Source organism: Zingiber officinale, chromosome 5B (genome assembly GCF_018446385.1).
Source record: "Zingiber officinale cultivar Zhangliang chromosome 5B, Zo_v1.1, whole genome shotgun sequence".
In the NCBI taxonomy this organism is placed as follows: Eukaryota; Viridiplantae; Streptophyta; class Magnoliopsida; order Zingiberales; family Zingiberaceae; genus Zingiber; species Zingiber officinale.
This window is the reverse complement of record NC_055995.1, coordinates 111733578-111805666: the sequence shown is the minus strand read 5'-3', so window position 1 is coordinate 111805666 and position 72089 is coordinate 111733578. Positions and strand designations below refer to the sequence as shown.

The 72089-nt window shown below is 37.7% G+C and overlaps 2 protein-coding genes and 3 long non-coding RNA genes across 12 annotated transcripts; 1 reads left to right on the top strand and 4 right to left on the bottom strand.

Annotated features, from left to right (window-relative positions):
• Window positions 1–16513: 16513 nt before the first annotated feature.
• LOC121987733 lies at window positions 16514–17086 on the bottom strand. Its single transcript, XR_006113711.1, has 2 exons — window positions 16746–17086; window positions 16514–16655 (listed from the first exon to the last, which is right to left on the bottom strand). It is a non-coding gene; the product is annotated as an uncharacterized LOC121987733 (long non-coding RNA).
• Window positions 17087–28882: 11796 nt separating this feature from the next.
• On the bottom strand, window positions 28883–29464 carry LOC121987732. Its single transcript, XR_006113710.1, has 3 exons — window positions 29359–29464; window positions 29151–29248; window positions 28883–28999 (listed from the first exon to the last, which is right to left on the bottom strand). It is a non-coding gene; the product is annotated as an uncharacterized LOC121987732 (long non-coding RNA).
• Window positions 29465–34848: 5384 nt separating this feature from the next.
• On the bottom strand, window positions 34849–37182 carry LOC121987731. Its single transcript, XR_006113709.1, has 4 exons — window positions 36628–37182; window positions 36455–36546; window positions 36107–36166; window positions 34849–35064 (listed from the first exon to the last, which is right to left on the bottom strand). It is a non-coding gene; the product is annotated as an uncharacterized LOC121987731 (long non-coding RNA).
• An 876-nt stretch (window positions 37183–38058) lies between these two features.
• On the bottom strand, window positions 38059–41475 carry LOC121985364 (probable disease resistance protein At1g61300). The gene is made up of 3 exons (XM_042538768.1): window positions 41061–41475; window positions 38440–40927; window positions 38059–38284 (listed from the first exon to the last, which is right to left on the bottom strand). Exons 1-3 carry the CDS (start codon window positions 41332–41334, stop codon window positions 38269–38271), a joined length of 2778 nt encoding a protein of 925 aa, XP_042394702.1. The 5' UTR covers window positions 41335–41475; the 3' UTR covers window positions 38059–38268.
• Window positions 41476–48837: 7362 nt separating this feature from the next.
• Window positions 48838–71378, top strand: LOC121985362 (ACT domain-containing protein ACR10-like). 8 transcript variants are annotated; one of them, XR_006113138.1, is made up of 6 exons: window positions 48859–48945; window positions 49022–49190; window positions 49388–49618; window positions 64270–64980; window positions 66722–66843; window positions 67002–71378. XR_006113138.1 is itself a non-coding variant. In XM_042538766.1 (5 exons), exons 2-5 carry the CDS (start codon window positions 49055–49057, stop codon window positions 67035–67037), a joined length of 525 nt encoding a protein of 174 aa, XP_042394700.1. In that variant the 5' UTR covers window positions 48838–48945; window positions 49043–49054; the 3' UTR covers window positions 67038–71378. The 8 variants fall into 8 exon arrangements, 2 of the variants coding, with proteins under 2 accessions (XP_042394700.1, XP_042394699.1); XR_006113137.1 differs by having other exon boundaries at window positions 66589–66843; XR_006113136.1 differs by having other exon boundaries at window positions 66160–66843.
• The last annotated feature ends 711 nt before the right edge of the window (window positions 71379–72089 follow it).

Sequence of the window (72089 nt, the reverse complement as noted above, 5' to 3'; positions counted from 1 at the left end):
TCTCTTCTCTGGTTCAGCTCGCCTCTGGTCCGGGTCTTTTCTGCTCCGCTTGCTTGGGTGATCTCTGACATCCGGAATAGGGCTCACCCGAACCCATCTTCCGGTCTTCTCGAGCGTGCTTCCCTCTGGCTTCTCGTCCCTCGGAATTGCCGCGTGTCCCTTCTCGTCCACCAGCGTACTCATCCGCAGACTTCGTCCCTCGGTCGCACCCGTGCCGACCTTCTCGCTAGCTGCGTCTCTTGCTCCCGAGCAATCTTCCGCTCCGGCTTTGTCCCTCGGAACCACCGCGCACTTCCTTCTCGTCCGTCGGTGTACTCTTCCGCAGCACCTCGTCCCTCGGACGCACAGCATGTCGTCCTTCTCGCTACGTCTTTCGCTCGAGTACCTGTGCCTAAGCTCCTGCACACTTAGACACAAGGTTAGAAACAACGCAGGACCTAACTTAACTTGTTGATCACACCAAAACAACCTTGGGGTTCCAACAATCTCCCCCTTTTTGGTGTGATCAACCCAAGTTAAGTTAGGGTCAACAATAGATATGAAATTAAACAGTTTATTGTAATAACATGCAACATGATAGAAAAAATTAAATTTCAAACATTCCAAATTTTAATTTTCAATGTTTTCTACCTCCCCCTAGACTTATACTTTCCCTTCTCCCCCTTTGATCACAATAAAAATGGGGTACAAACGAAATCTAAGGGTTGAAAAAAAAATTTTGAAACTATATTTCAATAATTTTCAGGGAAATATTTCTAAGTCAAGACAAATTTCTAAGTCAGTCGACATCAAAATTAAGAAGTTTCTAAATATAAAACTTTATGCAAGAAAATTTCAGAGAATTAATAGCATAAAGAGAAATTTTCTATGCATTTATTTATTTATATATTTTATGCTTTAATCAGAAGGTTTAAATTTCTATTTTAATTTATCAGAAATTCTTAAGTCACACTTTTTCAGATTTAAAGAAAAAAATATTAAACATGCAACAATTTGTATCATGTTAATTTCTATTATTTTTTGAATTTCAAGTTCACAAAAATATTTCGATAGCATAGATTCTAACTTGAAAAAAAATTTCGACGCTATAAAAGATTCTTTCGACAATGTGCAAAATTCGTTTGAAAGAATATTTTGTAATTTGCAAGAATTTTCTAATTTGCAGGAATTTATTAATAATAGATTTCTTAATCTGAAACACGTTTTCGATGACTCATTTTCTGAATTGCAAAACTCTTTCGAGAAAGTAATTTGTAATTCGAAAAAATATTCGAAGAAAGTTTTTGACATCATTTCTAATTTGCATAATTCTTTCGAAAAAATATTTTGCAATTTACAAAAGTTTTTCGACAAAATTTCTAACTTGCAAAATTCTTTTAATAATAATTTGTAAGGCAAGTTAGACAATTGATTTTCAAATTCGAAAAATTCTTTCGATGATTCAATTTCTGATTCGAAAGACTCTTCAGGCAATTTTTCGATTGAATCATTTAATTGATCAGAGGTTCGAGTCCATACCTGACTTACCTTTCTGGTAGTTGATTCTCCCCCAGTCGAGTTGCTTTTATCCGAAGATTCTCCCCCTTCATCACTCTCGGGATGTACTTCGGCTGTTGGGGCTGTCTCGATAATTTCTTCCATCTCAGATTGTTCTGTCGGCAGCTCGGTGTCTATCAAAGAGTCAGATTCGGCTTCAGTTGGTTCTTCGTAGAGTTTTAAGAACTTTTCCCAAAGTTCTTTTGCACTGTTGTATTCGCCAACTCTATCGAAATCTTAATTTGGTATTGCGGTTAGAATGTGAAACTTTGCCCGACCGTTTGCCATTGACTCGTCACGCTGCTTCTTGTTCCAGAGGCGTAGATCGAGTCTTTCTCCATTCGTGTTCTTCGGTGCTTCATAACCTGTTTTCATTATTAGGGAAATACCAATATCAGAGTTAAGAAATACCGTCATTTGTTGCTTCCATGAAGAAAGCTCCCCCTTGAATGCTGGTGGGTAGTCGCTAGCTCCGACCATTGTTGCTTCAGACGGCGGTTAGTCCTTCTGAGGCGTACTCGGCTCTGATACCACTTGTACGACCGTTGGGCCGGCTAGAGGGGTTGGTAAATAACCTGTCAATTAAAAACAGACAACCTTTCCTCGAACGATTAAGCTAATACTTGTAAAATGAATTAAGCAGATAAATAAAAGCATAAAAGTAAAGAACGAGGCACCAGATGTTTACTTGGTTACAACCGATGTGGTTGTTAATCCAAGGAAGATTAAGCTCAAAAACTCATTCAGGCGGAGAAGCCTCTTACAACGTTTAGGCACAGAAAAGAGAAGCTTAACTACAACTAAAGCATACAAGTGTTTGGAAATAGAATGATCGTGATCGTTGAAAAGCTTCTGGACCAAGACTATATTTATAGCCTTGGTCGGGGCGCCTGGATGGGTTCCGGGCGCCCTGGGGGGATAAAATTTATCCCCCAACGGTTGGATCGAGTCAAAGCTCGATCCTGTGAAAAAGTCCCTTCCGGGCGCCCCGGATGGTTCCGGGCGCCCCGGACAGCTCCGGGCGCCCCGGAGCCAAAAGTCAACCCAGTTGACTTTTGGTCCGTGCTCTCTTCTCTGGTTCAGCTCGCCTCTGGTCCGGGTCTTTCTGCTCCGGCTCCGCTTGCTTGGGTGATCTCTGACATCCGGAATAGGGCTCACCCGAACCCATCTTCCGGTCTTCTCGAGCGTGCTTCCCTCCGGCTTCTCGTCCCTCGGAATTACCGCGTGTCCCTTCTCGTCCACCAGCGTACTCATCCGCAGACTTCGTCCCTCGGTCGCACCCCGTGCCAACCTTCGCGCTAGCTGCGTTTCTTGCTCCCCGAGCAATCTTCCGCTCCGGCTTTCGTACCTCGGAACCACCGCGCGCACTTCCTTCTCGTCCGCCGGTGTACTCTTCCGCAGCACCTCGTCCCTCGGACGCACAGCGTGCCGTCCTTCTCGCTAGCTGCGTCTTCCGCTCGAGTACCTGTGCTCCTAAGCTCCTGCACACTTAGACACAAGGTTAGAAACAACGCAGGACCTAACTTAACTTGTTGATCACACCAAAACAACCTTGGGGTTCCAACAACCACATGTAAAGCACCTAATGTGCTTCTTCTTCTTCTTCTTCTTCTTCCTACAACTCGCATTAATTTCTAAATTAACTTTAGTGAGTTTAGGGTTTACCTCCTTTACCTTCTTGAGCGAAGGGCACCTACTCTTGTAGTGCCCCATCTTACCACACTCAAAATATTTGATGTGGTCCTTTGTGCTCTTCTTGGTAGTTAAGGTGGAGGGTTGAGTTTCCAAGATCTCCTCTTCCTTGGATTGCTCTTCTTCCTCTTCACTTGAAGATGTGGATGGTTCCACTTCTTCCTTCCTTGATGATGTGGATGATACCTCCTCATCTTCCTTCTCCTCCTCGGATGTTGAGCTCGTGTCAACATTCGATTGGTCCTTCTCTTCTTGGACCAATGAACTCTTCTCCTTGGGCTCTTCTACTCCTTGGATTTTTGTAGGGTCTTCATGATAAGCAATGATCTTTTTCCAAAGATCACTTGCATTTGTGATTTCACCTACACTCAACAAAATATTAGAAGGTAGTAAGCTATGTAAAATTCTCGTTACCTCCTTGTCCGCCTCCGATTGCTCCCGTTGCTCTTCGGTCCAATGCCGAGGTCGGAGGCGTTTACCCTTCTTGTCCGTAGGAGCTTCAAATGGGTCACTCAAGACAACCCATTGGTTCCAATCCATTTGGAACCATGTCTCCAACCGCTTCCTCCAATAATTGAAGTCTTTTTTATCGTACGGAGGTGGAATTCGGATATCCCATCCGAGCGGTCCTTCGGAATCCATCTTCTTCTTTCTCTAACTTCTTGCTCTCTTGGTGGTTAGTCCGTAGAAGAGCGCCCTCGCTCTGATACCAACTGTAAGGGATCTTGTGGCCGGCTAGAAGGGGGGTTGGATAGACGGCGCCCTCAATTACTCGCTTCCTACGTATTCGTTAGTGCGCAAGCGGAAATACAAAGACTAATTACGAATACAAAAGTTAATGACAAAGAAAAGAACAAGCAAACCAATGCACGTCAATGTAACGTGGTTCGGAGATGATGCTCCTACTCCACGGCTGTACGTAAGGTGGACGATCCCGATCCTTCGGTGGATTAGCCTCCGGCAAACTCCGGCTACTCAAGCAACTCCTTGTGGGTGGAGAAACCTCACCACAACACCAACCAAGAACACTTGGACACAATAGACCTTGAGCACTTTGATGACTACTAATTAGGCTTTAACCAAGTCTAATTTCATCACCTTGGCTGGCCATTCCAAGCTCCTTCTTATAGAGCTTGGAAGAAATCAGTAAGCTGATTTGCCCGTTACCAGTCGACTGGTCCTTGAAGCAGTCGACTGGTACCAGCCCAACGGCTCTCTACCAGTCGACGCTACAGTGCATCAGTCGACTGCTACAGTAACTACTACAGCTACAGCCCCCCCCCCCCCACCAGGATTTTTCCGCGAGTACAATCTCTCATGCACTCGTACCTTCACGATTCACTTGACTCTTTTTTGCAGCCTTGACTTATTGCCTTCAAGCCTACTTCTTTTGGCTCTCGTCCCTCGGATGCATCCAAGCCCGCGGCTCGTCCACAATGTCATCCTTCGCGTATGTCTCGAAGTCGCTTCCCTTGACCCTTGTCCTTGCTGCTTTGTCCACAGTCCCTTGGATGCTCTATCCTTCACCGGACCCGAAGTCATCAAGCTGAGTCATATATGTGTATCCTGCAAACCTGCACACTCACATATACATATCAAATAACAAGGGTAAAACTAACTTAAACCCTTTGCTTAAATACTAAAATACATGATCACACGGACTATTGGGATTGCTCCAACATTATATGCATATTAATTCAATTGTTTTGTATGGACAAGTTTGAGAACCCGTTTTTAATAATTTTTTAATATAAAAATGATATGTTTTTCAAATATGCTAAAATTTATAATCGTTTGTATGATCTTATTCTTATCGTTCCTATATGTCATTTGAAAACCAAATGACTCAAGATAAATAATTGACAATTTATTTTTTTTTTTGCAAAATTAACTTGGTCATATAAACAAGGTTTCATATCCACTCTTCATAAAATGGATGTTTGGATATGTTTGATTGGGAATAAATTTTTAAAACATATTAAATATATATTTTAGTTGCTTGATAAATATACTAACTGGTTTTCTTATGTCGGATGGAGGTAGATTTAACAAGAGCACATATGATGTTTGAAATTATTTAAATTTGATTAAAATGATTTAAATTTGATTGAAATTACATTAAAATCATTATAACAACTACGATCATCTTTGTTATAATAGTTTTTGATCAGGTTAAAATACTTTAGATCAAGTTTGAATAATTTTAATTAAGTTCATAAAAATATTTAAATATGATAATATTACTTCATAGTAGCTGTAACAATGTTGAAATAAGGATATTTTTATGATGATAAATTTATTGAGATGTTTTTTTTGACAAAATGATAAAAGGGCACTCTTTGATTTTTTAAATATAATTAACTAAATAATTTGATAAATCCCTGTTAAAACTGTGTATAAATATCGCCATCCCTGTCCACTTCCACTCAGTCCCCTCTTCTCTTCTCTTACTGCTTCTGCTCTCTCACTATCTTCATTGCTTCCTTCCATGGAAATCTACCCGGACGAGAAGTGGATCCCCTCCAACAAGGAGCAGAGCAGCAGGAGCAGGAGCAGGAGGGAGCGGCTACCGGAAGAGGCTGGCCCGGACCGGCCGGCTTGCTTGAGACGCTCAACAAGCACGATCGAAGAGCGGGCAGTGGCACCGGCGCCGGTGGCCACTCCAAGGTCGTTCTCTCGGCGGTGCTCAGGCATAGTGAAGGAGCAGCGTGCCAAGTTCTACATCGTGCGCCGCTGTGTCTCCATGCTCATGTGCTGGCGAGAACGCCTTGATTAATTAATACTTTTTAAAAAAAAATTTATTTTCTGATTAATTCTAAAGAATTCTGTAATTAATCGAGTCCTTTTCTTGTACATCCATTAGCAATTGAATCAAAGGAGTTGCCTTCCTTTGTTTTTAAATCAGAAAAAAAATGATCGACTAGTTCGGCGAGTAGTTCTACTCGAGTTTCTATATTTTGTATAAACGAGTATAGATCCCGAAGAAGTGTTGAATTTTATTGAGTCAATTGTAAATAATTTTACCTTCCATTTTTTGCTAGATGTGGTACCCACGACTCTAACCCTCCCATCTATATATTCTTTTATGAAATTTAATTTGTGTCATTGTCTAGGGTTAGCGCCCCGACTATATATTTTCAGTTGTGTACCTATATTTACCTCCCTCCATATCCGTGGGACCGACTCTAGGGGAGCCGTTGATATGACGGTTCCACATTTTTTTTTATGAAATTTAATTTGTATCTTCGGGACGGTCTAGTAGTGGCTAGTGCAAGTCATATTCCAAGAACTAGTAGTCATCCGTGAGATACATTATCCGTGAATTATTCTATAATTAGAAATATTCAAATAAAGAATTTTTAAATTGATTTTTTTCAAAATAATATTATCCTCAAATTTTTAGAATGTTAGGAAATCAACCCCCTTTGGCATTAGTGATTACGATCGACATGCTCAACCTCGACAATGAACTATCCCGGGACAGTGGTGGAAGGTAGCAAGGGTATCGGACTCATCGTCCAAAACTTCATATCGGAGTCTATTTCATGTTCAAAGATATCTAGATTAGTCAAATTTCTCTCCTCCTAACCACGTTGTTAATTGCTAAGATTGTTTTCTTTACAAGCCCACCTTCATATTCAAATTCATATTCCCCTGTTGAAGGTCACATGCTTGTCACATGAAAGATTCTGAGGTAAAGATTTCAGGGAAGGAGTAGGGTTGCCAATTAGGCACCACATGACTGCCCTAATTAACTTCCAAATCTCAGAACACCCAAACCAAAATAAACAGATTCCAAAGCCTTGATGAAGCTCATGCTATCACGTGATGAGATTTTGCCAATTATTTTAATTAATTCTTCCATTAAATTTAATTCAAAAAAATTATATCACAAGGTTATTTTTTAAGTTTACTTGCTGAAATTTTTGGATATGTATTCATTTTTCATATTTATAGTTCTTGTTTATTTGTTTTTCATATTCTTGTTAAACAACATTTGATAATGATGATGACGATGAAACAACATTGGGCCATCGTTAAAAGAAGGCTTATAATAATTGTTGGTGGAAAAATTGGCCGATTTTGTTTTTGTTAGGAAACTTATTGTTATAGGATTTTGTTTCTTCAAATATACTCTTGTTAGGGAACTGCTATCATCAAGGAACTCTGTAAATTCTTCAATAAATTAAAGAACGAATCCAAGACACATATACTTGCTTTTTTAAGAAATTATTTACTCCCACCATGGTGATGTATTAAGACTAAGCAAATGTTCCTCCAGAATATAATGGATTCCGTAATAATGTTGTTTCTGAAGTGCATGTTTGAAAACAACCTCAAATATCTTGGATTTATTCAAGTTTGACAATTGAATGTTTGTATATTGTCATTGTAGTATAACAAAATACGAATAACTTTTTGAAAGTAAGTAATTTTGAGATGAAAGATTTTTGTTAGGAAGATGATGAATTGTTTGTGTAGAATGGAATTTTATAGTGTTCAAAATATTATTTATAAAAGGACATCTTTTGGATTATAATCTTTCATTCAAACATCAAAAGACACTAATAAATAAAAGGATACAATTGGACAGACACAATTGTTTAAGTTCCTTATTTTTTCCATTCTTTTTTATTTTATGGAAATCACCAACATTCCTTCACCATTTCCACAAAAATGAATTTTTAAAAACTTTTAAATATCAAGCGATAAGCCTTATACTTACACAGACTTTTCTTATCTTCGATATTCATATTTGTGACATGCCAATCAGATTGACCTTGTGACTTACTACTCTAATTTTTTATGAATATTTATGTTAGAACACTTTGGGAGCTAAGGAGGGTGATTAACTCTAATCACTTCATCAATGATGATTTACAGCGGAAACTTGAAGCAATATTAACAAGCTTGATTTTATTTGGTATCCACTGCCTTGAATTGACTAATCCAAGGGTCCACTCTCTTCACTTACAAATGCACTATGAAAACTTCTTTCCCGAAGGCGGAGAAGCATCATACAAACAAATATGAGAAATGCAATAAAAAGCGCAAAGCAAATACTAATGAAATCGAAATACGATCTAAAACAGTGAAATCTTACTTAGTTTGCTCTCTTGTTGCTTTGGATTGCCTCTTAGTGATGTAAAATGTAGTAGCACTTTCTCCTCCAATCTCCTAAGAACCAGTAAATATATGTGTGCGAGAATTACTTCAAACTATTCACGAAAACCCCTTTCTAGGGTTCTTCAACACCTCCCAATCGATTCAGCTTTTTTCTAATTGATTGACACGTCATCCGACCTTTCGCACACCAGTAGAACAACTCCTTTTTTGAATCCTAATCAATTGGTGAGCCATCCCAATCGATTCCACAACCCTTTGTTCTCTCATGAAAATGCCTTAATCGATTAGCCCAATCGATTCTTCCTCCTCGTGATAAAACACTGCCTAATTGATTAGCAGTGGTTGAATCGATTCAACTTTATTTTTACGAATTCCTCTGCACAAAACTCCTAGCCCTAATTGATTGGTCAAATCAATTAGGCTCGACCTAATTGATTGACCAATCGATTCTAACCCTTTCCATGTTCTTGCAAGAACCTCCTAATCGATAAATTTAGAGCCAATCGGTTGCCCCAATCGATTGCACAACCCTAACTTATTTAATCCAAGTTTAGAGTTCCCTTGCTCAACATCCGATTAATCGTGACCTATTAGGACTTCCTCACCAAGTGTCCGGTCAACGTTTGACCCACTTGGACTTTCCATTTCTTGTCAATTTTTTATTGGACTTCCAATCACCAAGTACGGTCCTCCTTGACCTACTTAGGATTTTCTCTTGCCTAATCGCATTTAGAACTTTCTTCTTGCTAATGTACAATCCTCCCAAACCCACTTGGACTTTCCTTTGCTAACGTATGGTCTTCCTTAACCCACTTAAACTTTCCTTTACCTAACTACAGTTAGGACTTTCTTTTGCTAATGTGTGATCCTCCTTGATCTACTTAGACTTTCCTTTGTCTAACCATAGTTAGGACTTCTCTTTGCCAATGTACGGTCCTCTTTGACCCACTTGGACTTTCTTTTGCCTAACTGCAGTTAGAACTTTACCTTTCCTAACCCTCGAGTTAGGAATTTGCCAGTCAAGTATCCGGTCCTTCACGACCTACTTGACTTTTCTCTCATATCGTCAAGTATCCGGTTAACCTTAACCTACTTGACCTAATTCAGATATTTTCCAAACATATTATCTAAACATCGAAACTCAAACTTGAATTCTCTCGAGCTTAGTTAAACTAATCAACTTTGACCCAAAGATGATTGCACCAATAATCTCCCAACAATTTCTCCCTTTTTGATGTTTGATAATATGTTTAAGTTAGACTAACACATATTATCCCAATTCCCATGCCAAATGCATGAATGTGAGTTTTTAACTTAAATCCCATATTTTCTCCTCTTTTGACACACATCAAAAACTCTTCACCTTAATAGTCAATTTTGTCAAAGGAACTCAATGAAAGTCTCATACATTTCATTATATCCTATGCTCAACCTTGAACATTACTACATCACAATGAAGATTTTAAATCTTCCATTGTTTCTAATGCTCATCCTTGAGCATTCATAACAATGAAAGTTCCCTATCTTTCATTGTTTCTTTATCCTTATATATATATAAAAAATCATGCTTTTAAGGAAGACCTCCCCTTCAAAACATGCACTAAATTTCTATCATTGTACCAATAATGATTTAGAGTTTCTAAACCTTTAGGAAATCCAAAATTGAAGTTTTGAAGTTTAAAATTCAACTTAAAACTAAACCCTCTCCTAAACTTCCAATTAGTCCTCTTTAACCATTTCTTTCTTATTTTCATCAAGAAAATTTAATCTTAAATACTTATCAACATATTTTATAGGGTTAGGGATGGTTAACTTGACTTAATGGACTGCAATCAGACCACTTAAACCAAAAACACCTTTCTAATTGATTGTTTTTACCTACCAATCGATTCTGACATGTCTTAATTAATTGAAGTTGGGTTTCAATCGATTACTACCATCTTAATCGATTAGTTGATCAATCCAGAGGACTTCTTCTCATCAAAATCCCACTATCAATTGACCACCCAATTGATTAACATGCCCCAATCGATCACCTAATCAATTGGAGTTTTTGATTTTTTGAATTCAATTTCATATCCAATTTCAGAAACTTATAAATAATTCTACGATTATAAAAAAATCATGAAATTTTTTGTGGACATTACTTATGTCATATACTATTAGGAAAAAATAGTTATTTATGAAAATAATTCTCATTTTCAAAGATTGATATACAATTAGAAACCATTGAAAAATTTTAATATTTCACTCTACTTTATATCCAACTAATCAATAGTGATTCCTATAAAAAAATAAACTTCACCAAAGTTTTTCAAAATAATTTTGAAATGATTTTCAAAATAAATTTCCAACTATGTTCTTTGAGCTAAATGCATATGACTTGTACACTTGCTTTCCCAATGATTGAATTTCACATAATCATTTCTTTTGATGAAACTAAAACTCAAAAGGATGTACTAAATCAACATCTAGAGTTTTATTCATCTTCCTAATATCTTACTTATATCTAATGTGTCTTAAAAATACATACAAGTCAAACCTATGGTATTGTGAGATGTAAAATGGGTTTTTCCTAAAACTAAGGGATTATGCATTTTTAACTAGGTATTTAAACTTCGACCATCCAACCTAAGATGTCAATTGATGTCATTGTTCTTAATTTTAAGAAATTAAAACAATGCATGACATAACATATAACATTTTTCATAACAAATATGAATGTAAAATATGATGTCATGGCATATGATAGGGCACACAAAACATGATAATTTTATCATAAATAAAATACATAGATTCTCTATTTAAGTATCACTTAACTAATCATTAAATTACAAATAAGCCTAAGTTGCCCTTATCTCCCTAAAAAAAGGTCAAAAATCCTAACTTAGCATTTCTTTAACATTTAACTAAATTATGTCAATTTAATCATTAATTCCTCAAAAATATATGCACACTTTTACTCTTCAAAAGTAAATATCTTCATTTTCAAGGTGTAACATTACCTTGAAAATACCCCAAAGTGCCAACTTTGTCACGGTTGGGTTAAACATCCTTCCATTTAGAGTTAACACACTCTAAATCCATCTAGGGTGTAGAGAAGATACTCTTAAGAATTCAAAATCTATTAGTACTTCTTAGATGTTCTAGGTATTCACTAGAGATAACTTCCCTTGATACCTTCCTAATGATCTTCCTAGACTTCTTTGAAGTCTTAGTCACCTCTAGGTCAACTCCACGAATAACCTTCCTTGTGACTTTCATAATAATTTTCTTAGACTTCTTAGAAGCCTTACCCATATTGATCTTCTCAAGGTTAACTTGAGGGATAACTTCCCTTGTAACCATGGCTTGACTCTTAGATCTAGGGTTAGTTCTACAACCCTATGAAACTCTATGGTATGAAGACACATTCTTTTTGGCTTTTAATTTGTATCCTAAACCTCTCTTGTCATTGAATGACTCTTGTTCTTATAAACCTAGATTTTGGTTCTTAGGCCCTTGAATCGATGTTCAGAGGAAAAGGTTATTAGTGGATTATCTATCGAAAGCAATCAACAATCACGAGCCTTAGACTAGTAGTACATGTTGTAAACCAAGTAAAAGAAAAGGTGTTAATATTGTGCTTGTCTTTATTTCCACGATATATTTTTCAAAAATCATAAAAAATTAACACTCATTATTCACCCCTCTTTAACATTTTTCTCGATCCTACCCAATATCGTACTCTACATGTGAAAATGTTGATACAACATTCACAAAATTATTAAAATAAATATATATAAAAATATGGCTATAATGTTGGAGCCCAACGGGAATGTTGATATATAACATTACCATTCATCTCCCTCGACCTCTATACCTTAACCACAATGCTCCTCTTGCCCAATGCTCTTCTGAGTAAGGAGATCACATCAAAAATTTTGTCCCTGAAGTTGTCAGAGTTCATTTCTAGCTTCATCGGAGACCTCGAGATTCCATTCACCATAGCCTTTTGTACTCCCAGAGCTACCGCATCTCCTCCATGTTGTAGGGGTTTGAGAGTGACTTCTCTATGACAATGACCAGGCCGACAATGGTAGCCTCCATGGCAGCCCACGTGACATCATGCACGAGGGCATCGTTGTTGGAAATTATACTTTATTTTTATTAATAGCGATAAAAGTGTTGATAGAATATTATAAGATGAGGTGATAATTCTTGATAAGGATGAGAGCTCGTGATAGGATAGAGATAGAATACGAGGTGACAATTCTTGATAAGGATAAGAGTTCGAGATAGAATATGATGAGATGACAAAAATAAAAGGGTCTAGATTCATTATATTTGAGATTAGTAGTTATCCTATAAGCCTATAAATATGTAACTTTTCGAATGAATGAAAGCACGTTGAGTTCTTATTTTTCATTCTCCTCTTCCATGTAGAGTATGGTTCGTCGGAACGGACGTGGAATGGCCTGAACGGGTGTTCCTGCATGGGAACGCCTCACACCGTTCCAAAGTTCTGACAAATAACGTGACTTGCTCTGGAACGCCGTTCTTAGACGATATAACAGTAAAAATAGGACCGGAAAGGCTGGAACGGTTGGAACAGTGTACTGGACAGCCGCTTGCGACTAGTTGTCTGCAAGAAAAGTGGCACGAGGTCGGATAGTGGCGGAATAGCACTCCGCTCGCGGCCACTTTTCCGACGGTGACTCATGGTGGCATGCTATTGGCGAGCAGAGCAACGCCAAATCGGATGGGGCATGGGACGGCAAGCACTATGCGTGGCTACGATGCGAAGACAAAGGGTCATTTTAATCGAGACTTAGGTTTTATTAAAACTATATAAAATCCACTCCTAATTTAATTAAATAAATCTAATCAAACCTAATAAAATTATCTTCCAAACGTATTCTTTAAAATTTATTTAAATGTAAAAAAATTCATAATAAATCATATATATATATATATATATATTAATATTTATTATTTTAATTAATATATTATATTAATTAATTTAATAATAATAATTATTATTATTATATATATATATATATATATATATATATATATATATATATATATATATATATATATTGTGTGTGTGTGTGTGAAATGATATTAGAATTGGAACGGTAGAGTCCGCGACAGCTGCCGCAACTGTTATTGCGAACCATGATGTAGAGTGTATTTTTCTCTCATAATTCCTTTATTTTTCTCCCATAACTTTTTTTACCCAACAAAGTGGTATCAGAGAGCTATAGCTAATAGAGGTTGGCTCCCTTCCAAGTTCCAATCCTCAAGGCGAATAATTATGATAATTGAAGTATTAAGATGAAGACGCTTTTTAGAGCTCATGATGTTGGGGAGGTTATAGAAAAAGACTACATTGAGCCGCGTGATGACTCGACGCTATCACTGACTAAAAATACAGTCTGAGAGATTTAAGAAAGAGAGACAAGAAGACCATCTTCCTTATTTATCAAGCTTTAGATGAGGATGGCTTTGAGAAAATCTCGAGTGTTACTTCGACCAACAAGCATGGGAAAAGCGCCAAGTCTCATATCAAGGAGAAGAAAAAGTAAAAAGGTACGACTTCAGACATTAAGAAGTCAATTTGATGCTCTTTGTATGAAAGAATGTGAGTTGGTATCTGATTATTTTTCTAGAGTCTCTATTATTTCCAATCAACTAAAAATAAATGGTGAGAAGTTAGAAGAAGTAAATATTATTGAGAAAAGTCTTTAATTATTGGATTCAAAATTTGATAGTATTACTATAGGATCAAAAAGGGATTTTGATATCTCCACTTTGAGTCTAAGCCCTCATGGTTTTGCTCTTGGGCTCTACCCAAAAGACCTCATACTAATGAAAATATCTTTTTCTTATAAACCCATGATCTTTCCCATTCATTTTTAATGTGAGACTATGTTTGTAACCTTGCAACCCCAACAATCCCCCCTCAAACAAAGGACCACAAGGTCCCCCTTAAAAATCGAGTCACTCTTGACCTGCTCAAGGTCTCCCCTCAAGCATTAAGTCACTGGTCTGCTTAGGGCATCCCCTACTTCGTTCAAGGTTTTACCCACATGGTTCGATCTTGGATCATGGCTCTGGCTCGTGCTTTTTTCGACGGTTAGTCCGGTGAAGAGCGACCTTGCTCTAATACCAATTGTAGGATCGAAAAGAAATTTTGATATCTCCACAATGATATGATATTGTCCACTTTAAGCCTAAGACCTTATGATTTTGCTCTTAGACTCTACCTAAAATGACTCATATCAATAGAGATATCTTTTTCTTATAAACCCATGATCTTTTCCATGTATTTTTAATGTGAGACTATATTTATAACCTTGCAACCCCAACAATTACAACCATCATCGAAGGGACCAAGGATCTACAAGCCATGACAATAGAGCAACTCCTAGGTTCATTACAATCCTATGAAGAAAAGAAGAAGATAAATGAAAAAAATTATTCAATAACTCTTTAAGACGACCCTTCAACCAACAAAGACAGATGAAAGCTTCAGTAATAATAGAAGTCAACGTAGAAGAAGTTGTGGATATGAACGCGACCATCCTAATGAGCAAGGATAGGTTTCCAACAATAACAATGAAAGAGGAGAACATTCAACAAGAGAACGTGAAAGAGGGTACACAAACTCGAGGTATGATAAATCTCAAATTAAGTGCTACAATTGTGATAAATTTGGGTATTATGCTAAAGAATGTAGATCGCCCAAGAAGAAAGTATATGAAAGAGCAAACTATATAGAAGAAAGAAAAGAAGAAGACAACACCCTATTGCTAGCATATAAAGATAATGAAAAAGGCGAAGATATAATGTGGTATCTCGACACTAGTGCAAGTAATCATATGTGTGGAAAAAGAAATATATTTGTAGAGCTTGATGAATCAGTTGGTGGTAATATATCCTTCGGAGATGAATCAAAGATCAAGGTGAAAGGCAAAGGTAACATTCTCATTCATTTGAAGAATGGAAAACATGACTTTATCTCGAATGCTTTCTTTGTGCCAAATATGAAGAGCAATATTTTGAGCTTAGGACAACTCTTAGAAAAAGGATATGATATTCATCTAAAAGATAATATTGTGGCAAAAAGGCGAATACACTCATCCTCAATGCCCCCGCCAACCCGTCCCAGGGCCAACACAGAGGAGATAAATCACGGGCGGCTTCTAGCCTTTGGAATAGTGACTAGCACATAAGGGAGATATTTACCTTGGCTTTGCCGAGATTCGAACCCTAGACCTCATTGTGGCAACACCTCATGCGCTAGTCACTAGACCCATCTGAGGGGACTCATCTAAAAGATAATATGCTTATTGTGAAAGATGATATTGGTTACTTAATTACTAAAATGTCTGTTAAGAAATAGAATGTTCTTGCTTAATATTTAAAATGATGTTGTTAATTGTCTCAAAGCTTGTTATAAAGATATCACTTGGCTATAGCATCTTTAATTTGGCCATCCACTACAACAAAAACATTAAAAGATAACGGTTAAAAATCGTTGTCGTAGGCCCTTTAAAACCGTTATAATTGGCAGTGTTGTTAAAAGTGGGGCTACGACAACGATTTTAAACCGTTGTCTTTGAATAAAAAGACAACAGTTTTGCAACGATTTTAAACTGTTGTCTTTGAATGAAAAGACAACATTTTAAAACCGTTGTTGTTTAGAGTATTTTTATTAACATTGCCAGTTTACAACCGTTTTTGGGGCTACGATAACGATTTTTAACCGTTGTCTTTGAGGGTGATAGACAACAACAACGGTTTTAAATTGTTGTCTTTTAAATTATTATCTTTTAATACCAATATATCATATTTCAATATAAATATATAATAAAGAATCATAATCACAAAAGAAAGAATATTTCCCATATCAATGTCATTCAAAATGTTACTTATACAAGAATTACAATCACAAAAAAAGAAACATGTCTAATATTCAAATAAAATTTATCCCAATACAAATAAACAAATAAACTTCATTTACAACTAATGAACAATAGTCAAAAGACTACAAACTTGTGATGGTGGGTCATGCCATGTAGGATTGCAAGTAATTATTGTCAACCCAAGCCCCATCACAATCTTCAACTTGTAGAATTTCATTTGACTCCTCTTTCTCACTTCCTAATTCTTCCATGTCAACCTTTTCCAACATTCTGGATTTTTGTGAAGCAAAGTATGTGAGCAAAGCACCAAAAATAAAAGGGAAGAATAGAATACCTGTAGAAGACGTAAAACAAGGTTGATAGCTGAAATTTGGAGAAATGTAGTTGCTACAACCACAATAACAGATTTGATAAATCATATACTCTTCAAGTACCCCCATTCATATCGGCAAATAAAACCACAACATAAAAACTTACATGTAGAGGTGGTGGTGTTTTGGCATAATAACATGTTGGGCTGCAGTACTCAAGCTCCCCCTTGGTAGGCTCATCAGACCATGGAGAACCAAATGTTTTATAAAGACTATCTATCAAGCTCAAGCTCAGTCTACTGTTGTTAAATCAATTCCCAATGCAAGAGATGTTAGATTTGGGTCATTCATATTAATAACACTCAATAATCCAAGCATGCCAAATGGACCAGGCGGTAATTGTGACCCCTGAGTGGAATTTACATTTTGATCTCTATATGACTAGCTAACATCAGACATCTGCTGTAGTCGAAGTTGAGAAAGACTTTGTGGTTGTTGATATTACTGAATCAGTTGCTCATACCTACTCATACCAGAGGCTGGTGTAGGAGAGTTCAACGGTCTCAACCCAATACTAAGGTCTCTATTGTTTTGAATTTGTATAAAGTTGAGGGCAAAATCATTTAATCCATAACATTAATAAAGATTAAACTATCTAAAGAATTGCATAAGCCAGGGCAAGGTACCTGTGAATGATAATTATCATGAGAAGGAAAGAAATCAGAGTCATGTGAACGTAGGTCTTGAGTGTTTTCAGTGGCAAAAGGCAGCTCACCACTATGGGTTGTGGATTATGCAGTTGTTGTTGCTGAAGGCTAGATTGAAAAGTTCCTCCTAAGCTAAATCCGCCAGATCGCGTCATCTGGTTGATATCAAACTACCAAATGAATGAAGAAACATGATCAACATAGATAAGCCAATTCCAAAAGCTCACCACAGTTCAACTCATGGGTAAATGTTGCGACTGCATGGTAGAAATATTTTCATGAAGTTGTTCCTTTTGATGTAAATCCACCGAAAAATTTGAGCTACCACCTAAACAAGAATAAAAAATAATAATGCTATGACATTCTAATGTAACTTGGAAGGAGCAGTAGTCCATACAATTTACAGACACTATAGCTACAATATGATTAACATCTCTGATGCTAATAACATTCACATGACTCTAGAATCATACACCCAAAATTTGAAAGTTAATGTAGAACAACAATCTCTCCTAGTATTTATCCCATATGACAGAAAAATTGTAACACTTGAACAAACATAACCCAAGTTGGATGATGTCTCAGTTAGAGGCATCAGATCTTGTATAATATCATTTGCTCAAGCATGGGTAATATGAAGTGCACCTACAAATTTATGGTAAAGATCAAATGGAACTCATATGTCATCATATATGCAATAATATAGACAGAATGCCCAATAAATTCAGGTTATACAGTAAGAAATGTGTTTAGTATAACAAAAACATATGTTACAGCTAACTGATTAAGATTCATTGAGTGATCGGAAAAAATAACTTATGCATTACAAAATAAATAAAAAATGTAATATGAAATGATAATAACCTAGATGACTAAGAGCATAATAATATAACATAACCGTCACATAAAAAAAAAATCAAGAAATAACTAAATTTAATTAATAAAAGAAGAATTCCTAACATGGTAATTATACCATAGCCTTAGAATGTAGCAGTGTAACTAAAATTAATACCTCAATTTCATTTCTTTTAACATTTTCCAGTGAATCATCTCTATAACCTGAATGCCTTCATCAACAGATAAAAGGAGGAGATCTAATCCATAGTTGTGTTGACGATTCAATTGTGACATAACATATGCAAGAACAGTTGACTCTGCATAGAAAAAATTTGTCATTTGTGTGAGAGGAAATTTGAAAAAAAAATCCATCTTTGAACTGAGGTAATTCTAATTAACTGGAGAATGAAACTATTTACTCTTGGAACATGACAGTAAAAGTTTCAAGTAAACTCCTGTAGAAGCATTGTCTTAATAGAGAAGCTTCACCTTGTATATACAAACACATTTTTTGTTAAAAGGGAAAAGAATAAATATGACTTGACATTTGATACTTGTAAGAACTTGCCATTCACCTTTTCCTTCCGAATAAATGGAAATCAATGTTCTTATATATATATATATATATAAACACCCAACCAATCAAGCTAGAGAGTATTCTTCAACAATCTTGTGACATAATAGACTAGTACACATTTTTTTCTTAGGAAATAATAGCATGCCATGATGTAACCACTAGTGATAGAAAGTAATGACTACGTTGATTTCTAAGACCTCAACAGGAAGGTCAAGATACTTATTAAATCCTAACATGGGTTATCAACAGCCAAATAGAAATGAAGACTCATTCATAAATGCTACTTACAGTTCTCTGGGGATCAATGTTTGCAATCCTGAGAGCATGCTCAATGGCTTCAATGGATGGTTTACACAATATTCAATATCCTTGCCTGTCTGTTCAAGCCTTCATAACCAAGAGGTTCGACATATTTAAAAATGAAATACTAAAATTTTGAAGTGTAACTAAGTGACCACTGGTTAAGATTAGAGAGTGACAAATTACTTTAAAAACAACAGTTAAGCTAAGTAGATATTCTTTTAGGGCTCACCAAATCGAGAGCCTGACATCAAGATTTGCAAATGCTTTCTCAATTGCTTCTCTTACAACACCAAAGTTATTGCTGGTCAGTAGCAACCCACCTTGCATTGCTGTGACACATTCTTTGTATAATTCCTCCCTGTATTCGTTAAGGATTAACTGTCAATGCTTTCTGATTTAAATCTACTGAGGAGTAGTTCAAAATATATATATATATAAAATACCAAATCTCTAATACTCTGTTGAAGGAGTAACATAAAATGGATCAGTTTGTTACTTGAAATGAAGTAATTCTATACTAAAATTCTTGGATGCCGGAGATGTTAGTTAGAGCCCTAGAGCCAATCATTTAATGATTGTATGGACTCATTGTATCATATTCTTGTATATTAATAAAGGTATTTATTTGGTTATTATACTTATTTGTATTAGTGCCAAATAAACTAAGTATAATAGCGTCCTTGAGTAGAAGGTTCATACCTATATCAATCGATTAGTTGAATCGATAGTGAGATGATATAGGGAACACTACTCTAAATTATTCCTAGTTGAGTATTAACATTTAGGGACAATGTTAATGCAATAAGACTAGCATGTAGGTCAGCTCGATGACTTGATCTCACAAGTCATGGATATAGAGATATCAAGCTGACACATGGGTATACATTGGAGAATGTATACTGAATGACCCACCATGAGAAAGTATCATGGATCGTTATATGAGTGTCATATACTTTCTCATGTGACTATTAGTATGACTATTAGTCCTTAGACCTGAAGTCACCATGGATCCCTACATAAGGAGTTATGTACTTTGGTTTCGTCAAACGCCACCCGTAACAGGGTGGACTATAAAGGCGATTACTGGGTATGTAACAAATTATGCAGAGGGATGTGAGTGATGTAGATGGGATCTATCCCTCCCATATGACGGGAGCGACATCAATATTCTTGATAGAGTTAGACCACGAAGTGCATGGCCATGCCCAAGTGAGTCAACATGAGATATTGAGCTCATTTGATTGAGTGAGTCTACTTGGAGTTCAAGATTTAGATTGATTAGAGGATGACATGGTCTATGCCTCACATTGATCAATCTAGATGTCTAGGATAGAAGGACAATGTTACATATTGTGAGGAGTCACAATTAGTAGTCACAAGGTGATGTCGGATCTCGACATTCTTGTAACTTGGGTAGTAATGATGTGTTGCTAGATACCGCTCATTACTTATGCTCCTAAATGAGTTTAGGGTATTGCCAACGTTACAAGAACCTATAGGGTCACACACTTAGGACAATTAGATGGAGATTAGGTTCATATGATGAACCAAGAGGATTAGATTCATTTGATGAATCAAATTGGATTAAGAGTAATCCTAATTGGGCTAACTTGAGTTCGACTCAAGTTGATTCATGTGTTCGATGAGTCTAATTTAGATTTTGACTCATTGAATCAATTTAATTAAATGAATTAGATTCATTATATTAAGTTGGCTTGAATCAAATGGTTAGATTAGATCAACCATGGAAGAGATTGGGTCAAGTTTGACTTGACTTAAGAAGGAAGACCAAAGGTTAATTTTGACTTGACCTTTTGCCACCTCATTGGTGAGTTGGCATTAGGTGGACCAATGATGATACTCCACATCATCATGGGTGCCACCTCATGGAAGTTACAAAGCCATTCTCTTTAATGGGTTCATATTAATTGCAATTAATGCAATTAATTTGGGAGTTTTCACCATTGAGAGTGGCCGACCACTTTGGGTTGTAATGTGAATTCATTTTTTCATTCAAGTGGTGTATCTTCTTCTTCTTCCTCTTGAAGCTCTTCCTCTCCCTCTCCTCCTTGCTTGGCCGAATCTCACCAAGGTGCTAGCACACCTTTGTGTGAGGTTTTCTCCACCTACGTGTCCGTGTGGATACTTCTAGAGGACCAACGCTTGACGGTCTAGAGATCCGGCAACTCTTTGGACGAGCGGGAACGCGAAAGGGCACACTTCAAGGTATATTCTTAACACATAGATCTAGGAGTAGATCTAGATATTTTGAAACTCGTACTCGCAATTTTCGTTCGGTTTTTCCTTGCACGGATCTACGGCTTTGGGTGATTCGGGGTTTCCGCGACGCGAAAAGCGGTTTTCGCGGCCCGAAAAACCCAACAGTGGTATCAGAGCCACGTGCAAGGCTTGTACGAGTTTAATTTTTGGTTTTATGAAAACTAAAGTTTCTGTAAAATTATGATTTTTATAGTTTTTATGAGTAATTTTTCCGTAGAAGCGAAGCACAAGTGTCTCGGCACTTGTAGGCTTCGGCTACCGGAAAGATTTTTCCAAAACGGCTTCGTTTTGCCCCAAATACGATGATTAGATCGTGGGTAGGGGTACTGCCCCTAACCCCGCAAGGGGATTTGCTCCGCGATTGCACCCGAAATCGCTAAAAACGAACCTACCGGGAAGATTTTTCCGATACGGCAATGTCTCGACCCAAATCGTTTTGGGACAGCAAGTTTGGGCGCTGTTGGATCGCAAAGGAACCCTCGCGATGGTTAGATCGCGAGTAGGGGCACTGCCCCTGGCCCCGCAAGGGGGATCCGTTCCGCGATTGCGTCCGAAACCGCTAAACGGGACCGCCGGGAAATTTTACTTGTAAAATTGTAAAAATTATTTTTAAAATTATAGGAAATTATGAAAATATATAATTTTGAATTATATATTAATTTTGTGATAGTCATGGCCCAAAAACCCAATATGATTGGATTGTGTTGTAATTCATAATACGGCCTGCGTGCCGTTATGTGTTTGCGCGTGTTGTATGTTTTTATTTTTCCGCGACCTGCGCGTCGTGCCTTTCTCTTATATTCTTGTTGTAAATTAGATTTAGACTCGAATGTAACTCGAGTTTCAAATTGTAATGTACAAATTGGAGCGGTGGAGGGTCCACACGAGACGGAGTTCCGAGGCGGGCACGAGCAACACAAGGTGGTCAAAGGGAGGAGCTTGGAGAAGCTGTTGACCCTAGGTTGACCATTCGATCTGCTCATTGGCTTGAGAAGATCGTAGTAGGGCCATGACTAAATCACAAATAGATTAATTAGTTAATTGCTTATGTATATGATGCATGTTTAATAAGTAATTAATTAATTAGTGCCTTACGATTAGATTAGATCTAAGTCGTGCACATGATGCACCCTTGCGATTAGATTACATCTAAGTCGTGCACAAGATGCATCCTTTTCGATTAGATTAGATCTCGATCGAACCAACTCTAAATGCCTAACCGTGCCGTGATACCTATCACTACCTCGATCACATGTATTGTTGAATCTGCCAAAGCATAGCAATACATATTATCTTGGTAGGGTACGGAGGGACAATCTTGGTCCCGCCTATCAACGCATGGGTGAATACAAACTCAATTAGATTGAGTATTCCTAGTTACTCGGTTAGACCGAGTCAACTATAGGCATTCTTCCAATAGTTGGAAAGGTAGAACAAAATCACGTTTATATTAACTCTCGGGCGTATTAGCCAAAGCTAACTCGAGTTTTAATATAAATATGGATCTTGATCCTATAAACAAGAGTTGCATAGAGATGTAATTGGTAATCGTTACCTACCGATCATACTAAGCTTTGGGCGTATTAGCCAAAGCTAACTCAAGGGTTAGTATGATATGGATCTTGTCCCACATGAATTATAGTATTCAGTGGGAGCATCATTTAGTTAAAGGCCTAATTAAATAATTTTTAAAAGAATATGATATTTATTTCTGCAAATTTTCTGTTGTAGATAACCATGACGTCGAACACGAATTCCTTCTCCCTGCGATCTGTCCTTGAGAAGGACAAGCTCAACAGAGCGAATTTCCTGGACTGGTATAGGAACTTGAGAATAGTTCTCACCCAGGAACGTAAACTGTACGTTCTGGAGTAGCTCATTCCGGAGGCTCCTCCTGCCAATGCCCCGCGAGCAGACAAAGATTCTTACAAGAAGCATCAAGACAACGCATTATATGTGTCCTGTCTAATGCTCGCGACCATGAACTCTGAGCTTCAGAAGCAACACGAGTTGATGGGCGCTTACGATATGGTTGAGCATCTTCGCCAACTATATCAAGGACAAGCGAGACATGAGAGATTTGAGATCTCTAAGGCTCTGTTTCAGTGCAAGATGTCAGACGGGGCTCCTGTAGGTCCTTATGTACTCAAGATGATTGGGTACATAGAGAACCTACAAAGACTGGGGTTCCCACTTGGCCAAGAGCTGGCCACTGACTTGATCTTGCAGTCCTTGCCGGATAGCTATAGTCAATTCGTTCTCAACTATAACATGAACGAGATTGACAAGCCACTGCCCGAGCTACTTAGTATGTTACGAACTGCTGAGATTAACCTTAAGAAGGTTAAGCCCATTCTGATGGTCCAGAAGCACAAGGGCAAGGGCAAGCCCAAAGGTAAGGGAAAGTCCCAAACCAAGGGCAAAGGCAAGGCACTGAAGCCTAAAGGAGGGGTCGCCAAGGATGCTACCTGCTTCCACTGCGGTCAGACTGGGCATTGGAAGAGGAACTGCAAGGTATACTTGGAGGATCTTAAGAAGAAGCGAAGTGAGACTTCCACTTCAGGTATATATGTTATAGAAGTCAATCTATCTATTTCTACATCATGGGTATTAGATACTGGATGTGCTTCTCACATTTGTACTGATGTGTAGGCACTGAGAAATAGCTGAGCATTGGCAAAGGGCGAAGTGGACCTACGAGTAGGCAATGGAGTACGGGTTGCTGCTGTTGTTGTAGGAACTTATCAGCTATCTCTGCCCTCTGGGCTTGTACTAGATTTAGATGATTGTTGTTATGTGCTTGCTCTTACTAAGAACATAGTTTCAGTTTCTTGTTTAGACAAGAAAGGATACTCTTTTATAATAAAAGACAAATGTTGTTATGTTTATTTAAAAGATATGTTCTATTGTAGTGCACCACTAATAAACGGACTCTATATTCTAGACCTTGAGAGCCCTATCTAAAACATTAGTACCAAGAGGTTCAAGTCAAATGACATGAACCAAACTTATCTCTGGCACTGTCGCTTAGGTCATATAAATGACAAGCGCTTATCCCAGCTCCATAAGGATGGTTTGCTGGACTCATTTGATTTTGAATCATATGAGATATGCGAGTCATGCCTACGAGGCAAGATGACCAAGACTCCCTTTAGTGGGCACAGCGAGAGAGCAACTGATTTGTGATGTATGTGGCCCTTTCAATGTCGCTGCTAGAGGCGGTTATAGGTACTTCATCACATTTACTGATGACTTCAGTAGATATGGTTATCTGTATTTGATGACACATAAATCTGAATCTTTTGAAAAGTTCAAAGAATTCAAGAATGAAGTACAGAACCAGCTTGACAAGAGTATTAAGGTACTTCGATCAGATCGAGGTGGTGAATACTTAAGCCATGAGTTTCGTGACTACTTAGCTGAGTGTGGGATTTTATCTCAACTCACTCCTCCTGGAACACCACAGTGGAATGGTGTATCCGAAAGGAGGAATCATACCTTATTAGATATGGTACGATCTATGATGAGTCACACAGATCTTCCGACATATCTATGGGGATATGCTCTAGACACGGCAACTTTCATTCTCAACCGAGTTCCATCCAAGGCCGTGATAAAGACATCATATAAGATATGGACTAGGAGAGATGCCCAGGTGTCTTTCATGAGGATTTGGGGCTGTGAGGCTTACGTACGACGTCAAGTCTCAGACAAATTAGGACCCAAATCCGACAAGTGCTATTTCATCGGATATCCCAAGGAAACTAAGGGATATTACTTCTACATTCCCAGTCAACACAAGGTAGTTGTAGCAAAGACTGGGGTCTTTCTAGAAAGGGACTTTGTTTCTAGAAAGACTAGTGGGAGCACGTTCGATCTTGAAGAAGTTCAAGATCGGAATAGCACTGAATCGATGGAAGTTGAGATGGAACCACAAAGTGTTGTGGATGATGTTCCACAGGAGTTGAGGAACAACAACCGATTCAGTAGACATACCTCTTCGCAGTCGATAGGGTGCGTCGTCGACTGAGAGATACTCATTTCTCTTGTCGACCATGATGACATTGTGCTCATAGAGGATGAGCCTACCACCTATCGGGAAGCTGTGACCAGATTTTAGAAATGGCTAGAGGCCATGAGATCCGAGATGGAATCCATGTACACCAACCAAGTATGGACTTTGGTTGATCCACCTGAAGGGGTAAAATCCATTGGGTGCAAGTGAGTCTTTAAGAGAAAGACTGACATGGATGGACTTATCTATAAGGGTCGCTTGGTAGCTAAATGTTTCAAGCAGATTCATGGTATTGACTATGATGAAACATTTTCTCCAGTAGCGATGTTTAAGTCCATTCGGATCATGCTTACAATTGCAGCCTACCATGACTATGAGATATGACAGATGGATGTCAAAACCGCGTTTCTGAATGGAAACCTACTCGAGGATGTGTACATGACACAACCTGAGGGTTTTGTCGATCCACAGCATACTAGCAGAGTATGCAAGCTGCATAGGTCCATTTATGGACTAAAGCAAGCTTCTCGGAGATGGAATCTTCGATTCGATGATGCAATCAAACAGTTTGGTTTCATCAAGAACGAAGATGAACCTTGTGTCTACAAGAAGGTTGTAGGAGACATAGTTGTCTTCCTCATATTATATGTGGATGACATACTACTCATTGGGAAGGACATCCCTATGCTTCAGTCTGTCAAGACCTGGCTAGGGAGTTGCTTCTCAATGAAGGACTTAGGTGAGGCATCCCGCATTCTAGGGATACAGATATATAGAGATAGATCTAAAAGATTGTTTGGCCTAAGTCAGAGTACATACATTGACAAGGTACTCCTTGACGCCATGCGAATTCCAAGAAGTTTCGATGTCACATGGCGTGAGTCTTCGAAGACTCAAGGTCCCTCTTCTAGAGAGGAGAGACCGCATGGATCGGATCCCTTATGCCTCGGCCATAGGATCGATCATGTACTATGCTATGTACTCGACCGATGTCTCGTATGCTTTGAGCATGGCGAGTAGATACCAGATCCCGGTGAAAGTCATGGATAGCGGCCAAGAATATTCTTAAGTACTTAAGAAGGACTAAAGAATATTTCTTGATATATGGAGGCAATAATGAGCTAGCTGTAAAGAGTGATGCTAGCTTCCAGACCGACCGGGATGACTATAGATCGATCGGGGTTCGTATTTTGCATTAATGGTGGTGTGTCTTGGAAGAATTGAGCGGGATCTGATGGTGATTCTACAACATTCGCATCGGAGGCGTGAAAGGAGGCAGTTTGGATCCGCAAGTTCATTACTGAACTTGGGGTGGTTCCTAGCATTGCTGACCCCATTGAGCTCTATTGTGACAACAATGGAGCTATAGCACAGGCAAAGGAACCTCGCTCACACTAGCGGACCAAGCACATACTACGGCGCTTCCATCTCATTCGAGAGATTATCGATAGAGGAGATGTGAAGATTTGCAGAGTAGCTACAGAGGCTAACATCGCAGATCCCTTGACCAAGGCTTTGGCACAGAGAAAGCATGATGGTCATACTAGGTCATTAGGCCTTAGAGCCTATACTGATTGGCACTAGTGCTAGTGGGAGATTGTTAGTTAGAGCCCTAGAGCCAATCATTTGATGATTGTATGGACTCATTGTATCATATTCTTGTATATTAATAAAGGCATTTGTTTGGTTATTATACTTATTTGTATTAGTGCCAAATAAACTAAGTATAATAGCGTCCTTGAGTAGAAGGTTCATACCTATATCAATCGATTAGTTGAATCGATAGTGAGATGATATAGAGAACACTACTCTAAATTATTCCTAGTCGAGTATTAACATTCAGGGACAATGTTAATGCAATAAGACTAGCATGTAGGTCAGCTCGATGACTTGATCTCACAAGTCATGGATATAGAGATATCAAGCTGACACATGGGTATACATTGGAGAATGTATACTGAATGACCCGCTATGAGAAAGTATCATGGATCGATATATGAGTGTCATATACTTTCTCATGTGACTATTAGTATGACTATTAGTCCTTAGACCTGAAGTCACCATGGATCCTTACATAAGGAGTTATGTACTTTGGTTTCGTCAAACGTCACCCGTAACAGGGTGGACTATAAAGGCGATTACTGGGTATGTAACAAATTATGCAGAGGGATGTGAGTGATGTAGATGAGATCTATCCCTCCCATATGACGGGAGCGACATCAATATTCTTGATAGAGTTAGACCACGAAGTGCATGGCCATGCCCAAGTGAGTCAACATGAGATGTTGAGCTCATTTGATTGAGTGAGTCTACTTGGAGTTCAAGATTTAGATTGATTAGAGGATGACATGGTCTATGCCTCACATTGATCAATCTAGATGTCTAGGATAGAAGGACAATGTTACATATTGTGAGGAGTCACAATTAGTAGTCACAAGGTGATGTCGGATCTCGACATTCTTGTAACTTGGGTAGTAATGATGTGTTGCTAGATACCGCTCATTACTTATGCTCCTAAATGGGTTTAGGGCATTGCCAACGTTAAAAGAACCTATAGGGTCACACACTTAGGACAATTAGATGGAGATTAGGTTCATATGATGAACCAAGAGGATTAGATTCATTTGATGAATCAAATTGGATTAAGAGTAATCCTAATTGGGCTAACTTGAGTTCGACTCAAGTTGATTCATGTGTTCGATGAGTCTAATTTAGATTTTGACTCATTGAATCAATTTAATTAAATGAATTAGATTCATTATATTAAGTTGGCTTGAATCAAATGGTTAGATTAGATTAACCATGGAAGAGATTGGGTCAAGTTTGACTTGACTTAAGAAGGAAGACCAAAGGTTAATTTTGACTTGACCTTTTGCCACCTCATTGGTGAGTTGGCATTAGGTGGACCAATGATGATACTCCACATCATCATGGGTGCCACCTCATGGAAGTTACAAAGCCATTCTCTTTAATGGGTTCATATTAATTGCAATTAATGCAATTAATTTGGGAGTTTTCACCATTGAGAGTGGCCGGCCACTTTGGGTTGTAATGTGAATTCATTTTTTCATTCAAGTGGTGTATCTTCTTCTTCTTCCTCTTGAAGCTCTTCCTCTCCCTCTCCTCCTTGCTTGGCCGAATCTCACCAAGGTGCTAGCACACCTTTGTGTGAGGTTTTCTCCACCTACGTGTCCGTGTGGATACTTCTAGAGGACCGACGCTTGACGGTCTAGAGATCCGGCAACTCCTTAGACGAGCGGGAACGCGAAAGGGCACGCTTCGAGGTATATTCTTAACACATAGATCTAGGAGTAGATCTAGATATTTTGAAACTCGTACTCACAATTTTCGTTCGGTTTTTCCTTGCACGGATCTACGGCTTTGGGTGATTCGGGGTTTCCACGACGCGAAAAGCGGTTTTCGCGGCCCGAAAAACCCAACAGGAGATGCCCGCCACTGGTGCCTCCATTTATATAAAAGCAGCTTCTCCTAGTTCTTAAAACAATCTTCATTACATACGGTTCAAAAATTCAAAGATTCTTATAAACCAATTGATTGCAAAATACTGACAAATAATAAAACAACACAACCTGGAAAGACTCACATTTCATCTTTGCAAGGCTTGTCACTTATCCCAATGATTTTAAATTCTTGATTTGTATGAGTTGTCCTCACTCTCAAATTTTCAAAGCTCTTCTAGCCTAGCAACAACAAATAGTGAAAAAAATAATCTTAGTAGACACAATATGAAGAATGAAACAAGCAAGCTAAAACAAGTTGCCTCAATAGGTATATTATATATAGGCATTCAATAACCTAGAAAATAAACATAAAGAACAAATTCTTAATCACCTTGTTCTAGTCCAGTTGGTATGCATCCTTGACATTTTAATTTGCAAGTAGAAAATCAACCACTGGTCTAGGACACACAGTAATAGTAGTAGAGACATCTATATTCAACAAATAAGAAAGATAATAATATTTTAAAACAATAAAGTGATTGAATGACAATGCAAGAAAAAATAAATAGCAGAAGTGTAGAGACATTGTAAGTTCTTACCAATACTCAAAGAAAGGCCTCCTTGTGAAGTCCTCAAATTATAAGGAAAACCTCCGCATCCTATGACTCCACCACCAATGTCAGTAAAGTTTTTAGGATTGTTTTGAAAAAATGATTGTCTCACAAGAAGACATTCCCTAAAAATGTATTTTTGTAACTATCAAAATGCAACAAACAAACCCACAATTATGTAATCCATAATGCAATGCAAGCAGAACTATAGACTCAACACAAATCAAGAACAAAGCATGTTTTGCAAAAGAAGGTTAACAGTGAAATAAGGAAATAAAACTCAGGCATAAGCTTGGACGATATTTCTTTTACTCCAGGTCTGAACAAAAGGAACACAGAATTTACATAGAAAACTTCTTCGATAGTTTGAGATAGAAAACGACGCATGTGCGAGAAAAGAGATTAAGCATATTACAAGAACCAGACATAAAATAGCTAAAAGATCATATCTTGTGAACATCTACCAAGCTTATCTCCTAATACCAATGTGTTGGTGCGGGAAGCATCCGACGATCGAACCTAAGTTTTGATAATGGCAAAGGATTCAAAGTTAAGGTGTGTTGTTATCTAACATGTTAAATGAGTGTCTCAGGAAAGTCTTAACTGCGGTTAGACAGGTAAAAACCCTAGAGGGTGGTAACCCTAGGTCCTAGGGGGTGGTAACCCTAGGTGGAGAAAAGTCCTAGCTGCGGTTAGGCAAAGGGAAAACCCTAGGGGGCGGTAACCCTAGGTCATAGGGGGTGGTAACCCTATACGGAAAGTCTTGGCAGGTCGATGGCTTCAGGCAAAAGTCCTAGGGGATGGTAACCCTAAGTGGAAAGTCCTAGTGTCGCGAACCAGGTGAAAGACTGGACTAGCCGGGAAGCGGATGTCCAGCAGAAAGTCCGGAAGCGTCGAGTGCTGAGCAAAAGTCCAGTTGATCTGGAGGATCGACTGGCAACAGGTAAATCTCATGAGTGGAGTAGGTGAGGACGCGTTCCCCGTAGAGGGAACAGTAGGCGTCGGGTCAACCTAGGGTTTCCGGTAGGAAACCCGAAGTCAGACTCGGACAGTCCGAAGACTGTCTATACTTCATTTATCATATTTATTGTGCTAACTTTGTGTTGCAGGATAGTGTTTGGGACTAACGTATCTTGCAGGTGCAAAGGAACAACCTAAAGCCTCGGATGAACAGTGTCCGAGGCGCCTTCATGGAGCTTGGAGGCGCCTCGGGTGCAAGGCTGGAGCTGGCTGCGAGAAGCTGTTCAAGGCGCCTTGATGAACAGTGGAAGGCACCTTGAACAGATAAAGGCGCCCTGTGAACAGTGGAAGGCGCCTTGAATCTGTGATAAGGTTCGACCAGTTCAGAACTTATCTCCGCGGCTGACTCGGCTCATTCAAGGCGCCTTGGTGAACAGTAGAAGGCGCCTTGAACACCCTTTATAAGGGGTTTCGACCAGCAGCTCTCAAAATTGAACTCTAAGCAATCCTTATGCTACAATCTGCTCTAGAAACGCCCAGAAGTGCTGTTACAAGTCCCCGACAACCCGGAGCTTCAGATTCTGCTACTTTATTGTTGTCGGTATAATTTGTTTTAGTTCTTTCAATTGTAATATCTTATTGTACATTTTACGAGCTTATAGTTGTTGCCCACGGAAAGCGATCAAGGATCGCAGGCCTTCGAGTAGGAGTCGCCTTAGGCTCCGAACGAAGTAAAATCTCTCGTGTCTCTCTGTGTGTGTTCGTTCTTTATTCCGCTGCGTGTTTTAATTACTCCGATAGTTTTGCGATTCGAAAAACGAAATAGCCGCGAGCGCTATTCACCCCCCCCCCCCTCTAGCACGGTCTCGATCCAACACAATGTAGCAGGCTACAAGACTCATCACAAATAGCTGTCAACAAGCAACACATTCAATAGGACTTGAGCTCGGTCTAAATTCTGATTCCAAAGTCACATTGACAACTAATTCTTGGTACAACTCATTCTATCCAGTATTTGAATCATTGGAGAAATCATTTTTGTACCTTTGCGAGCTGGCTGGAGAAATCATTTTTGGTACAGGAGAGGGCTAAATTTTTGTACAACCCTCTCCTGTACCTTTGCGAGATGGGTGTCAGGATGGTTGAGGATGGAGTAGTAGATGAGGCCGACGGAGGTAACGAGGGAGAGGCAGGTGCCGGCGGTGTAGAGGAAGACTCGTTTGGTGTGGTCGAGCGCTTGGGGGGTGGTCAGTAGAAGCGCGACGGAGATGGTGAGGAGGGTGATTGCCCAGTTGTAGGTCATCTTGCCCATGCGTTTGAAGTCCCTCTCGTCATCTGGGGCAGAGGGAGGCGGAGGCTCGGGGGCGGGAGCGGAGGCGGTGGAGTTTGGGGATTATTCTTCTCCTTCTCCTTGGGTGAGTGTTCACCGGTGACTCCTTCACCAGAGATGTTTTTCGGTAGGAAGGCTAAGGTAGGAAAAGATCATATGAGGAGAGGGGTTTAGGGGTTCGGGAAGGCAAAGGGGGGAAAACAGGGCGCCAAAAAATTTTCGGAGAGAGGGAAGCAAAACATTGCTACAACAAAAACGACGAAGGGGAAAAATGGCGAAAGAATAAAGTCAAAGACAACGGTTTATTAAAACTGTTGTCTTTGACCCCTAAAAAAGTGCTTAAAGACAACAGTTTTAGAAAATCGTTGTAAAAGTCACTCAACAACAGCAGTTTTTGCAAAACTGTTGTCTTTTATTTTTTGGAGGTGCTCAAAGACAACGGTTTTGTCAAAAATCATTGTCTTTTACCAAATTAACAACAGTTTCTTCTAAAACCGTTGTCTTTTAACATTTTTGTTGTAGTGATCATAATTTTGGAGGACTAGAATTGCTTTCAAAGAAAGAGATGGTGAGAGGACTACCTTGCATCAAACATCCTGATCAATTATGTGAAGCATGTCTACATTGGAAGCAATTTAGAAGAGATTTTCCAAAGGAGTCAAGTTCAAGAATTTTGTGAAGCCAATGGAATACGACAACCCTTGACAGTTTCAAGATCCTCTCAACAAAATGGAGTGACGGAAAGAAAGAATTGAACCATCCTTGATATGACAAAGAGTATTCTTAAAAGCAAGAGGCTACCAAAGGAACTTTAGGCAAAAGCGGTTGCATGTGCTGTATACTTATCCAACCGATCACCAACAAGGAGTGTGTGGGGCAAGATACCATAAGATGTATAGAGTGGAAGGAAGCTTAGGATTTCTCATCTAAGAATTTTTGGGAGTATAGTCCACGTTCATGTGCCTAATGAAGCAAGAAGCAAAGTGGATGATAAAAGTAAGAAGTTTATTTTTATTGGCTATGATACTAACTCAAAAGGATATAAGATATACAATCCAAATACTGGGAAGACAATTATCAGCCGAGATGTCATATTTAATGAAGAAGAAGAATGATATTGGGAATCTCAAAATGAAGATTACAACTTCTTTCCATACTTTGAAGAAGAAGATGTGGAGCAACCAAGGGTGGAGCAAACAAGAGAGGAGCCTACTACTCCACTAGTAACACCAACATCAAGTACTCAAGGAAATTCATCTGCATTAACTTTAAGTGAAAATTTAAGTGAAAGAGTACCACACTTTAGAAGCTTATAGGACTTTTATGAGGTAACTGAAAATCAAGATAATATTACTCTATTTTATCTTTTTACCGATTGTGAGTCTATAGATTTTCAAGAAGCTATAAAGACAAAAAGTAGAAAGATGCGATAGATGAAGAAATCAATGCGATCAAGAAGAATGGTACATGGGAGTTAACTCCATTTCTTGAAGGGCATAAGACGATTGGTGTGAAGTGGGTGTGCATAATAAAAAAGAATGTCAAAGGAGAAGTTGAAAAATACAAAGCAAGATTGGTGGCAAAAGACTACAGTCAAAGATATATCATTGACTATAATGAGATATTCGCTCCCGTTGCTTGATTAGAAACTATCAGACTAATTGTTTCTTTAGAAGCCTGCAGTAAGTGAAGAATATATCAAATGGATGTAAAATCTGTTTTTTAAAATAGAATTCTTGAAGAAGAAGTCTATATTCGGTAACTATCATGTTATGAAGTCAAAGGACAAGAAGACAAAGTTCTAAAATTGAAGAAGGCTCTCTAAGGGCTAAAGCAAGCACCAAGGACATGAAATTGCTGGATAGACAAGTACTTGCAAGAGAAAGGCTTCATCAAATGTCCATATAAACATGCACTATACATTCAGAACAACAATAAAGATGTTTTGATTGTATGCCTATATGTTGATGACTTGATCTTAACAGGAAGCAATCCAAGTATATTTGGAGAATTCAAAGAAACGATGACTGATATTAGGCTCATGACATACTATTTGAGCATCGAAGTGAACCAAAGGGAAGATGAAAACTTCATTTTACAAGAAGGTTATGCAAGAGAGATATTAAAGAAGTTCGAGATTGATAACAGTAAGCCTGACCCATAAATACCCCAATAGAAAGTGAGTCAAGCTATCAAAGTATGATGAAAGAGAAAAAGTTGATCCGACATTTTTCGAGAGCTTGGTTGGAAGTTTACGATACTTGACGTGCACAATGTTTGATATTCTTTATGTTGTTGGACTTGTTAGTCGCTACATGGAAGCTCAAACTACCACCCACCTTAACATTGCTAAAAGAATTTTGCGCTATATCAAAGGTACGACAAATTTTAGATTGCTTTATTTAATATCTAACCATTTCAAACTTGAAGGATATAGCGATAGTGATTGGGGTGAAGATATGGATGATAGAAAGAGCACTACATGATTTGTGTTTTTTATGAGAGATACAACTTTCACTTGGATGTCGAAGAAACAACTTTTACACTTTCTACTTGTGATGCGGAGTACGTGACTACGACTTCATGTGCTTGTCATGCTATTTGGCTCAGAAATTTGTTGAATGAGCTAAGTTTACCACAAAAAGAGACAACCAAAATTTGAGTTGATAACAAGTCTGCAATAGCACTAGCAAAAAATCTAATCTTTCATGATAGAAGCAACCACATCGATACACGTTATGACTATATCAGAGAGTGCATTAAAAAAAAGATGCACAAGTGGAATACATAAAGTCTCAAGATTAAGTTGTTGATATTTTTACCAAACCTCTCAATTTTGAAGATTTTATCTAGATGTGAAATTTGCTTGGAGTCATAAAATCAAATTTAAGAGGGGTATCTGTCACGCCCCAAGTAATCTCTGCCAGAGAAAATTTCGACAGCATCTCCCCTGTACCGGTGACAATATGAAATTTCTTACAATGCCCTCAGGGCCACATATACCTCGGCCAACACGGTCGGAACAATAATAATATATAACAGTACAAATATAGCAAACATCCACGTAGTTTAATAGTAACAACTAAACTAAAACAAAGATAAGGAAAACATCGCAAAAATCTTACTCATCTATACCCATAAAGCACAAAACCGATATCCTACTCAACTACACCCATAAAGCACAAAACTGATATTCTACTCAACTACTCCCATAAAGCACAAAACTCCAGCATACATCCAAATGAAAATCCATCGCCAAATAACAAAACCATACAATATCCATATGTCAAAAGCTATAAGTCTGAAAACATAGTCTAACATAATAAGAAAACCGTTATGTGTGAACTCGTCGCGACGCGCAGTGGTGTGTGACTAGCGACTGGAACCTCCTGAACAGCCTCAACCTGAAAATAGTAATAACGGGGTGTGAGTCCAATACTCAGCGAATACCTAGTTGACATGCATAGTAAACTATAACAAATAGCAATAACTATGCGTACAGTCTCCTGATATAACATATAGAAAGTGCAAAACTGTAAGATAAGGAGTAACTGTACTAACCAGAACCTGGGTATAGTGATATCAAGGCCGTCAGACCCAGAGTATCATAAATCCCGTATGCATGTCAAACGTATGCATCCATCCAATATGCACCATATAAAGTGCAACAAACACAAGCAATAAGTGCAAATAATGCATATGATGCCAATAACATGTCCTGGTCACCCCTGACGCCAGTCAGCCATCTCACACACAATGGTGAGACCGAGTGGTAGGGTTGTGACAACCATACACTCTACCATCACTTCTCCTGATGAGTGACCGAGTGGATGGGATGCTGTCGGAGTACACCTATCCTCCTGCCTCAAATCATAAGTGGGGGAGCTCAATGTTCTCATCTCCCTGAGACAATCCAGTGGAGGGACCCCTGACGTGCTACCACGCTATGTCCCGCTACCCATGAGTGGACCAGCGGAGCACTGACAGAGCCAGCACTACACCCTGTCTGATATACCACTAACCCGTGAGTGGTGGTGTGTGCAGATCCATGTAACTGGCGATGCACTCAACAATAATGGAGTCGATTATCGCGCAGCAATGCAATCATGCGAGATGGTGCATGACACTAAGCATAGAAATATCTTAATCCTATCTACCTCCATAAAAACAAACATGTACCAAAATACGTAGATAAAATAATATGATCTAGGTACACTGGTCAGGTATAGTATCTAACTAGTCTGATATATCATAAAGCATGGCATGCCACTATCTCCATAACATACATAACAAACAGGCATGAACGCTAAACAAGTAACAAACAAAATATGTTCGGAAACAAATAGTACATGTCGATGCAGATATAACACATATTTAGTACTACTTGTTAAAATCTACTAAACATAGTAACAAGACATATCAAAATAGATAGGTCAAGGTACCCACCTCCAATGTAGATCGAGCTAATAAACCTCTATGTCGAAGTGCTCGTCTCGAATCTAAATCCTGTAATAAATCGTATGATTTAGCTAAATTTTATTGTAAACAAAATAGCTAAACCAAAAATCCTTATTTACCAGAAACCCTAATTCCTTCATTAACCTCGGTTAGCTTCCTAAATGAGTCTAATCCGAGATTAATTTAAATCCATTATTTAATCTCTAATGAAACCTAACTCATAAGTTAATTAGGGTTAGCTCCATTAACCCTCACTATTCATAATCCAATCATACCTAAATTCAAAACATAAACCTAATTCATCAACATCATGTATTAAAAATTACTACACCATACCTCAATTCCCAGCTACTGTTGATGCTGAAACAAGGAACACTGATGGATGGGTTGCTGCCGAACCAAAAACAAAAACACCCCACACCTAAATTCTAGATCCACTGAACAGTAAGGTCATCACAAAGGAAAACAATTCAACAAGATCCTTGAATCTATAGAATTCCCAACGTTACCTCAATTGATCGCCTCCAGAAAATGTCGCCCGATCCGATTTGTGAAGCAGAGTATCGGTGATACTACCGATCCCCAATTAGCCAACGTCTGCCCAGACCTAGCACAGACAGAGGAATGAGGATGCTTAAGGAAACAGATCTGTCGCGATCGTCTCGGGTGATCGCTAGAATTGGTGCGTTGGCGATCTAGGGCAAAGACCGCGGGAGAGAAAGGGAGGAGAGGATCGACCGCCGGTAGCCAAGGTAGCTCGACGTAGGTGAAGCACCAAGAAGAAGAAGAAGATCTCTGCTGACGGTGAGCTCGCGGCGATCGGGATTGGTGGCAGATTGGCCGACGATCGGGGGAGGAAAGGGAAGGAGATGCTTCGGTGGAGATTAGGGCTAACTCGTGAGGAAGAGGAAGGAGGAGGACTCGAAGCCTCCTCTGGCCAGCGATTTTGTATGCCCTGAGGAGAGGAACCGACGCGAGCGTTAGCGACGTCGGCGCGTCGGTTAGGCGGCATCGGTGCCATAGAGCACGGGTCGGGTGAGGAAACAGGGCGCGGATTGGGGAAAGAAAACGGCAATGGGAGAAGAAAATAAAAGAAAAAGAAAAAGAAAAAGAAAAAGAAATAAATTAAATAAATTTTTCCTCCTTAAAATGGATAACTTAAATAAGTTTTCTTGAGGGTCTAGTTTTTATCCCCATAAATTCGTTATACGAGCTTTGAAAAATTCTTGAAAAATTTTTAAAAATTTATGATGACCCACCTATTTTCAATATTTTACAGTATTAGAAATTAAACTTTATTTTTATTAATAGAATATTATGAGATGAGATTGCAAAAATAGAATGGGGGAGAAAGTGCTAGATGGGGTCTGGTTTGAGGAGGTGCCCTCGGCGAGGATCATAGGCAACAACGGAGATGGAGATGACGACAGTAACCGCAAGGTCTAGGAGGCCGAGCGGAAGGCGGACGAGTAAGAAGATGCCACGGCGGATAGCGTGCATTCACTGCAAAAGGAAGGATATCGGCGAGGATCTTTTGAAACAGAGTCTTCCATAGCTAATTAATATTACTTTCGGTTAATTATCTACAGATTTTTTTACATACAATTTGATGCACTTAACTCCATTTTCAATTTTATAAAAAAATTATTGAGTGGTATAGAATTTTTAGTTGGGGAAATAATCTGATGAATATAAGACAAAAAAGATTTAATTAAACGTTTCAAGAATATTTTTATTTTACAAATTGATTAATGTTAAGTAATAATATATATTATATTTGTTTCTCGATGGAAAAGACACTTATGGATTTTTTTCTATAAAAATAAATTATAGCATCTTAATCAAAACATGTCACTTATGATAGTTAAATTATAATACCTATAAAAGTTTTCAGACAAAATATATAAGTATAATTTACAGAAGAAAACAAGTTTGTTCATACAAGAGTAAGAATGATAAAACAAAAATATTATGAAAGCAAAAATAACATGATTGTTCTTGAAAACTAAATAAATCATTCTCATCACGAGCTAAATTAAAGAAGAGAAAATAATGAACACCTCCATGCCCCAAAGGCCCAAGCTTCTTCTTGAAATTGGTCACCAATCTGAGCATTCAAGTTTTGTCTTTAAAGTCACACAATCATTGAGCTAGTGAAATCGGTCCCTATCAATGATACAACTTGTAAGATTATATAATTTTACCAAGCTACTTTATAAAATACTAAATCATTTTCAAATGTTCATTTCTTTCATGTAGACAAGTAGATAAGAAATCATTTGGTATGAAAAAAAAAATATATATATCATAAATGGATTTACCTAAAATAAAAAGTGAAGGAATTCTTGTTGTTCTCATCATCCCAATCCAAGTTGTCCCACCAAGTTTGATCACCGATAATCTCTTTTAATCTGCTCTTCAATATTTCAACCCCAAATGGTAATTTTTTGAGACTTGGGCAATCGTACACACGTATATATTCCAAGTAGGGAAAATGACATGGTTGGCATGCAATGTGATGCAGGTTTTTCATGAAGGCCAAATTCAACATCTTGATGCCAAAGCTAGAATTGTAGTTCCCAACATTACTTATTAGTTCCTCTATTTCCTCACAATATTTCATATCTAGAAGATTAAGGCTTGGTAGCTGGAGAACCCAAGAAACATCCTTCAACTTGTCGCAACCATAAATGTATAGGTCACAAAGGTTGTTGAACCCAACACCATTCAAACAAATTGTTTCCAATTGTCTTAGTGATTCAAAATAGAGAGTCTTAAAATATCTGGAACTTGATTCACAGTTCACGCCTGCATTCATCGTTAATTTATCTCCCGGGACATCTGAAATAGTAAGACGCTCGAGGTTGTCACTTACGCTGTCTAGATCGTATTTTAGAAATTCTGAACTTTGCCATCCTCTCACAGTGAGGTTCCATACGGAGACATTTGGTACCATGCCCAGTCTTTCGAGATCAGCCGGATTAATGGTAATTCCCAGACTTAATTGGTGGCATCCTTTGAAACATTTCAACTCATTCAACAAGTCAAATACAGGAAAATATCCTCTTATATCCAGCCACTTAAGCATTGATAAATTGGATATTGCCCCATTGGGTATGGTCTCAAGCTTGGTGTACCTTAGAAGCAAGTACTCTAATTTGCAGAGACAACCAAACTTGAGCGGCAGACTTCCAATAAAAGTGTAGGACAAGTTTAAATATTGAAGCTCAGTTAAGTTACAAATCTCCATTGGAAGCTCTTTTATATCACATTTAGAAAGATCCAAGTATGTTAAACGAGGCATGCTTGCGAACAAACTCGGAGGAATATTCAGCGGATTATCGTTAAGTAGAAGGAACAACTTTGAAAGTTTTGAAAAAGTAGAAGCCTCATACTCTGGTAAAGATAGAATGCGGTTTTGCATGAATGATGCTCGCTCTGCCTCCTGCCATTCCTCCTGTCTAGGCAAATTATGCAAACCAATTCCAGCTTTTACAATCCATTTCCTCCCATTCCCCTTTAACCTAGGGACCATCAATAGTGCCATGTCTCGGATGACATCATGCATCTTTACATGTTGAGCCTCGTAATAATCCCACCGTCTAGAGGAGTGCTCTAGTAAGGATGCAGCCATGAGAGCTTCCAAATGGGAGCATCCTTTGGTGAAAGCTTCATTGATTACGTTAAATTCACGGATTATGCCACAACCTATCCAACATGGTATCAACTCCTCAAATTTGTGGATGTCATAATCTTCGGGCCACAAAGCGCAACACAAGAGACATTCTCTTATGGAGTCATTTTCTAAACTGTCGTAGCTTAGCTTGAAGGCTTTATACATTACTGAATCTTCTTCTAAAAGATCCATGGTTGTCCACTCATGTTTATCCCTTATTTGATGGAGAGCATCATTCCAAAGTTCCCAAGACTTTTTCCCTGACATGGCCCGGGCGACGGTAACAAGAGCGAGTGGAAGACCTGCACATTCTTTAGCAAGGTCTTGAGCACAGGAGTTGATTCGTTTATCGGAGCTGAGAACATCCTCGTCGCTATTATCCTTAAAGAGTTGCCATGCTTGATTTGGATCCAGGCATTTGACTTTGATCTTCTTTTCTGCTATCATTCGTGCGCACACTGTCTCGCTGCGGGTTGTGAACACCACGACTTTGCGCGGCAGCTGCTGCTGCTGCTGACCTCGCTCAGTAGCCGAGTGTGCCATCCCCAACAGCTGAAGATCCAGATGTTCCCAAATGTCATCGAGAAGCAGCAAGCAGTTCCTGTTCTTCAAGTAGCTAAACAACTTGTCACCACATGTTCGTTCATCGTCAGTCTCCTGCAATGTCTTCAATTCTAGACTCTTAGCAATATCCATCTGGAGCATTTTCAATTGGTACTCTTTGGAGGCCACGACCCAAATGACATGATCAAATATTCTATGATTATAATAGTGCCGCTGGATGCTCTTCAGCATGGTGGTCTTACCGACACCACCCATTCCATAGATGCCAATGATGTTGCCTTCTCCACCATCGATGTAGCCCACAATGTTCTCCACATACGACTCGATCCCAACAGGCAGTCGGTGCGAGATGGGAAGCATCACGGCGGGTTCCGGAGGCCCAACTGTGGCAATTGGATCCAGTGCACCGGCTCGGCTCATCAATTCATTAGCCTCGCAGAGCAACTTCACCATTCTTCGACTGATGGAGCAGTAGTTTGATGACTCTCTGATAGGAACCTGATCTCCTGCTTGCGGTGTTTGATTCGACGTTCCGCCAGTTTGATAGAAGCAATTGCAACTGAAGCAACCTAACGAAACAAAGGTGCAGTAGCTAGACGGAAACAACAACTTTTTTGTCTACCTCTTATAGATTGTATGGATCAAGACTTGCAATTGAATTGGCGTGAAAAGGCAAAAAGGTATATACGGGAGAATACTCACTCATGCTTTGGAAATCCTGGTTGATATCAGCCACTTGGCCTTCCAATTCCTCCACCTCCCGTAGCCACTGGCTCACTTCGTCGGTCGGAATTTTCCCCTCTCGCTCCGCCTCGCCGATCTTGTTCTTGATATCGCCTCTCTTGCTTCTCAATCTTGCCATTTCCTTTTCCAATTTCTGGATGCCAGATTTTGGCCTGCCCAGTCGCAGTGATGCCCACAGCCCGTTCAGGCAACTGTTGACGTCTAAGTTGAGATTTATTGTGGCGAACGCCATGGACGTGGAGAAGATATCTAGCTAATTTGCGAATCAGCAATATGGATAAGAGTCAATTAAGCAGGAAGAGAGATGTATATAACAACATATATAACAGCAACAGTAGATAACTTTCTTTTATGTCTATTATGTTTGCTTGTGCTCGCAAAAATGAAAGAGACAATTTGACAATGTTAACTGGGCAGCAATAGTTGGTCGATTGAAATAAGAAGAGGTTTGTGGAAAATCTTTACCCCTCCTTCATGGTTACATTTGTGTATTTATCCAAGGGTTTGTTTGTTTGTTTGTTTGTAAAAAATTTAAAAAATAATTTATAGGATTTTTTTTTTTTACAAAGAAAAGTAGTTTCTATGTTTGATTCATGAAGAAAAATAAAAATCTCCCGTCTGATGCAGCCTCATCTCCGTAAAGAGAGACTTGATCTGGATTATGAGAGAAGATGATTCATTTTATTCTCACTCAATCACCAATCAGCTTAAGTAGCTCCATGTTGTCTAATTTGATGTATGAAGAATGTTGTTATCCGACCGCAATTGACTATTCTTGCCTAATCAAATCGTGCTAGTTCAACCAATGGACAAGTTTTAGCCATATTGCTACAAAATCAATAATATCGTAGCACCCTATTTGTTTTACTACTCAGGCTAATTATTAAATCGAATTAATTTGTTAAACTTCATGACAACTAGGGGAGCAATGTGATTAAATTAAATTAGAATTTAATTTAAAGGGTTATGTAGATATTTAATTTGATTGCTTGTGTCAAAATGGTCATATTACAATAAAAACTACGTTTATTGATGAAACAGGCTCTATCAAATATTTAAATATCAAGTTGCTTCTCCAAATATCTCAATCATGAATCAGCATCACTAACTCTTCCTCATAGTTAATTTCTAATTAAGCTCACAAATTCTCCGCCAGTTGCAAGAGATGCCAAGGAAAACAAAACGCTAGACGACTCTAAATCCATTGAATCTATCGTCACTTCTTGTTAGACGATGATCTCTAAGAATCTACAAAGAATCTACAGCCGATCGAAAGAAATATTACACATGTGCAAAAGTACTTTTAGATTTGATGAACACCATGGACGTCGAGAAACTCTACTTGTTAATTACGCAGGGAGCGAGATGTATATAATATATTTAAGAAGAAGAAGATTTATTTCTTTTGAGCAAAGGGAAGCAAGACTAATGTCGGTGAGGGAAGATTCAGAATACATTAAGGGGGTGTTTGGTTCAAGGTTATCGCTGATAACTTTAAGGGTGCGTTTGGTTCAAGTTATCATGTATAATCTTGGTTATGTGATTACTAGGTAATCACATAACCAAGGTTATGGGGAATAAAACATAACCAAATGTTGTTTGGTTCAACTTAGGTAATGCAACAAAAACTTGTTTGTTTGAAGGTTTTAATGAATACCCTAGTTTAATATTTTACCGTATTACCCTCGGTTACAAAACCAACTATACATAATAATCATAATAATATTATTATTATTATTTATTTATTTTATGATTTTTTACTTTTCTTTTTCCTATATATTTTTTTACTTTTTTATGTGTTTTTTTACTTTTTTTAATGTTTTTATATTTTTATATTATTTATATTATTTATATTTATATTTTTTTATTTTTTACATTTTTTTAATTTTATTTTTTAATTTTTTTTATTTTTAAAATTTTTTAAAAAAAATTAAATTTTTTCAAATTTTTCAATTTTTTAAAATTTTTCAATTTTTAAAATTTTTCAATTTTTTTAAATTTTTTTTTTAAAATTTATATTTTAAATTTTTTTTTATTTTTTTAAAATTATTTATTTTAAAAAAAATTTAAAATTTTTTAATTTTTTTACATTTTTAAATATTTTTTTCCCATTTTTTCTCTTTTTTTCATGTTTTTTCTTATCGGAGGGTATTTTTGGTAAAAAAAAATCGTTAACCCCGGAATCAAGAAAAACCTTAGCTTTCTGAGGTTTTCCGATTCCGGGCTGCATGACCCTTTTGCTGACGTGTCGGGCATGGAACATTACTCGGGAATCATCGAATACCTAAATCAAACAAGGTTTTTGTTGATAACTTTGGATGGATAACCAAGGTTATTAAGAATAACCCTGAACCAAACGCACCCTAATAGGTTATCAATAAAAACCTTATTTGGTTTAAGTAATGAGTGATTCCTGGTAATGAGTGATTCCCACCACGTCAGCAATTTGGGAATATAACCAGGAATCAGAAAACCTTGAAAGCCTAAGGTTTTCTACGATTCCTGGGTTATCAAATTATTTTTTCCAAAATTACCCACCTATCACAAATAGACGGAACCTCCTGCATCCTCGGGAGAAGAGGACCCTTGGCTGCGCTGTAGATGATGCCCGCGTCGGAGCAAAACTGCTAGACCAGCAACTTGCCCTTTCCTCTCCTCGCCTGGCACTTAGGTGGTGATACTGATCATTGATAACCTTGACTTTTGGTGCTCACCGACGCGGACTTAGGGAACGTGGCCAGGTTCGCGGAGGTGGTGATACTGATCTCGCCGTGCTGCGACTTGGAGGGGGTGGTGTTGAAGATCAATACCAACTCATTAACGGATAAAAATAAAAATATAGATGAGAGTATTCTTTCTCATTCAATGGATAAGATTTAACAGATAGAAATTAAAATGTGTGGTTGAGAGTATTTCTCTCATTCAATAGATAGAATTTAATTGATAAGAATTAAAATGTATGGTTGAGAGTATTTCTCTCATCCAATGGATAGAGATAGAATTTCTTGGTAGATAGAATTTAGTTTTCTGATCAACTATGTATCGTGTATGGTGAGTACTATAAATACTCCCCCTGCATTCTTGTTTTATCATCTAACGAAAAATAAAAGTATAGAGTCTTGAAGTTGAAAGTTGTTCTTCATCTTCCTTTTCTTTTCCTCTATAAAATTGTGAGTGATCCTCAAAAGTGTTGTAGTGTCTTTGTAGTGTGAATATAATACAAGTAATTTATTTACTTGTTTATAGTCCAATTTGTTTTCTCGACAATTGGTATCAGAGCTGAACGATCAGGGATTGTTCTTGGTGGAGTTATCTTGAATCGTGAGGAGGTTTATATTGTACAAGGTTGTTCATCAAACTTTTTCGGTATAATCAAAATCTTTCTGACACGATGGGCGACTTTCAAATAGTAGGAGGAGTCAAGAAACTCAACAACAAAAACTACAACACGTGGACAACATGTATGGAGTCCTACCTACAAGGTCAGGATCTTTGGGAGGTTGTTGGTGGCAGTGAAGTCATGCAACCAGCAGAAGTTGCTAATGGCATCTTGCGAAAATGGAGGATCAAAGCAGGTAAAGCAATGTTTGCTTTAAAAATCACAATTGAAGAAGAAATGTTGGAGCACATCCGAGATGCCAAAACACCAAAGGAAGTATAGGATACCTTTGCTACACTCTTTTCAAAGAAGAATGATGCAAGATTGCAACTCCTGGAGAATGAGCTACTAGCAATAGGGCAACGTGACAAAACGATTGCCCAATACTTTCACAAGGTAAAGTCGATATGTCGTGAAATTTCAGAATTAGATCTAGAAGCTCCTATTGGGGAAACCAGGATAAAGAGAATAATTATCCATGGTTTGAAACCAGAATATCGAGGATTTGTTACTGCTATACAAGGATGGCCAACACAACCATCACTTCTTGAGTTTGAAATTTACTTGCAGGTCAAGAAGCTATGGCTAAGCAAATGGGAGAAGTCTCGCTAAAGGGTGAGGAGGAAGCGCTCTACACCAATAAAAGTAAGAGCAGCTTCAAACGACATGCTGGTGATGGATCTAAAAAGGATGGTGACAAAGTAAAGAATTATCAAGGCAATGAAGGTCATCATCCAAGAAGAGCCCCACAGAATCATGCCAATAATAGAAAGTTTATTGGCAAGTGTTACAATTGTGGGAAGGTGGGCCACATGGCAAAAGATTGTTGGGCCAAGAAAAAGTTTGTTCAGAGTAATACTGCTACCTCCAATCCTAAGGAGAATAGCGAAGATGACTGGGATGCTGAAGCCTTGTTCGCTGCAGAGGAAAATGAAGTAGCGTTTACAACAATGTCAGACAAGATTAACTACAAAAATGATTGGATCGTAGATTCAGGCTGCTCAAATCACATGACAGGTGATAAAGAAAAGCTACAAAACTTGTCAAAATATAAGGGAGCTCGTATGGTGGTGACAGCCAACAACTCAAGGTTACCAATAGCTCACATTGGTAAGACAATAATTACGCCTCGATATAACTCTAATCAGGTGTCACTTCAAGATGTCTATCATGTCCCAGGAATGAAGAAAAATTTATTATCTGTGTCTCAACTAACATCATCAGGTCACTATGTTCTATTTGGTCCTGAAGATGTAAAGGTATATCAAAATCTCAAAATATCAGAAACACCGATAATGGAGGGGCAACGACTGGAGTCGATCTACGTGATGTCAGCAGAGTCTGCATATATAGACAAGACAAGGAAAAGTGAAACATCAGACATATGACATATGAGATTAGGTCATGTTAACTATTCCAAGTTAAACATGATGATGAAGAAGTCAATGCTTAAGGGGCTTCCTCAACTAGACATACGAACAGACACGGTATGTGCGGGATGTCAATATGGTAAAGCACACCAATTACCATATCAAGAGTCAAAGTTTAAAGCAAAGGAACCATTAGAGTTAGTCCACTCTGATGTATTCGGACCCGTTAAGCAACCATCAATCGGCGGTATGCGGTACATGGTGACATTCATTGATGACTTCTCAAGGTATGTCTGGATCTTATTTATGAAAGAAAAATCTGATACATTTTCCAAGTTTAAAGAGTTCAAACAGTCAGTCGAAGGAGAATTGGGAACAAAGATTTGTTGTCTACGCACAGACAACGAGGGAGAATATAGCTCAAGAGAATTCTCCCAATACTTAAGAGAAAGTCGAATATACCATCAGTACACATGTGCCAACACACCACAGCAGAATGGTGTAGCAGAAAGAAAGAATCGACATCTTGCAGAAGTTTGTCGGAGTATGTTGCACGACAAGAATGTACCTGAACGGTTTTGGGCTGAAGCAATGAGGACTGCAGCTTTTGTCATTAACAAACTTCCTCAACCAAGGTTAGAATTCATTTCACCTTTTGAGAAATTATGGAAAATAAAACCTACAGTTAGCTACCTTCGATTATTTGGTTGTGTATGTTATGTATTTGTTTCTGATCACTTACGAACCAAGTTCGATAAGAAAGCTATTAGATGTATCTTTGTGGGATATGATAGCCAAAGAAAGGGGTGGAAATGTTGCGATCCAACAAGTGGAAGATGTTACACTTCACGAAATGTAGTGTTTGATGAAACATCTTCTTGGTGGAATCCCGCTAAGGAGGTGTTGTCAGATTCTAAAGACCTCGAAGACAAATTGCAACAAAAGATGGGAGAGCTTCAACCAAGTTCAGATGAATCAGGAGATCCAAATGACAATGATACTGAACAAGGAGTGGCTCAGAGTCCTTGGCAAACCGGCATATATCAACAACCAAATGAAGAAGAGAGACCTAGTGAAATGGAAGAATCAACTCCACAATCTCAACTCCGAAGGTCAAACAGAACACGAAGGCCAAATCCAAAATATGTCAATGCAGCCATAGTTGAAGAAGCAACAGAGCCTGAGACATTTGAAGAAGCGTCGCAAAGTCCTGAGTGGGTGATAGCTATGAAAGAAGGAATTGATGCACTGCAGCAAAATCAAACTTGGGATCTCATACCAAAACCAAGAGATGTGAAACACATTTCGTGCAAGTGGGTTTTCAAAATAAAGCGTCGACCAGATGGGTCAATCGAGAGGTACAAGGCACGATTGGTAGCTCATGGTTTCTCTCAATAGTATAGACTAGACTATGATGAAACATTTAGTTCAGTGGCAAAACTTACAACTGTACGAATCCTTCTTGCACTTGCAGCCAACAAAGACTGGAATCTATGGCAGATGGATGTGAAGAATGCTTTTCTTCATGGAGAATTGGATCGGGAAATTTATATGATCTAACAAATAGGTTTTCAGAACCAACATCATCCTGAATATGTGTGTAAGCTACGGAAAGCACTCTACGGATTGAAACAAGCACCTAGGGCGTGGTATGGTAAAATTGCTGAATTTCTAACTCAAAGTGGTTATTTAGTAACATCTGCAGATTCCATCTTATTTATCAAAACAAATAAAGGAAAATTAGCTATCGTGTTAGTATATGTGGATGACCTAGTCATAACAGGCGATGACAAAGAAGAAATTCTTCAAACAAAGGAGAATTTATCAGTTCGCTTTCAAATGAAGGAACTTGGGCAACTTAAGCACTTTCTTGGTTTAGAGATTGATCGCACACAAAATGAAATATTTCTTTGTCAACAAAAATATTCCAAAGACTTGTTGAAAAAGTTTGGAATGCTCGAATGCAAGGCGATTTCGACACCCATGGAGCCAAATATCAGAATATGTGCACATGAAGGGAAAAGTTTAGAAGATGCAACTATGTATCAACAATTGGTAGGCAATCTCATCTACTTAACCTTAACTCGACCTAATATTTCTTATGCAGTCAGTGTGATAAGTCGGTATATGCAAAATCCAAAGAAGCCTCATTTGGAAGCAGCTCGACGAATATTAAGATATGTAAAGAGCACAACTGATTATGGCCTTTTGTACAAAAGAAATGAAGACTGTAAGTTAGTTGGCTACTGCGATGCTGACTATGCAGGAGATTGTGACACAAGAAGATCAACAACTGATTATGTATTCAAGCTTGGTTCTGGAACAATCTCGTGGTGTAGCAAGAGACAACCAACTGTATCATTGTCAACTACTGAGGTTGAGTATCGAGCAACAGCAATGGCAGCTCAAGAGAGCACATGGATAATACAACTAATGAATAATCTACATCAACCAGTAGATTATGCAGTTCCAATATATTGTGACAATCAATCAGCAATTCGTTTGGCAGAAAATCCAATCTTTCATGCAAGAACTAAGCATGTTCAAGTTCATTATCATTTTATCAGAGAAAAAGTTATGCAAGGAGAAATTGAGATGAGACAAATCAGTACAGATAATCAAGTTGCGGACGTGCTTACAAAAGGATTAAACGCCAACAAATTTAAGACGTTCCGTTATCAACTCAGCACAGTACAAAGGGTTGGTATTGAGGGGGAGTGTTGAAGATCAATACCAACTCATTAACGGATAAAAATAAAAATATAGATGAGAGTATTCTTTCTCATTCAATGGATAAGATTTAATAGATAGAAATTAGAATGTGTGGTTGAGAGTATTTCTCTCATTCAATAGATAGAATTTAATTGATAAGAATTAAAATGTATGGTTGAGAGTATTTCTCTCATCCAATGGATAGAGATAGAATTTCTTGGTAGATAGAATTTAGTTTTCTGATCAACTATGTATCTTGTATGGTGAGTACTATAAATACTTCCCTTGCATCCTTGTTTTATCATCCAACGAAAAATAAAAGTATAGAGTCTTGAAGTTGAAAGTTGTTCTTCATCTTCCTTTTCTTTTCCTCTATAAAATTGTGAGTGATCCTCAAAAGTGTTGTGGTGTCTTTGTAGTGTGAATATAATACAAGTAATTTATTTACTTGTTTATAGTCCAATTTGTTTTCTCGACAGGTGGCGGAGCACATGTACAGACCGCCGGCGAGGGATTCGGGGAAGAAGAGAATGCCTGAATCCCTTGGCGGAGCACACAACGGGGCCGGCCTCGGATGCGACCTCTGCCGCGTCATTCTACTCTTCGGGCTGAGCATTGTGCGGGGAGGTACACTTCTCCGTTCTTTTTACCCCTATTAAAACCCCGATCTCGAGGCTTCCGCCGGCCGAAATCGGCAAAGTTTTCATCTTCTTCTTGTCTAAATTTTTAGGGTTACGAAGATTCGTTTTTACTGGGATTTTTTTTTAACAAGTGTTGTTTCTATTTCGCTTTGGGGAAGAAACTGAAGCTTGAATCGTTGTTAGATTTTAGCATGAATGGTAGATGGTGCTATGTGCTGTTGTGGGTTGCGGAGAGAGGGAGGAAGGAGACGAGGTGGGACTTGTTGAAGAAGAGACTTGTGGTAGTCTGCCCGTCGGTTTCTCCATCGTTGGTGCGTGAAATCAATAGCAGGGATCAAGAGATGGATGCGGAGCAGAAACCGCAGGTCTTTCTGCTCAAGTTTTCCTGCTACGATAGGATGGGCCTTTTGCACGGTAACCTTGCTTCCACTCAGTATTCTCCTGTTACAAGTGATTGGAACCTTTTCCCCTCTTTTTTTTTGTCCTTCTCTTGATGCTTAATTTATTAAGATCTGTGTGAAATCTGAAAGTTCTTTGAAGTTTCTAATCCCTGAATCCCTTGGTGGAGCACATAACGGGGCCGCCGCCGGCTCCGCCAAAGCCATCTGCCATTGATGGCTTTGCCAGAGCACAAAGCCATCAATTTATTCTATTCAGCGCCGTCTTTTTCATGCTCTGTTCGGCGACGGCAGGGAAGAAGAGAATCCCTGAATCCCTTGGCGGAGCACACAACGGGGTCATCTGCCATTGATGGCTTTGGCGGAGCACAAAGGCATCTGCCATTGATAGCTTTGGCGGAGCACAAAGCCATCAATTTATTTTATTCAGCCCCGTCTTTTTCTTGCTCTGTTCGGCGACGGTAGGAAAGAAGAGAAGTCATCCTCTTCACGGGAGAGAAGTGATAAAAAGGTTTTCATTCAATTAAATTAATTCAAAAAGTTAAAAGGTAAATTAATAAATGTAAAACTAAGTAATTACATAATCTAAGTTGAACCAAACACCTAATAAATTATGTTGTATTTCTCATAATCTTAGTTATGTGATTACCTGATAATCACATAATTAAAATTATAGATGATGACTTGAACTAAATGTATCCTAAATTCATTATAGTCTATTAATTAATAGACTCTTTGTGTAAGCAAAGATGAAAAAGAATATCTCAACTGATACTTGGTCAATGTTCCGATTGGCCGCAATAATATGTTATCGAAATGATAATATGTTTGTGAATACCTTTATATTATTCAATAATAAAAAATTATGTGCTCCTACGGGTCGAAATAATTAAAACTTACTTGGATGTTCCATGTAATAGATTTTTATGAATTAAAAAATGGCTGATTAGATGTCTGATTTTCTTAATACAAAAGGTTGTTGTAGAAGGATGATTAAGATGAAGATTTTACTTTTTTACATGTAATAATAAATATTATAAAAAAAGTTCAAGCACAACCATTTGAATTGGGTTAGATTTAAATGTTAATATGTGTATCAAATCGCTACTAGAAAATAGAGTTGTAGATATAGAAAAAATCTATATCTAAAAATCATTTTTTTATCTTGAAAAGAAATTTGAGATAGAATATTTCATTAAAAAATTTATTATTGAAAGTCCCATCACTCATTTGGAGATGAAAATATTTCATCTTTACTTTTAGAAACGGATTAAAATATTTAAGTGGACTGAAATTAATTTCAAATATAAATCTCTAATTTTATTTTAAATCAATTGTTAATTTATCTCAAATAATATATAAATATAATTTTAAATAATTTATAAATTTATATATAATCTTATTTTTAAATTTATCATTAAATTTTATTATATTCTATTTTTATATTTTTATCTACATATTACAAACAGTTGCTCCCTGATTTATATAAATCTATTTTATTTCCATTTTAAAAACCTTACATCATTATACTTCCAACTCTTAATGGCTTGAGTTTGGACAATCTGAATGAATCAAATATGCATAATTAATAAATCATTACACTCTAAAGCGTAGATGAGAAAGGAAAAAAAATTTATCGTGGAAAATTATCTTCATAGGAAAAAAAAAAGAAAAGGTGAAGAAATTCTTTTCTTTGCATACTTATTTATCTTGATAGAGGAAGATGAATACATACGACGTAATTTTATAAATAAAAAAAATACATGCGTCATTTTCTTGATACATAGTATAATTTTGTCAATTAAAATGGATACATGCGTCATTTTTTTTCCCATCCGGTATTTTCCATCTAATTTTGAGTTGATCGATTTTAACTTCAAAATTACTCGTTGATGAATTACGTTTCTTTTCCGTCTGAAAATTTTAACAAAATAAATGCTAAAATTTTTTCATTATAAAATTTTTTTCTTAATTTTACTTTCAACTCTCTCAAGTAAGTTGACTATAAGATCATCACTCTAGACGATTTTACATCCGTATCTCCTTATGTTCTCATTTTTATGTTCCACATTCTTAGTCACTTTCTCGACTCTCGATCTTGTTGGACGAAGATCTCCACATATTCTAGATATTTAATTTGACTAATGTTCAAACTAATATGGTGTAGCTGTAAAACATTTCTTAGTTTTTCAAATAGAATCGAGTCCTACTCTTGACAAATTCATGAATAAATATTTTTTAATGATCGGTTGATATAAGAATACTGGATTGATGAATCATTCATTGTGAATATTTTTCGCTTTACTCTGATAACTAGTAGAAAATTTTGTAAGATTAAATTCATCACCATCCGGATTAGTTGATGATTCGGATTAGTTGACGTAAATTGAATTGCCAAGTACTTAAAAAAAAATGATATTTATTGATAAAATTGTAAATATTTAAATCTGAAGTCGCTCCTCCAAATATCTCAATCATGAATCAGCATCTTTAACTCTTTCTCATAATTAATTTTTGAGCTCACACATTAATTCTCCACAAGTTGCACGGGATGCCGAAGAAGATTCTATAGAGGAAGAAGACACACTTTGACGACTCTGGATCCACTACATCTCTTGTTGGATAATATGTTATGGGAGATAGCTGGGAAATTTAATTGAATTAAAATTATATAAAATCAATTTTAATTTAAGATTATTTGAGCAAATAATTATAGATTGTCGGCCTTGAAAGGCAGGTCAAGTTGTTAGGTTGTCTAGAAGATGGTTCCCTATTGCCTAGTCCGAGTGTATACTATCGAGTCCAGACTCCCGAGTGGACGCCAAGTTAGAAGATTCCGAGCGGAGTCGGGAAGTCGAGTTGTCGAGTCGGAAGATGTTGAGAGGAGTCGGGAGCCGAGTCGTTGAGTTGGAAGACTGAGTTGCCGATAAGAAGATGTTGAGACTTGCTTTCAAGCAATTTCCTTGAAACGGATTCACCCTACATTTGATTGTGCTTCGAGGTTCTCTCAGGTCATCTGTTTCCCAAGATACAACAGCAGAACCACGCATACAACCAAACATTGGTTACCCCGCACGACTGAGAGAAAAGATTCGGGGAATGAATGTGGAGGGAATTCTTTTGCTATTGCTTTCACTTCTTTCTTTACTCAAGATCTAGCCTCCTTATATAGGAGAGCTCACTCCTAGCTATAATGAATGACCGAGTTATGACCATCCAATGTTGGATTCAATGTTAGCAATTATTGCCGAGATGTTACGAAATCACTATTAATGGATTTAATGTCGGTCATTATTGTTGAGACGTAACAGAATCGTTATTAATGGATTTAATGTCAACCATTACTGTCGAGACATTACAAAATTGTCATTATTCTGTTTAATGTTTCTGTTATACTCTTGAGCAGGTAGTAAAAACAGATTTAGGTGAAAAACATTGGTTCATTCACTCAGATGCAATCGTTCGTTTAGGGAGATTGTTGATACAATTCCCCTCTGGTCAAGGTTGACCAATTAGATGTGAAGAAGAGTCAAGTAGGTCAAAGGGTTAACTGGATGCTTGACTGGGAAAGTCCTAACTGGAGGTTAGACAGTTGGAAATCCTGGTGAGTGAAGCCAGGTGAAAGACTTAGTAAGTGAAACTAGGCAGTTGGAAAATCCTAGTGGGTGAAGCTAGGTGAAAGTCCTGGTGAGTGAAGCCAGGCAGGTGAAAGTCTCGGTGAGTGAAGCCGGACAGTGGGAAAACCCTGGTGAATGAAGCCAGGTGAAAACCCTAGTGAGTGAAGCTAGGTGAAAATCCTAGTGAGTGAAGCCAGGCAGATAGGAAGTCCTAGTGAGTGAAGTTAGGCAGATGGAAAGACCTGGTAAGTGAAGCCAGGAACGTGAAAATCCAGGTGGGTCAAGGTTGACCGGACACCTGGTATAGGCAAGTTAAGTAGGTTAAAGGATTGACCGGATATTTGGCACAAGGAAATCCAGATGAGTCAAGGGTGACTGGACATCTAGTATTGAGAAGTCCAAGTAAGTCAAAGGATCGACTAAACACTTGGCACAAAAAGAAAAGTCCAAGTGGGTCCAAGGGATTGATCAGACACTTGGTAAAGGAGTCCTAGTAGGTCAAGGTTGACCAGATGCTAGGTATGATGTTCCAACAAGTCATGATTGACCAGATGTTGAAACTGGGGGCCCTAGACTTGGTTTAAGCAAGTCAAAGGGAGACTAATAGATCAACTAATTGATTGAACAGGGGTTCAATCGATCAGCTGATCGATTGGGGTTGTGTTGCGATAAGCAGTGGCCCAATCGATCGACCAATCAATTGGGAGCTTATATCGCACGCACAGAAGCATTCCCAATCGATCAGCCGATCGATTGGGCACCTTCAATCGATCTACCGATCGATTGGGGATCTGGAAATCGTGCACTGAAGCTAAATTGATCGAGTGATCGATACAGGCTATTTCTAGAGAGCACAGAGGTGCTCTGAATCGATCAGTCGATCGATTTAAAGCCTCCCCAATCGATTGAGAGTTATTCAATCGATTGGGATCCGATCGTTGCGCAGGTTATAGCCGTTGGCGAGTGCTTTCCTTCGCAGTTCTTCGACTCCACTCTCAGCGATTCTTCTCCACCGAGCTCAATGACACACGCCAGTTCTTGAAGGGTCTTGGAGTGAAGTGCAGTTGCATTCCAAGCATCAAGAGACATTCCCAAACAAGAAGAGAGCATAAGTATTGTAAACCTTGTAAGGTTTGTGTTTGTATTTCTTCTTGTTTTAAGTTGTATGCGTGTGTGAGTCTTGTACGAGATTTCTCCACCTCCGGTAGTTATCGAGAAAGAGTATTTTCTTAGTGGAGAGTGCTCGCGTGTGTGAATCATTGGATTAGTCATCTCTTCTTAAGGTGGATACCAAGTAAATCCTTATGTTAACATTGTAGAGTGCTTCGTAGTCTTATTCTGCTGTCTATCAACAACAACGAAGCAAGCAATCAAGTGCGACGAGTTATTCACGCCCCCCCCTCTAATACATTTCGATCCTAACAAGTGGTATCAAAACGAGATCGCTCTTCACCGAAATCATCGTTGAAAGGAGCAACAAGGCTAGAGGGTGAAGAAGTTGGAGCAAAATCTATAAAGTCGAAGACTCCAACAAAAAGCTCTACTTCAAATGGAATTCTGAGATGAACTCGGATTCGACACGAGGGTGCCTCCACCATTCACAATGACGAGCTTCGATTCTTGGAAATCAATGATAAAAAATTTTCTTATGATAGAGATAGAGCAATGGTTTGCTCTAATGGAAGGCTTTGAAGCTCCAACAAATTCAAAGGAAAAAATTCTCAAGAGGAGCAAGTGGAGCCAAGAGAAAATCCAAAGATGTGAGGCCAATGATAAAGTGACCAAGCTATTGGTCAATCTATTGTCGAGCAACATCTTGGAGCAAATTAAAGAATTTAAAGATGCCAAAGAGCTATGGAGCAAATTGACCAAGCTTCATGAAGAACCTTCCACTGTACCAAATCAAGACAAATCCAAAGAGGGCAACTCATTGGAGCAAGACCAAGAGGAGGAGGATTCCAAGGTTGAGAGATGCTCAACATCAGAAGAAGAGATTCTAGAAGCTTCATCCTCAAAGGAGTGCAACCAAAAGAGTAAGGAGGGAGCATATTCCGGATCAAGAAGGGATGAAGATGAAGAAGCTTCCACCTCCAAAAGTCAAGACAAATCAATTGTGTTGGTGCAGTAGGGTCGGTAAGAGGGGAGGGGTGAATTGCCTGCAAAAGAAAAATACCTTCCTCGTGCTTTCAACTTTAAAAATAGCAACAATAATAAAAATAAAAGAAATAGAAAATAAGAGACTCAGGAAATTAACTTGGTTACAACCAAGGTGGTTGTTAATCCAAAGTAGTTGAACAACTCTACTAGAAATGTCTCCTTCACTGTAGGCGGAGAAGCCTTTTTACACACTAAGAAAGTTCAGATGTTGCTAGGAATTGAATACATAGTTGAATACTTAATTTCTAGCTCTAGGGGGCTTTATATAGCTCTTGGAAACTCTATCTCGAGTCTTGAGGGCGCCTCCAAAGGGGTTGAGGGTGCCTCCAGCCGAGGCATCGGATAAAACTTTATCCAAATTCGAAACGATCAAGTAGACTGGGTCGAGGGCGCCCTCAATGACATTGAGGGTGCCTTCAATGTTGAGGGCGCCCTCAATGTTGTTGAGGGTGCCTTCAATGTTGTTGAGGGCGCCTTCAACCTGCATGGTATAAATAGCTTCCAGCTTCTCTTTTTCTTCTTCTTCCGAAGCTCCGATCGCTTGGGTGATTTTGACCAACCAAAATAGGGCTCACCCAAATCTAATTTCCGGCCTTCTCCTTGAGCAAGCTTTCGCTTCGGCTTCTCATCCCTCGAACGTCGCGTACGTTCTTCTCGTCCACCGGTATACTCTTCCGCAGCTCTTTCATCGTTCAGACGCACCGAGCCCGTCAGGTCCCTTCCCGTGTCGTCCTTCTCGCTAACTGCGTCTTTTGTTTGTCTTCCTGTGCTCCTAAGTTCCTACACACTTAGACACAGAGATTAAAACCAAACAGGACCTAACATAATTTGATTGATTATATCAAAACAACCACGGGGTTCAACAAATTAGAAGATCATCATTGTCGAATTAAGAGGAAGTCTCTACATCCGAATCAAAAGGAGAAGATGCCACCACTACAAGAAAAGGTATAACAATTTCAATTGTTAACAATAAAGATCATATCATTTGCTTTGAGTGTAGGGAAAAGGGGTATTACAAGAGTAAGTGCCCTAGATTAGCCAAGAAGAAGGGTCAAATGGCACCTAAGGTAAGGAGAAGCCTAAAGAGACCACCCACATAACAAAGAAGAGCAAGGAGCACATTGGGTGCTTCTTGTGTAATCAAAAAGGACATTACCAAAGCCAATGTCCAAAGGGGAAGAAAGCAGTCAAAGCTAAAGGAGAAAGCACAAGTAAAGGGACAGCTTCCAAGGTAAAACCTAAGGTATCATTTACTGAGCCTATCCCTTTGAGTAATGGTAAAAAGCATGCTAGTTCTAGCATATAGCATTTTAACACTATTTACCATGAAAATAGGAAGCATGATAAACTTAAGAAAAATTATATAGTTTATCATGCTAAAACCACCCCTAAGGCTAGCAAGGTAGATAAACTAGGAAATAAAACTAAGGACTTTAGGTATAAGCCTAAAAATAAAAATGCTCAAAGACAAAAAGAAAAATCTAAAACTAGGGATTTATGGAAAGAAAATCAAGTCTTGAGGTCAAGGCTTGATAAAATGGAAAATACCCTAAAAAGGATGAAAAATATCCTAAAAGAGAAAAATGAGCATAACCTAGATTTAGGACATCAAAGGTCATCTAATGCCCATAGAGGTTTGGAATACAACCCCAAAGCTAAGAAGGATGTAATATCTTATCATAGGATTCCATATAGCTATAAAACCAACTCTAGGTCTAGGGGTCAAGTCAAGGATACAAGGGAAGTTATCCCTAGGAGTATCTTTGCAACAACAAATATGACTAAGACTTCTAAGAAGTCTAAGAAAGTCACTAGGAAGGTCACAAGGAAAGTTATCCCTAGAGTTGACCTAGAGGAAGTGACCAAGGCTTCTAAGAAGCCTAGAAAGGTTATTAGGAAGGTATCAAGGGAAGTTATCCCTAGTGAATACCTAAAACATCCAAGGAGCACCAATAGGTGTTGGATTCCTAAGAGCATCTTTTCTACCCCTTAGATGGGTTAGAGAGTGTCAACTCAAATTGGAAGGGTAGTTAACCCAACCTTAATGAAGTTGACACTTGGAGAGTATTTTTAAGGTTATTGTTAACCTTTGAAAATGAAATGGATTATTGTTTACTCTTTGGAAGAGTAAAATGTGCCATAATTTGAAGAAATTGATTTAATTTTCATTGGCATAAAAAGGAAAGTGCAAAAGAAATGTCAAGTTGGGTTTTGACATTTTCTTAAGAAAATATGGGCAATCTAGGATTACTTTTAGGTTTAGCTAAGGATTTAAGGATACTTAGATAGATAATCTAGGTATATTATTTATGCTAATTGTCATGCTTTGTTTGCCCATTACATGCCATGACATCATATTTTACATTCATACTTATTATGAAAAATAATAAAAATATCATGGCATGTCATATATACATTATGTAGCTATAGTATATTTTCTTTTAAAAATTATTTTCATTTTGATGTATGCCATAAAAATCATCATGCATTATTTTAATTTCCTTGAAATCAAGGACAAATGACATTGACTAACAAGTGACATCGTAGGTGGATGCTCAAAATTTCTAAAATGCCTAGATATATATGCATAATCCCTAGTTTAGGGTAAAACCAAACTTTGTATCTTACAAAGAACCATAAGGTGACTTGTATGTGTTTTGGTACACATTAGATACAAGTGAGGTGTTAGGATGATAAACAAAACTCAAGATGTTGATTTAGTGCATCTTATTGAGTTTTTAAAATTCATCAAAACACATAGTTGTGTGTACTCCAATCATTGGGAAAACTAATGTACAAGTCATGTGCATTGAGCCCAAAGAACAGGGCTCGAAATTGATTTTGAAAAATATTTTAAATATACTTTGGAAAACCTTGATGAAGACTATCTTTTGATAGTAATAATCATTGAAAAGTTAGATACAAACTAGAAGAAAACACTAAAGTTTTTACAAGTCTTCAAGTTTGTGTCAATCTTTGAAAATAGGAAGTATTTTCATAGAAAATTATTTTTCCATGATAGTATATACCCTAAGTAATGTCTACATGAGTTTTTATAATTTTTTAAATTTTGTAAAATTTTTGAGGAGTTTCTAAATTTTGCTAAAATTTTATTTCAGAAAATCAGAGCTCCAATCGATTAGCTGATCGATTGGAGTGCCCCAATCGATCAGTCAATCGATTGGGAGGTATTTCCCGTAAGTAGTAGCTCACAGAATCAATCAGCCAATCGATCCATTCTCTCCTGGATCGATCGGGCAATCGATTCAGAGGCAGACTTTGCGAACAAAATCTCTCTGAATCGATCAGTGGATCGATTGAAATGATTTCAATCGATTGAGACCCAACCCAATCGATTGAAAATGTTGATTTTGGTTGGGAAAATTTGATTTCAATATTTAAAATTATTTTTAGTCTAGATAACCATTCTTAACCTCTTGACACACATTTGTATACATTTAGGGGGAGTTTTCATGATGAAAACAAGGATGGATTGGTTAAGGAAGACTAAGTAGGAGTTTAGGTTGAGGTTTGATTTCAATATTAAAGTTTTGAACCTCAAAACTTCTAAATTTGGGTTTCCTAAAGATTTAGGGATTCCAAGTCATTGTTGGTGCAATGACAGAAGTTATGAGTATGTCTTTAGGGGGAGTCACTCGCTAAGGACATGGAAATTATTTTTCGAAACCATGGAAGGTGGTATATCCTTCTCTTAAAAAATGCTCAAGGATGAGCATTGGATAAAATGAAGGGCATGAGACCTTCATTGTGTTTGTGAAGAGATTTAATGCTCAAGGGTGGACATTGAAGATAATGAAGGGAATGAGACCTTCATTGTTGGATTAGTTAATATTCAAGGGTGAGCATTGGAGATAATGAAGGGTATGAGACCTTCATTGTGGTGTTGTGAACAATGAGTAAAGTTGTGAACAACGGTGAGTAACTCTTCAGGGGGAAAGTTTTTGATGTATGCCAATAGGGGGAGAATATAGGATTTAAGTTAGGCATTCATTACCTAAAGAAGGAGTTTGCCCTCTAGAAAAGAGGGAGAATGAAGGAAACCCTCATTCATGCCTTGGCATGAAAGAAAGTTGAGGCTATGAGATTAGCCTAACTTAAAGGTATTATCAAACATCAAAAAGGGAGAGATTGTTGGTGCAATATCCCTAGGTCAAGGTTGACCTGGTTGACTAAGCTTAAGTTGGCTCAAGCTTGAGTCTTGATGTTTGGGTTTCGATGTTTGACAATACATGGAGATTACAGATGTAATTATTCGTTTGGGGAGATTGTTGATACAATTCCCCTCTAGTCAAGGTTGACCAGTTAAATGCGAAGAAGAGTCAAGTAGGTCAAAGGGTTGACTGGATGCTTGATTGGGAAAGTCCTAACTGGAGGTTAGGCAGTTGGAAATCCTAGTGAGTGAAGCTAGGTGAAAGACCAAGTGAGTGAAGCTAGGCAGTTGGAAAATTCTAGTGGGTGAAGCTAGGTGAAAGTCCTGGTGAGTGAAGCCAAGTAGGTGAAAGTCCTGGTGAGTGAAGCCGGGCAGTGGGAAAACCCTGGTGAGTGAAGCCAAGTGAAAACCCTAGTGAGTGAAGCTAGGTGAAAGTCCTGGTGAGTGAAGCCAGACAGATGGGAAGTCCTAGTGCGTGAAGCTAAGCAGATAGAAAGACCTAGTAAGTGAAGTCAGGCACGTGGAAATCCAGGTGGGTCAAGGTTGACTGGACACCTGGTATAGGAAAGTCCAAGTAGGTCAAAGGATTGACCGGATACTTGGTACAAGGAAATCTAGATGGGTAAAGGGTGACCGGACATCTAGTATTGAGAAGTCTAAGTAGGTCAAGGGATCGACCGGACACTTAGTACAAGGAGAAAAGTTCATGTGGGTCAAAGAGATTGATCAGACACTTGGTGAAGGAGTCCTAGCAGGTCAAGGTTGACCGGATGCTAGATATGATGTTCTAACAGGTCACGGTTGACCAGATGTTGGAACTGGGGACCCTAGACTTGGTTTAAGCAAGTCAAAGGGAGACCAATCGATCAACTGATCGATTGAACAGGGGTTTAATCGATCTGCCGATCGATTGGGGTTGTGCTGCGATAAGCATTGGCCCAATCGATCGACCGATCGATTGGGAGCTTATATCGTGCGCAAAGAAGCATTCCCAATTGATCAGCCGATCGATTGAGCACCTCCAATCGATCGATTGATCGATTGGGGAACTGGAAATCGTATATAGAAGCAGAATCGATCGGGCGATCAATTCAGGCTATTTTCAGAGAGCACAGAGGTGCTCTGAATCGATTAGCCGATCGATTCAAAGCCTCCCCAATCGATTGAGAGTCATTCAATCGATTGGGATCCGACCGTTGCCCAGGTTATAGCCGTTGGCAAGCACTTTCCTTCGTAGTTCTTCGACTCCACTCTCAGCGATTCTTCTCTACCGAGCTCAGTGACACACGCCAGTTCTTGAAGGGTCTTGGAGTGAAGTGCAGTTGCATTCCCAAGCATCAAGAGGCATTCCCAAACAAGAAGAGACCATAAGTGTTGTAAACCTTGTAAGGTTTGTGTTTGTATTTCTTCTTGTTTTGAGTTGTATGCGTGTGAGTCTTGTATGAGGTTTCTCCATCACCGGTAGTTACCAAAAAGGAGTATTTTCTTAGTGGAGAGTGCTCGCGTGTGTGGATCCTTGGATTAGTCACCTTTTTTTGAGGTTGATACTAAGTAAATCCTTGTGTTAGAATTTTAGAGTGCTTCATAGTCTTATTCCACTGCCTATCAACAACAACGAAGCAAGCAATTAAGCGTGACGAGCTATTCACCCCCCAACCCCCCCTAGCACATTTCGATCCTAACATAATCTCTATCCTTCACTGATATATTGTATTATTCCCCATAGTGAGCAACTTTGTTGGTGTAGTTAGGTTGTCCCTTTGAACCTAGTTTTTGAGATCTCCAGTCTGTATAGGTTAAGTTTCCTTTGCACCAATATTTCTCATTGGCATCAAGCCCATCGCTCGCAATGAACTTGCAACTAACTCTTTGTTTAACACTTTGATTAACGGATCTGCTAGGTTATCCTTTAACTTCACATAGTCAACAATGATAACTCCTATTGAGAGTAGTTATCTAATAATATTATATCTATGATATATATGTCTAAACTTACCATTATACAGATGACTGTGTCCGACCAATTGCTAATTGACTATCGCAATATATGCAAATTGTTGGCACCAATTTCGGCCATCTAGGAACATCTTCTAAGAATTATCGTATCCATTCAGACTCTTCACCACATTTTTCAAGAGTTATAAACTCAGTTCCATCATGGATATGATTATTATGGTTTGCTTAGAAGATTTTCATAAAATGGCTGCACCTCCTGGAGTGAATACATATCCACTTGTAGACTTAGAGTCTTTTATATTAGATATCTAACTTGCATCACTGTATCCTTCGATCATAGCAAGATATCTTGTATAATATAGTCCATATTCATGAATATATCTTAAGTACCTCAGTTCTCTTGTTATCTCTTTCCAGTGCTCAACACTGTGATTACTCATGTATATACTCAGTTTAGTTACTGCGTAGGCTAAGTCTGGTAGTGTACAATACATCAGGTACATCAAACCTCTAAACACTTGAGAGTACTCTATTTGAGAGATACTTTCTCCTCGATTCTTTAATAGATATTGACTTGTATCTATCAACGTTCATGCCAACAGAGTATCACTCTTGGTGAATTTCTCAAGAGTTTTATCCACGTAATTAGACTGACTAAGAACAAGTCCTTATATTGTTCTAAGAATTTTGATTCCTCGAATCACATTAGTTAGGCCCATATCTTTCATAACAAATCTTGAGTTCAATATGTGTTTAGTGGATTTGATTATCTTATCATTACTTTCAATGATAAGTATGTCATTTACATATATGCACAAGATGGCATAGTCATTCTTTGTGGCTTTCATGTAGATACATTTATCACATTCATTAATTTTGAATCCACATTCCTTCTTGACATTGTCAAATTTCTCATATCACCACTTCAGTGCTTGTTTCAAGCCATATAATGACTTCACCAATTTACAAACCTTATTTTCCTGCCCTGACACATAAACTTTTCAAGTTGTTCTATGTAGATTTCTTCTTCTTCTAAATCCCCATTTAGAAAGGTCGTCTTTATATTCACCTGATGTATTTCTAGTTTTCATAGAGCGACAATAGTCAACAAAACTCTAATGGAAGTTATTCTCGATACCGAAGAATACGTATCAAAGAAATCAAGGTCTTCTCATTATTGGTATCCTTTAATTACCAATATGGCCTTGTACTTATTAACCATACCGTCTGATTTCATTTTCTTCTTGAAGATCTACTTGCAACCTAATGGTGTATACTTCCTGAAGGAAGATCCACAAGTTTCTAAGTATGATTTTGCAAGATAGAGTCTATCTCAGATGTAATTGTCTCTTTCTAGTGAGGTATATCAGAAGAACTTACTGATTTTGAGTAACTTTAGAGCTCACTTTTCAATACGAAAGTGATAAAATCCATTCCGTAGGATTTTTCCACCCAAGCTCTTTTTCTTCGTCTAAGTTTAACTTCAACTGGTTCATCATCTTCTTCTTCCTCTTATGTTTCTAATGCCCATTTTGAGGAACTTACTTCCTCTCGGCTCTTATACAAAAAGACATGCTCAAAGAATGATGCATTTTTTAATTCTATTATTGAGTTTTTGTGTATAACCGATATTTATGACTTATACACTAAAAACTAATATGCACTATTGTTATATATATCTCTAATAAATATGCAATCAGCAGTTTTTAGTCCTATCTTAATCCTTTTTGGATTAGACACTAAAACTTTGGCAAGACACCCCCATATTCATAAATATTTGTAGGACCTGACTTCCATTCCACAATTCATAACGGCTCTTATCTATTTTTTTTGGTATCTTATTTAAAAGATAATTAGCTGTTAACACAACTTCACTCTCACATAAACTTTGACAGTCCAGAGCTCAATAGAAGAGTATTCATCATCTCCTTAAGAGTATGATTCTTTTGCTTAGCAATTCCATTTTACTGAGGAGTATAAGGAGCTCTTGTTTCATGTCTGATCTCATGTTCAGCACACCACTCAATTACTTCAAACCACCTTAATCTTCTTATTAAGTTGATTTTCAACCTCATTCTTATAGAGAACAAATTTCTCTATAGCTTCATCCTTACTTTTGAGAAGATACACAAAATAATATTTTGTGTCATCATCTATAAAAGTGATGAAGTACTTATTGCCACCACATCCCAGTGTACCTTTTAGATTTCACACGTCAGTATGAATTAAGATGAATGGTTAACTGCTTCTTTCAATATGTTGAAAGGATGACCTTGTCATTTTTGCTTCAATATAAATTTTACACTTGTGTTTAGGGTCAAGGTGGAATGTTGGTATGCTTTTCATGTTAATTAATCTACGCAACACATCATAGTTAACATGTTCTAGTCTACTATGCCACAAACATGAAGACTCAAGCATATAAATAAAAAAGTTTATAGTTTTATTAACCTTAGACACAATCACCATTACATTGAACTTAAACATCCCATTGGTTACATAACTCTTTCCTAAAAATACTCTCTTTTTGGAAAGAATAACTCTTTCTGACTCAAAAATAATATGGAAGTTATGCTTGCCTAACATGATTGATAACTATCATTTTGTCATGATATTATGATTCACATAAGTATATCATTTGATCTTCTCATGTGTTAATTCTATGTTTATATCATATTTCATGAGTTGTATTCATTTGTGGACTTAATTATAAATTATCTTATATTCATGATATTTGATGCTAATATTTGGATATATTCTTAGTTTGCATCAAAGGGGCAAGGACTCGATCGGATCAGACTAGATTTAGGCTCAATCTAGGGCTAATTGAAGAGATCAAGCTCTAAAGTAATATGGACCATTCATTCAAGATTTAGAGAGATCTGAGCCATCCGTCAAGGATCTCATCCATCCAAGCCAAGGGGAAGTAGATCACAGCCATTAATCAAGATCCAGAGCTTTTGATCCAGATCTGAATTGAACTGACAGTTGATCAAGATATGAAGCATTCTGGGCCATCCATTCAGATCTGAGATGAGTTCAAATGAGAAGCTACAGAGTTGATTCTTCATTCGTCAAATTCTACAATGATCGCAGGAAGCAGAGGGGGGTGATCCTCTTCCTCGATCCACCTTTCACTATCGGCGAGCAAGTGAGGTCAATGGCGACCCTTCCTCCGGCTGAAATCCACCCATCAGAAACCGGTGATGCCACTTCAACCCTCTGATTCATCAGTAATCTCCAACTCTGTTGTGATTTTGGGTGAAGAAGAAGAACCTAAGAAGTGAAGCAATCCAGTGGTTTGAGCTGATTTTCTCCCTTTCCAGCCGGCGATCTTCCTTCCTTGAAGCTCTACGACCATCTGAATGGACAGGAGAGTTTGCTCTGCTCCATTCCTATGATTTCTATTCCATCATCGCTAGCTGCATTTACCAAATCAAGAGTGCATCTGATTGGATTGGTTCTTCGCCGATTGTAAGATTTTGACATCTTTGTCAATATCAGTGAGTGCTTGGGGATTCCCAGCTCACCTTGGTTCATCATTTTCCTCCTCTTATTTTTGCATCTCCATTCTTGCAATTTCTAGCTAAGTTTCTATTTCCTTTACTGTTTAGTTTTATAGACTTGAATTAGTTTAGTTATATATAGTTTTATATCTGTTTTCTTGTCTGTGGCTCATCTGAATGCTTGTTAGCTCCACTGATGGAGATCTAGATCTGAATTTGTAGTTCATGTTCTAATAGATTTAATTGCAGCAACTTGGTTGATTTAATTCTTTAATGCATTTGAATTTGAATCTGATTGAGGTCGATTTAGTTTGTTGTTCTCTTGTTTGTGCCCTTTTACATTTGAATTCTTACTTACTTAGTTAATTGTAGTGGCTTAATGATAATCCTTATTTAGATTAGATTTGTATCCTCATTAGTTAAGGTTAGATTAGATCATTTGTCTTCTTTGATTTCTATGATTTGGATTGCAATTGCAGTGTAGGTTGTTTGAATCCTTGTTAATTGCATGTCTTTAGTTTCCTTTCTCAGTTATAACTCATTATATAATAAACCCATTAGAATCTCAAAATGCAAACCCCATTCATAAATAAATTGATCTTAGGTTTATCATGCATCAACTACATTCGTTGGGAGACAACCCGAGTCATCTCTATGCTACATTAGTGTAGAATGAATTTGGTCACTTAATTTTTTTGATACCCATTTCACGACAAAATTAGGGTTTATCAAAATTAGTGTCGTTGCTGGGGAATGTAGCGGTATTTGATACCTTAGGATTGTTTTTCTCTTATTACATAAAAATTTGAAATAGATTGTTGTCAAATGCTTTAATGTTCATACATCCATGTGTTTGATCTTATATGTTCCCGTGTCTTCTGATCTTATTTACTAAGTGTTTCAGTGTAAGAACAAGAAATTTCTTTGACCATGGATCCATATTATCAACATTTTGGAAGTGGGATGGAGAGTCAGTACTATCAGCCTAATCGACCTCAATACTATCATCCTGAGCCTCAGTATTATCACCCTCAGACTCAGTATTATCAACCTGAACCTCAATATTATCCACCATAGAGTAGCCCAATAGGTATGGTTTATTTCCAAATTCAAATAATTCTAATTGGGTGGATCAATCACATTTCAGGTATGAGGATACACAATGACAATTTCCTGAGCCATATCCAACATATCAGAGCCCACAAGGATTTCATGATAAGTATAAGCCTACTTGGCCACATACAATCCAGCAGGGTGATCTAGCTCCCTAGGGTACATTTCAAGATGAAGTTCATGCCCCTAGTTCAACACAGGACCTTCGGGAGATTATCCAGCTAATGATAGAGCATCAAAAGCAACAATTTACTCCAAAACAAGCACAATTTGTAAATACAAATAGACCAATTTGCATCATCTGTTAGCCAGCAACAAGCACCATGCTTCAATGAGAAGAGGGATTGTAGTGTTTTTGACAGACTTGATCTTATCTCCATTACTCCACAAGACTCCTCTAGTATTTCTTATTGTGATGCTATAATTGTAAGAATTTCTGACTCTGTTGATACTGTTGTTGTAGATGTTGTTGATGATGTAAGTACCGATGTTGATGATGAGGAGAGTGTAGGGGATTACATAGTAGAAGCAATACCCCAAGAATCACTTATTCCAGTTGCATAATCACCTGAACTAGGTATTGATGATGTGTGTAGGGGATTGTACATTGGAAGTAATACCCCATGAACCACCTGAACCAGAGCTTGAGCTATTATTTGATGAGGAGGAGGTCACATTCACCATTCCAGAACCTCCATGTACCTTTCAATATGACAAGGTTAGTATTTCTTATAATTCATCAGAAGATTTTATAGAGGTACCATTAATTGATTTTGTTGGATATGATGCATTTCTTGAACCATGTAATGTAGAAATTAATATTTTCCCATTCTTGAACCATGAAATTGATTTCGTTGTCTTACATTGATTTTGTAGGAGACTATAAACTTCCGGAGTGGATGCTTAAACTAAACCGCCTTCAACCTCTGGGAAGAACTTTTAAACAAAATAGGGTGAAGGGAGCGGTCTTTAATTCAAATGCAATCATTCCACTCCCAACTTGGATTTTGCTTCTTAACTGACTCCAACCACCGGGAAGGTTCATTCCAATACCGGCGTGGATGCCACTTCTAAATCGTTTGTAACCGCCCAAAATAAAGGGGAGTTCATTCTTTGTTTTTCTTTTTTGCTTTATACTTTTCTTTAGTTTCATACTTTACATTTACATTTTGCTTCCATATTTTGCACTTTGTTTAGTCTACATAGCATTTCATTTTGAATAAAATTCTCTATGAAATTGTTCTAGTAATAGTTTTAAGATGGTAAAAGTTTTTTAAGTTTGAACGTCAATTTTTAGGTCATTTTACATGATTTAATACTTTACTCGCATGCTATTGGTTAATGTGGTGATGGATTCTATTTTGATTAATTGAGGGAGGGGGGGGGAGTTTGCAATTGATTCTGAAAGGTAATGTAGGTCACTATTGTGAGGGATTCTAAACCAGAGTTGCTGAATTATGTCAAACTTGTTTTGTTTGTTGAATGCTATATAACTTTAGTGACTCTAATTGAATGCTCTACCATGTGTTGAGTTCCGAATCGGTTTGATAGAGGCACTATACAGCAACATTGAGATTCTACACTATTTCATTTCTTAAGAAGTTGGAATTTGAACTGGTATTCTGTCCTAAAACTCTATTGAGTTTGAGTCCTAGTTTTGATTTCCTAAATGGCATACAACTGATGAAACTAAACTGATTTCTGGAAAGAAAAAAATGACAGAAAATTGAACATGTTATGGAATTTCTGTGATTGCCAGAATTAACAGATGGCTTAATCAGTAAAGTGTCCAAGCCTATCTCTTTGAGCCCGATTTCTAAAATTGGTCAAAATAAACAAGAGATGCAACTAAATTCTAGATTGCTATAGGAATCTTGAGTGCTAGCCTCGAAGATAAGAATGTACATTGAAAGTTAGACAAGAAATCAGGACTGTTTTATGCTAGCTAATCTTGTTTTTTTTTTACCAGAAACAAATTGAATTCAAGCCTCTATTGGTTCAGTGCTTAATAATGTTTTCTTCCAAACTTAACCCTTCTTGAGATAGGCTAAGATGTCATTAAATTTTGAAGTATGAAACTTAAGTCTGGAAAAGGCTGGAATTTCCAAAAATGAGCTAATTTCTGAAATTGAAGTACAACAGTAGCATGTATTTGAAATTATAAACATTTGTATCAGAATAACAACAGAGGGATCTCCAAGCATTGTAAGAAGTTGAGACTTAATTGAACTGAGGTCATAAACCTGTTTCCTGAATGTCACAACTGAATTGAAATTCAGAAGCAAGATTTCAGAAATCCTGGTTCCCTGTTTCAGCAACTCAGAAATCATATTCTAATTCAGTTTGTAATCACTGATTAGGGACAACCTTATGAGAAATTCATACCACTACAGAAAAACTTGATTGGTACCAATTTCATATGTTGATTCTGAAGAACAACACCTAACTTATTCCAAGATGAATGTTCTCTGCTAAGGAAGAAAGAAAAACAGGAAATCGAAACAAAGAAAAATCTGGAGTTTTCTGGTATCTGAATAAAAAAAACTGTCATGTTGAATCTGATTTGATTCTCTAAATCTAAATCCGAAATGGAGAAATTCTTTGAGATTGAATTTGAACCTGATCTCCGGGAAACTGAACTTCTATGAGTATGATTACGTCGTCCAAATTTCTGAAACTTGTGAAGACATAATTCATTGGGTTTTGCTGAATTTGTTTTCTTAAGTTCAAATATGCAGGAATTTCTCAAGCTTGAGTCTGAATCAGAATTTTGAACTGGATTCTTAAATCTAGAAATTATGAATGGGGTTTTGAATTCTGAATTTGTATGATTTAATTGGAACAAGTGTGGTTGATTCATATGGTGTCGTATTGGGAATATGTCTACAAGCTAGTGTAGGGGTTCTCTGATGGAGCTGTGGCATTGAAATTGCAGGAAATACAAAATTTGTATAACACAACTTAAACCTTGATTCTTCTGGAATTTAAGCTTGAAAAGAAATGCTAAATCAGATTCCTAAAACCATGGTTAGTGCAATACTTATTCTCAGATAATATAGCTAGTAAAATGATATGGAAACAGAAGTATAACAGTGAGGTTTTGAAGCTGAATTATGAATCAGGAAAAAAACCTGTAGAAACTGCAACTCATTTATAGCAAAGATCATTTCTAAAATTGAAGTATCAACTTGGTCTATTGTGTGCCAATTTCTATGACATTACTGAAGGAATACCAAGTTGTTTTCAATTATAAAAAAAATCCAAGGCGGAGGGTAAATGTTGCTGCCAGTTTTCGATTTTGTTGCTGGAAATGAATTATATTGAATCTGTTATGAGCAAGTTCTCTTTTCAAGTTCCTAATAAGTGAGAAGCCACATGAAGTTGTTGGTCTTATATTGTCATTTGATGCACTTCTCTTCCCAAATCCTTTAGGGTTTAGTACTTGCAGATCCAGGAAGCTAATTTCTGCATTTGATGAGAAGTTGAGTTATGAGTTGGATAAAATGCAGTGTTCTAAGTCTTTATTTCAGAGAGTGGCTCTACTTCTGAATTCCTTTTGGCATGTTTTTTGAATTTTTGGAATGCAAAGATTGATCTCATCTTAAGGGTGTTCTTGAATACAAGAACTAGGAAACCACAACAATCATTTTGGAAGTTGCGTGGTTCATGAGAAAAAAATTGGTTCTATAGTGACAAATAAAGAGTATCAAGTTGACAAGACATTGTATCAAGATTTTTGGATAACTATCCAATTGAAGAAGAGTTTGGATTAATCTTTTGTTTACTCATTGAAAAATAGTATTCATCTCTTTTCACATTAGTTGGTCAACTCATCAAGTTTATTCCTCCAATACTCTTAATTCTTCATTGATTCCTTTTCTTTTTCCTATTACATTCATTTTTATTGATTCCATTGAAATTTTCAATAAATCCTTTTGATTCATGTGTGCTATATTTTATGGTGGTGGAGAATTAGAAAATATGCAAGCATATGGTAATGAAGTGTTGTGAGTGACATTGAGTGAGCTCCACTTATATATGTTTGAGTGTGAGAGTTAGAATAGGTGAATACCTTGTGAGATTGCATCTTGCTTAATTCTTCAATTGGATTGAAATCGCCATATTTATTGATTATTGTAGGGATTGTATTCATGATTGTTTTGATCTTTAGATGGTCTTAGTTAAATTTCTTTTATGATCTTCTAGGTATTGCTAGGGAATTATTGTGGAGATGAATATTAGTAGTTTCTTCTATTTTGTTTGCTTGTCAGAGACGTGCAAGAATAAGTGTGAGGGAATTTGATAACCATCATTTTGTCATGATATTTTGATTCATATAAGCATATCATTTGATCTTTTCATGTATTAATTATATGTTTATATCACATTTCATGAGATGTATTCATTTGTAAACTTAATTGTAAATTATCTTATATTCACAGTATTTGATGCTAATATTTGGATATATTCTTAGTTTGCATCAAAGGGGCAAGGACTCGATCGGATCAAACCATATTTGGATTCAAATCTAGAGCTAATTGAAGAGATCAAGCTCTAAAGTAATATGGACCATTCATTCAAGATTTAGAGAGAGTTGAGCCATCCGTCAAGGATATGGTCCATCCAAGCCAAGGGAAAATAGATCATAGACATCGATCAAGATCCAGAGCTTTTGATCCAGATCTGAATTGATCCGACTGTTGATCAAGATCTAAAGCATTCTGGATCGTCCATTCAGATATGAGATGAGTTCAAATGAGAAGCTACAGTCTTGATTCTTCGTTCGTCAAATTCTACAGCGATTGCGCAAATCAGAGGTGGGCGATCCTCTTCCTCGATCCACCTTTCACCGTCGACGAGCAAGCGAGGTCAAGGGCGGCCCTTCCTACGGCTGAAATCCACCCATCTGAAATCAGTGACACCACTTCAGCCCTTTGATTCATCACTGATCTCCAACTCTATTGCGATTTTGTGCAAAGAAGAAGAAGCTGAGAAGTGGAGCAATCCGGTGGTTTAAGCTGATTTTCTCCCTTTCCAGCTGGCGATCTTCCTTCCTCGAAGCTCTACGACATCTGAATGGACAGGAGAGTTTGCTCTGCTCCATTCCTCTGATTTCTATTCCATCATCGCTAGCCGCATCTACCAAATCTAGAGTGCATCTGATTAGATCGGTTCTTCGTCGATTGTAAGATTTTGACATCTTTGTCAATATCAGTGAGTGCTTGGGGATTCCCAGCTCACCTTGGTTCATCATTTTCCTCCTCTAATTTTTGCATCTCCGTTCTTGCAATTTCTAGCTGAGTTTCTGTTTCCTTTACTGTTTAGTTTTATAGACTTGAATTAGTTTAGTTATATATAGTTTTATATCTATTTTCTTGTCTGTGGCTCATCTGAATGCTTGTTAGCTCCACTGATGGAGATCTAGATCTGAATTTGTAGTTCATGTTCTAATAGATTTAATTGCAGCAACTTGGTTGGTTTAATTCTTTAATGAATTTGAATTTGAATCTGATTGAGGTCGATTTAGTTTGTTGTTTTCTTGTTTGTGCCCTTTTACATTTGAATTCTTGCTTACTTAGTTAATTGTAGTGGCTTAATGATGATCCCTATTTAGATTAGATTTGTATCCTCATTAGTTAAGGTTAGATTAGATCACTTGTCTTCTTTGATTTCTATGATTTGGATTGCAATTGCAATGTAGGTTGTTTGAATCCTTGTTAATTGCATGTCTTTAATTTCCTTTCTCAATTATAACTCATTATATAATAAACCCATTAGAATCTCAAAATCCAAACTCTATTCATAAATAAATTGATCCTAGGTTTATCATGCATCAGTTACATTCATTGGGAGACGACTCGAGTCATCTCTATGCTATATTAGTGTAGAATGAATTCTGTCACTTAATTCTTTTGATACCCATTTCATGACAAAATTAGGGTTTACTAATGATTCGGACACTAG

Bases quoted from the DNA above. Each gene is read 5' to 3' on its own strand.
- LOC121985364 (XM_042538768.1), bottom strand. From the start codon at position 41,334: ATGGCGTTCGCCACAATAAATCTCAACTTAGACGTCAACAGTTGCCTG. The intron at 40,928-41,060 runs GTGAGTATTCTC...TTGTTTCGTTAG, and splicing joins CCAGGATTTCCAAAGCATGA to GTTGCTTCAGTTGCAATTGC.
- LOC121985362 (XM_042538766.1), top strand. From the start codon at position 49,055: ATGTACAGACCGCCGGCGAGGGATTCGGGGAAGAAGAGAATGCCTGAA. The intron at 49,191-49,387 runs GTACACTTCTCC...AATCGTTGTTAG, and splicing joins GCTGAGCATTGTGCGGGGAG to ATTTTAGCATGAATGGTAGA. The intron at 66,844-67,001 runs GTTAGTATTTCT...TTGATTTTGTAG, and splicing joins GTACCTTTCAATATGACAAG to GAGACTATAAACTTCCGGAG.